At 51.1% G+C, this 70711-nt stretch overlaps 1 protein-coding gene across 1 annotated transcript; it reads left to right on the top strand.

Annotated features, from left to right (window-relative positions):
* Window positions 1-35284: 35284 nt before the first annotated feature.
* On the top strand, window positions 35285-69105 carry FAIM2 (Fas apoptotic inhibitory molecule 2). The gene is made up of 12 exons (XM_046012295.1): window positions 35285-35439; window positions 39204-39399; window positions 42123-42223; window positions 42681-42745; window positions 43147-43200; window positions 48752-48802; window positions 49145-49184; window positions 49691-49728; window positions 50260-50347; window positions 50602-50697; window positions 52392-52445; window positions 65526-69105. The coding sequence occupies exons 1-12, from the start codon at window positions 35425-35427 to the stop codon at window positions 65673-65675; spliced, it is 948 nt and encodes a 315-aa protein (XP_045868251.1). The 5' UTR covers window positions 35285-35424; the 3' UTR covers window positions 65676-69105.
* Window positions 69106-70711: the final 1606 nt, after the last annotated feature.

The raw sequence follows: 70711 nt of genomic DNA, 5'->3' as shown, positions 1-70711 counted from the left end.
AGGGTAGCCTCCTCCCAAAAGGCCTTCCCACCCTCTTGGCTGGCTCCTGGCACCATCCTTTTCTTCCCCCAAGGAGCCTTCCCTAATGTTCCAAGACTGCCCCGATTTTAGAGTGTTCTGGGCTTTCCCTGTCACAGAGCTGTCACAACACTGCGCTGTCTCTGCTCCGGGCTGCCTTCCCCACTGTGGATGGTATTAGAGCTGGGTTTTGGGTCTCTGACATGACCCTAGAGTCCGGCCCAGCGTAGAAGCCCAGTAAAAAGGTCCTGGATGAGTGTACCAGTTGGTTAAATTGGGCTGGGCTGAGCTCCTGGTGTTCTAATTAATTCAAAGGAATACTGTCTTATTCCTTTTCCAGTAGGCTTCCTGGACAGTTGTTCTGGAGAGAAAGACAGTGTCAGGGATGGATCAGAATGACCTGGATGGCTTTTCACCATACCATTGTCAACCTTCCTGGAGGTTGTATTGTCTGAATTACGTCTGGGTGACAATAGGGAGGGGTAGCGCCTACACCCTGAGAAAGCTCCCTGGGTGACCCTTCGCACCTCCCAGCCTCTCCAGAAGCTCCTTGTTCAAGGCTGAGTTATGGGCCATCTTTGAGGTGATAACAACCATCCCTGGGGTTCAAACCGGGGTGTGCTGAGTTCTGAAACCACTGTCCTTAGCCTCCACACCATGTTGCCCTCCCCACGACCACCACTACCACTGTCCCCTAGAGAATTTCTGGTTACTTCTTTCCTGTAGGGGCAACTACACCCCCATCCTGCCCAGAATCCTGCATGGAGACTGTCTGAGCCAAGTGACCCCCCACAACATCTCCTTCCATCTAGCTCTGCCCGCACGTCCTCCTTCCACAGTCATGTCTTTGCCAAGAAGCTCTCTTAGACCAGATTCTACTCCTCCCAGCTCCCAGCTCTGGATGGGTTCTGATCTCTCGTGGGTGTAGTGCTATACCCCACCAGCCAGGGCAAGGCCTGTCCTCATGGGATGATGGGGTTTCATCCCATCCGTGGGTCAGGGACAGAAATGGGGGCAGGGCTAGAAAGTAGAGAGCTCTTACATAACAAAGAACATGGAGGACATGGGGAGATGGAGAGGAGAAAGGAGTTGTAGGAAATTGGAAGGGGAGATGAACCATGAGAGACTATGGACTCTGAAAAACAACCTGAGGGTTTTGAAGGGGTGGGGGGTGGGAGGTTGGGGAACCAGGTGGAGGGTAATAGAGAGGGCACGTATTGCATGGAGCACTGGGTGTGGTGCAAAAACAATCAGTACTGTTACGCTGAAAATAAATAAATAAATTAAAAAAAAAAAAAAAGAAAGTAGAGAGCTCTTAGGGATGCACAAAGAGGACCAAGGCCCCAGAGCCTGAGCTCTGAGCAGCCACGACTGGAGGGAGGAAGCAGGTCACATTCCTGGAGTTCACTCCCCAGGAATTCTCTCCCCAGATGGGTGGGGGTGTCTAGAGCTGAGAGGGCAATTAGCACAGTACTCTGGGGATTCCCATTCCATCAGCACCTTCCAAACAGTCCCCTGGAACAGCATGAGCCTGGGTCCTCAGGGGTGCGGGTCCCCACTCCTTGACTCTGCAGTCCATTCCAGCGTGTACTGGGACACGCGCAGTCCCTTGGCTCCTGAGAGCCGGAAGGAAAGCTCGTGATGGCCTGTCTCATCGGTGGTTCCTGGGTGCAGGCTGCACAGAGACTCGGATGACGGTTCTCAAGCTAGTTGCTGTAATTCATCAGATGCGCCAGGCTTTGAACAGTTCCCTGACACGAAGCTGCCATCAAGTAACTCAGCTATAAAGAACCTCTGCTTTTCCCCGGAATTCCTTCAAGTCGGGGTGGCACTGCTTTCTCGCTGCTACAGATCTGAGTCCGCTCCGTACATCTTCCATTAAGAAAAAGTGAGGAAACAAATTAATCATTAATCATTAATTTATCATTACTTACATCTGATGTAAGTAATTCCAACCCAATCCGCTGGGTTGGAAACATTTTTCAAAGCATGATATCCATGGCACTAGTAGGGGGTAGGAATAGATAGGAGAAGGTGTCTGTGGTGGTGAAAAGGTAGGGGCTTATTATCCTCTCCAACCCTGCAGAGGAGGCAGCTGAGGTCCAGAGAGGGAAATAGATTTCCCAAGGTGGGATAGCTGATAAATATCAAATTCAAATTCAAGTTCCCAACTCCTAGACCAGAGCACGTTCCAGCAGGCCACCTGCCCTCTTCCTCCTCCCTGGGAGCGTAGACACTACTCCCCCAAAACACATGATCGACTCCATTTTACATTTGTGAGTCTCTGTTCCTTATGAGACTCAGTCTTTCAAACACCCTCTTCAGAGTCTTTGACCAATCTATTCATTCAAGCATGGCGCCCCTCGTCAATTGTATTGTATTGTGTATTTATTATTTTTTTTAAAGATTTATTTACTTGCTTGAGAGAGAGAGAGAGAGAGCACAAGCAGGGAGAGGGGCAGGGGAAGAGGGAGAGAGAGAAAATCCCAAGCAGACTCCCAGCTGAGCAGGAAGCCTGATGTCAGGACCCTGAGATCAAGACCCAAGCCGAGCCGAAACCAAGAGTCCAGGCTTAACCCACTGAGGGTGGCTTAACAGGCACCCCTATTCTATTGCATATTTAAATGTTGCTAGAATAGTAAGTCTTAAACAATTTCACAAGAAAGAAATTTCACTACGGTGACGGATGGTAACTAGGCTTATGGTGGTGATTATTTCACAATATATACAAATATCGAAGTGTTTTGCTATATACTTGAAACCAATATAATGTTATATGTCAATTATACCTCAATAAATGAAAAAGAGTGTCAGGAAAGTCAGTACTATGAATGAACCTTGAGGATATTATGCTCAGTAAAGTAAGTCCGAGAAAGACAGATACCATATGATTTCACTTACACGTGGAATCTAAAAAAGAAAACAAACAAATGAACAAAACCGCACAAAACTCACAGACACAGAGAATAGATTGGTTGTTGCCAGCGTGGGTTGGAGGGTCAGGTGAAATGGGTGAAGGGGGCCAAGCAGTACCAACTTTCAGTTAGAAAATAAATTAAGTCATGGGGTACATCATGATGACTATAGTTAATAATATTGTATTGTGTATTTGAAAGTTGCCAAGAGAGTTAATTTTAAAAGTTCCCACTACAAAACAAAAAAAATTGTGAGTTGGCATGGTGACAGGTGGTAATTAGACTTGTGATGATTTTGCAATACATATATATACCAAACCATTAAGTTGCACACCTGGAACTAATAGAATGTTACAGGTCAATTACATCTCAATTGAGAAAAAAGGGTAAGTGCCAAGAGAGTTCATACTATACAATTCCATCTACATAAGGTACAAAATCGGGCAGAATTGATCTATGCTGTCACCATGGGGGACAATGGTGATACTTGGAGTAGGTGGTACTGGGGAGGGAACACTGTGGTGCTGGTCACGTTCTGTGTCTTGATCCGGGTTCTGGTTACACAGGTGTGCTCAGCTGGTGAAAATGCATCAGGGCTGTATACTAATGACGTGTGCATCCTAATGTATGTTTATAATAGGTCAATTAAAAACTTCAAAAGGCACGTGATCAAAAAATACTCGTCATTGATCAATGGAAGATAGCACTTTGGGACTGTTGCTAAGCAACATTTTAAATATTGGATCAAGCCACACATACCCATGCCCATCAGGGGTCCACAGTGTGATGAAGGCTCTCCCTGCCCCCACAGCTTAGCCAGGCAGCCAAGGGCCTCCGCAGGGGCAGGTGGAAAAGTCCTCATCTTGCAACACCCAAGCTTCATCAGGACCGGTAACCTCTGGCCCGGTTCCCACTGGGCCTCCCCAGATAGTGCCAAAGTTTGCAGTGAGTAAGGACTCTGAGGAGAATGTCCGGCTGGTAGCAGAGAGGTGTCGATGGGAGGAAGGCGGGGGATAGCAGATTGAAAGCCCTCTTGAGGAAAGGAGAGCTGGAATCCAGAGCCTGGTGGGAATTGGAGCTGTGTGTGCTGACTCAGGTGGACATAATGACATCTTTCAGACAGTTTCTGACTTGTCTCGGGAGAAGGATGCGTTTGAGTGCAAGAGTGAGTATGGGTGCCTGCGCGTGCCCGTGAACACACCTGTGTTCTAGCCGTTCCATCTGCCTAGCATACCTTGTGGGCCCTGCCGGCAACCCTCCCGTCCCAGTCTCCATCTGACAGCATCCTAGGCAGGCGGCCAGAATCAGTTCAAAGGCCAGATGTGGTCTGATACCTCCCTGCCTTCCAGCCAGAATTACTCCTGCCCTCTTGCTCTGGGCCCCCTGTGAGTCAGCCGTCGGCCCCCTGACTCAGAAGAGGGGTGTGTGTGTCAGCTCCAGTCCTGGATCGTGTGCTCCCGAGGGCAGGGACTCGAACCACAGCTCTACAAAGGACCATTTAAGGGACAAATGCATGCATATTGCTCTGGGAGCCTGTATTGGGATTGATCAGGGCTAATCCCTCCAAACAAAGAAAATCATTAGCAGATTAATTAAGAGCCCTGTTTGGAGTACGAATCCAAAGGCTAATAATCTTTTAGCTTAAGCAAGTTCTGATGTTTTGATAAGACCTGTCATTGTTACAGTATTGATTGAAGCCAGGCCCTGGCTGTGGAATGCCTGAGTATGCAATTCGCACATAATTCCTCCAGTAATTTGGGCACATTTTTCTCTTATTGACAAGCATTATAATGACTGTAATAAACTATGGAAACCTCGGGCGAAACAACACATGACTACACTTCTCAATAGAGGTGTAACCGTGAATTTAATGAATGCATTTCCTAAGTCTTTTGTGAAGGGTGTTCGTCCAGGTTCTGATCAGAATATGAACTATACGAGTGACTCAACAGCGTCCATTTATTGTCCACTCATTCATTGATGCATACAGCCTATACTCAACCCCACCACAGTCCTAGGCTCCAAGCCAGGGGCCATGGGAAGTATTTTCAAGTAGATAAGACACCATCTTCACTCTCCATGAGCTTGTATTTTGGTGAGATTGGTGATCCCAAAAACCTCACGAGAGTACAAGATGGGGTTGGAATGAGTTAAACATGTAAAATTTTTTTAACAGTATTTCTTCTTCTTTCTACGAAAGTAATTCATGCTTCAGCATAGCCGAAACAGTCTTGGAAAAGAACAAAGTCGGAGGAGTCACACTTCCTGATTTCAACTTACTACAAAGCTGCGGTGGCATTCTGCGTCAAGACTGTGTGGTTCCATCAGTGGAATGGACTTGACAGTCCAGAAATAAGCCCATATATTTATGGGTAAGTGATTTTCAGCAAAGGTGTCAGGACAATTCAGTGAGGAAATAATATTCTTTCAACAAATGATGCTGGAACAACTGGATGTCTAACGTGCAAAAGAATGAATTTACACCCCTTGACTAAAATTAAGTCAAAATGATCAAAGACCTAATGTAAGAGACTATAAAACTGTCAGAAGAAAACATATGGGTTAGTCTCTTTGAACTTGGAGGAGATGCTTTCTTAGATATGACAGCTAAAGCACAAGCAATCAATCAATCAAATTGGATATCATCGAAATTAAAAACTTTTGGGGCACGTGGGTGGTTCAGTGGGTGAGGGTCCTGAGATGGAGCCCTGAATTCGGCTCCCTGCTTAGAAGGGAGTCTGCTTCTCCCTCTGTCCCTCCCCTCAACTCATGCTCTCTCTCGAACAAATAAGTAAAATCTTTTTTAAAAAATTTAAAACTTTTGGGGCGCCTGGATGGCTCAGTGGGTTAAAGCCTCTGCCTTCGGCTCAGGTCATGATCCCAGGGTCCTGGGAGCGAGCCCCGAATCGGGCTCTCCGCTCAGCGGGGAGCCTGCTTCTCTTCCTCTCTCTCTCTGCCTGCCTCTCTGCCTACTTGTGATTCCTGTCAAATAAATAAAAATATTTAAAAAATTTTAAAACTTTTGTGCTTCAAGGAACACCATCAAGAAAGTGAGAAAATAAAACTGATAGAATGGGAGACAGTATTTGAAATCATCTATCTGAGAAGAGTCTAGTATCCCAAATCCATAAGGAACATTTACAACTCAAAAATAAAAAGACAAATGACCCAATTTAAAAATAAGCAAAAGATTTGAGTAGGTATTTTTCAAAATATTTATATGTAGAGAGAGGGAAAAAATAGGTATTTCTCTATAAATATATAGAAAAGGGCCAATAATTACTGGAAAAGGTGCTCAAGGTCATTAGTCATTAGGAAAATGCAAACCAAAACCACAGTGGGATACACTCACACTCACTAGGATGGCTTAATAAAAAACAACAGACAATAGCAAGTGGTTAACAACGTGTGAAGAAATGGGAACCTTCAGAAATTGTTGGTGAGAATATAAAATGGTACAGCCACTATAGAAAACAGTGTGGTGGCTTATTAATTAATTAAATTGATTATATATAGACTATAGGATCTTTTGCATTCCCAAAAGAGCGGAAAACCAGGACTTGAACAGATCGTTGTGTGCCAATATTCACAGCAGCATTATTCACAATAGTCAGACGTGGAAAGCATCCAAGTATCCAACGGCGGCTTCATGGATAAGCTCACTGATATATCCACATGATGAAATATTATTCAGCCTTAAAAAGGAAGGAAATCCTGACACCTGCTGCAACGTGGTTGGATCTCAAAGATATTGTGCTGGTGAGAGAAGCCAGACACAAAAGGCCACCTATATCTTGTTCCAAATATATGAAATATCCCAGGAAGCAAATCCACAGAGATAGGAAGTAGATTGGTGGTTGTCGGGGGACTAGGGAGAGGGAGAATGGGGAGTGACTGCTAACGGGTACAGGGTGTCTTTTTGGGATGATGAAAACATTCTGGAATTAGAGCATGGTGATGGGGGTACAACCTTGTGAATGTACGAAAACCACTGAATTGTGCACTTTAAAAGGGTGAATTTTATGTTATGTGAATTGTCTGTCAATAAAAAAAGATAGTTTTGGTTCATAACCTTCCTGGGAATTTCCTGTGTGAAATCTGAAAAAAACAAAAAACAAAAAACAAAAAAACAAACAAAAAAAAACCTGCCCCTGGCCCGGAGGCAGGCTACACTAGGTTGGAAGGTGATGGTTTTAATATGCAAAGGGAACTTACAAACAAGGCTTGTTTTGGGCGACAGCAAGATGAATGGATCCTGGGGCGCCTGGGTGGCTCAGTGGGTTAAAGCCTCTGCCTTCGACTCAGGTCCTGGTCTCAGGGTCCTGGGATCGAGCCCTGCTTCGGGCTCTCAGCTCAGCGGTGAGCCTGCTTCCTCCTCTCTCCCTCTCTGCCTGCCTCTCTGCCTACTTGTGATCTCTGTCTGTCAAATAAGTAAATAAATAAAATCTTTAAAAAGGAAAAAAAGATGAATGGATCCCTGCACCTGACCATCAAATCTTAAAAAATTTTAAAGAGGCCTTAACTGGATTCAGTCACATATATCATGTGTGTGTTTTCAACACCACATCACTTTCTCAAGGCTATGTCCTTGGGGCTGCTTCTGGAAGTGGAAAAGATAAGCAGAACCACATTCCAAAGACAGGGGAGGAGGGAGGAGCTTCTGATCACCTGGGTCCAGATCCCATCTTCTGGATGGTGATCCCATCTTCTTTTTTTTTTTTTAAGAGATTTTATTTATTTATTTGACAGACAGAGATCACAAGTAGGCAGAGAGGCAGGCAGAGAGAGAGGGGGGAAGCAGGCTCCCCACCGAGCAGAGAGCCTGATGCGGGGCTCGATCCCAGGACCCTGAGATCATGACCTGAGCTGAAGGCAGAGGCTTTAACCCACCTAGGTGCCCCGTGATCCCATCTTATTGATGACCTTCGCCAACATGCTTATCATAGTAAGTTTGGAAACAAATTATTTTTAAAAAGAAGAAAAAGCACCTCCCACATTCTCACCTGGATGATGTCAAGGCTAGGGTACACATCAGCAAAGGATGTGGGAAAAGATGGGGGAGTATAGCCAGTGTTGGGGACGACTGGCACAGACCTTTGGAAGGGTCTGAATGCCAGCTTAGACGACATGGGGGACAAGGAGGAGCCATGAAGAGCTTTGGAGAGACCAAGATGGCCCCAGTCAGGAGGTCATGCAAGAATCAAGAATGTGGGCCAGATGTAGGCTTCAAGGGGATGGTGACCATCCCACTGAATGCTGAAAATATGTTCTTACTGTAAGCCAGTGAGTGTTCATTGTGTGTATGCACGGTAAACAAGGAATGGGGATGGCAGCATTATTTACGATAGAGAGAAAATGGAAACCACACCAGTGTCCAACAATAGGATCTCTGCAGTTGGAGGAGAGAATGTCGCATGGGAAGATGTTCAAAATACATTAAGGGAAAAAAGCGAACATGATAAGAACCTGATTTTATTTAAAAAAAAAGTTATTTATAACCCCCATCTTTATATATGAGTGCAGATAGGTAAGCTAAAATGTTACTGGTAGTTCTCTGCTTGGTGGGGTTAGCTTGACTTTCTTTGTCTTGTGTTTTCTGTTTAAAAATTATTTTTCTTTGATGAACATGTATTAATTTAAGGCATAAAGATAAACATTAACTTAGATAAAATGATAGAGAAAAAAACCCCATTTTGCCAGTTTCTGGTTACTCATGGGAGAATCCAGTGAACCCAGGGGTAAGGGGAGACAATATCAACACATCCCCTAATAACTCAAAAGCCATTTGGTTTTTACTTTCAGCAACAGGGCAGAGCCAGTTCAGAGGACCAAGGCAAGAAAGGAGTTTCTCAATATTTGGGAGCTAAAGAAGGTAGGCAGGTCCACACTGCTGGCAGAAGGTATAACACTTAAGCATAAGAGGGATGCCTGGGTGGCTTAGTCAGTTAAGCATCTACCTTTGGCTCAGGTCATGATCTCAGGGTCCTGGGAACAAGATCCACATTGAGCTCCTGGCTCTGTGGGGAGCCTGCCTCTCCCTCTGTCTGCCACTCCCCCAGCTTATGCTCTCTCTTTCTGGGAAGTAAATAAATAAAATCTAAACAAACAAACAAAACCACTTTAGCATAAGAAAGAACTTTCATCCACTCATATATTTCTTTGTTCATTCATTCATCCACTTGTTTGGTGAGCAGCTGCTGGGTGTTAGACCCGGGAGCTCAGTTCTGGAGTTCACTTGGACTTGAGAAAAAGTGCTTGCCCTTGCCAAGCTAGAATTTGGTTTATAACAAATCTATCTGCCCCATACTGAAATTGCCTACCTAGTAAAGTAAATAGTTCAAGTGATTTCTATGTGTCATGTGCCAAGTGCTTTAGAATACCCCATTTGCTCCTCTCAACAGTCATACGAGGGAATTGGTACTCTTATCACTCCCTTTTATAGATGATGAAACTGAGCTTTTGAGAAGTTAGCAGCTTCCCCAGGTTTCTAGGCTTGGAAGTGGTCGGCCTTCCGCCTAGGAATCGGCCTGACTCCAAGGTACACATAAGGGCAGGCTTCGTCGTCAGCCACGAGACATGTGCTCACCTTGACCGTGTTTAGTGAGTTCCTGCTCTGGGCCAGGCGCTGCCTGGGTGCTGGGGACAGAGTGGAGACCAAGGCAGGGCCTGCTGTCAAGCAATCCACAGAACTAGGTGGGAAGCAGAGATGGGTACCATCCTCATTCCACAAAAAAGAAACCCGAAACTCTGAGAGGTTGAGAGGCATTTCCGTATTTGACACATGGCAAAGCACATAAAAACTGTTTTCTTGCTTCTCTTCATGTTCCTCTTCCTGGTTTTTGCATGTTTCAGTGCAAAATTTACAAATGTTGCACACCGCAGTTGGGGAATATTTTGTGAAACTAATTTTTTTAAGATTTATTTATATATTTATTTTTAAAAATTTTTTTGAAGAATTATTTATTTATTTGACAGAGAGATAAATCACAAGTAGGCTAAGAGGCAGGCAGAGAGAGAGGGGGAAGCGGGCTCCCTGCTGAGCAGAGAGCCCAATTCGGGGCTCAGTCCTAGGACCCTGGGATCATGAACTGAGCTGAAGGCAGAGGCTTAACCCACTGAGCCACCCAGGTGCCCTATTTGTATATTTATTTGAGAGTGAGAGGACATGCAGGTCGGGGAGGGGCAGAGGGAGAGAGAGGATCCTGAAGCAGACTCCACACTAAGCGCGGAGCCCCACATCAGCCTCCGTTCCAGGACCCTGAGATCATGACCTGAGCAGAAATCAAGAGTCGGCTGCATAACCGACGGACCTGTCCAGGCGCCCCAGTGAGACTAGTTCTTTAAACCCTTTTATTTGTACAGTTACAGGTCTAGGTGTAACGTGGAGGAAACGTGATTTCAATTCTTTACATTGTTCTACAGGAGTTGTTCTCGAAGTGTGGTCAAAGGACTCCTGCAGATCCCTGAGCCCTTCCAGAGGGTCCACAAGGTCAAAACCATTTTCATAGTAATATTTAGACATTATTTGCCCTTTTCAAGCCTACTCTCTCGTGAGCAGACAGGGTTTCCCAGAGGCTGCGTGGCATGTGATGTCATCTCTGCTCTGATGGCAAATAGAATGTGTGCTTATGTTTTAAAAGCAATCAGTTTTGGGTCATCTGGGTGGCTCAGTTGGTTAAGCATCAGACTCTTTGATCTCAGCTTGGGTCTTGATCTCAGGGTCTTGGTTTTTTTTTTTTTTTTTTTTTTTAGATTTTATTTATTTATTTGACGGAGAGAAATCACAAGAGAAGCAGGCAGAGAGAGAGGAAGGGAAACAGGCTCTCCGCTGAGCAGAGAGCCAGATGCGGGACTCGATCCCAGGACCCTGAGATCATGACCCGAGCTGAAGGCAGCGGCTTAACCCACTGAGCCACCCAGGCGCCCCACAGGGTCTTGGTTTTGCTGGGTGTGGAGCCTACTTAAAAATTTTTAAAAATAATAATAATAAAAGTTAACAGTTTTAGTTTATAATATGATAAATACTGATAGTTATAATTTACACAAATTTTCTCTGGAACCCTCAATTTTTAAGAGTGTAAATGAATTCTGACATAAAAATGTTTGGGGGGGACACCTGGGTGCCTCAGTCAGTTGAGTCTGACTCTTGATTTCCACTGAGGTCATGATCTCAGAGTCAAGGGATGTGTTGGATTCTGAGCTCAGCATTCAGTCTGCTTGCTCCCCCGCTTGCAATCTCTCTCCCTCTCAAATCAATCAATAAATAAATTGGCTTATTTAAAAATTTTTTAAAAATCAAAACTACTATTCTATAGATCTAGATTTTACTTTTAGAAAATTTTCACCATATAAGGAATAGCAGTTCCTATAATGAAAAAAATTGTAATTTTGTTATGACAGTGAAAATGTATTGTATGCCATCCCATTATTTTGTTTGTACATGAAACATAAAATTTGTGGCTGAGTTCTGAATCCAAGTATTGTTTAGAGAAGGATATTGATAATTTCCAGCCTCAGCAGAGTGAAGTTTCTCCAAATTGAAGTTAATAAAAAACTAAGAACTATAATGACTCAGGGAAAGTTGTCTAATTTGGCATGACTGCCAACAGAACACAAATTATGTGAAAATCTCAATTGTAACCATATAATTGGTGATTTTCCTATGACAAAGGCAAGAAAAACAAATTTTATTGAACAAATGTGTCATTGCTTGTGAATTATGTATAATTATGTACACATTTATTACTCAATCAAACATTACCAGACCATCAACAACACCGCCAGACAAGCACAATAATAATTAAATTTAAGTTTCCAATGTTCTGTCAATTTTCAGCTCTATAATAACCATAGCTTTACATATTTAAACATTTTTTGTCATTGTGAAAGTCTATCATCAAGGTAGGCTGATAGAACATGTTTTATTGAACACTTTGACACTATGTCGGCTTGACTGATAATTTTTCGATATTTAAACACACGGTCTGGGAACCTTTCTTGAGCCCCGAAAAACTTAAGAGCGGGCCTGGTACTTACACGCTGGGTCATCATTTCTTATAGAAGTTGGCACGAGTTTTCAGAATGTTCAGATCCCCACACCCCAGCCCCAATCAGCCACTTTCCACTCAAGCTGGAAGTTCTGTTATCAACAAAAGACAAGAAGGTGTGGACTCCACATCCCGGCTGGAATCGTGGTGCTCACCACCTTTTCCATCTTCCTGGAATTGCCTGAGCCGTGGGTCCACCCAGACACAGAGAACCTCTTGGAGCATGTGATATAGGGCAAACACTTTATATATGCAGAGACCAGGACAGGGAGATCAGCCCGGACACTCTTCCCGCTTCCCGTCCCCCAGCACTCTCATGTGGGCTGCAAGGATGAAGTCCAGAATGAGAACAAAGGGCGAGCGTCTTCCTTGAGCACAGTCGTCATCCTTGCGTGGGGCTGGGTCTCCGGCGGTGGCTAGCTAGAGCAGCTCCAGGCGGGAGGCTCCCTGCGTCTTGCCAGGTGTGGCTACCCAAGATCACCTGCACAGTTTCTCAACATGGGTTTCCTGTCAGCTCAGGAAATCTGGGTCAGAAGGCCTTGCCCAGACCTTTGCTCTCTCTCTCCACATCTCCATAGGGGCTGCTCAGGAAAAGGGCCAGGTGGGGAGCCCGGGATAGAGGACATTGGTCAGGGGGCACCCAATGGGAAACCAGCTCAGTGTCTTGCACCATAGGAAATGGCACGGCAGAGGAAGCTCTGTCCCCTTCACCTCATCTTCATGGTCCAGCTTGACTTCCTTGTTTTGTTTCACATTTTTGTCTCCCAGCCCAGAAGGAAAGATTGGAAGTGGCAAAAGAGTGACCCTGTCAACCTCTTTTGTCCCCTGTGCTCAACATATATCAGTTGAGTGTTGTTAAGGACAGAGAAAGCCATGGCCTTGGGTCCTCCTCTTCCTCCTCCTCCTCCTCATCACCAGTTACCTCTATTGGGTGCTACTGAAGGTTCAAAGGTGATGCCATTTCCTACCCCTCAGGCATCTCAGGGCTACAAGACCAGGAGGTAAGATACACCAGTCACCACCCAGGGTGAAACTCAAAAAGATTTGGGAGCTGATTGGATCAGGCAAAAGGGCTGAGGGAGAAGGGTGGAGATAAAGGTAGAGTTGGGGTAAGAGGCCGACTGACTGTTCTGGGTCCCAGCCCAAAGAGGCCTGAGTGATGGGGACCCTAGGGTGGGGTGGGGAGGGTCAGAGGCTGCTGCCAAACCCTGTTGCTAATTCAGTTCTCATGGGCACCTACTACCTGCCAGACCTTGCTCCATGCGAAAGTGGTCTCTTTCCTCGTAGCACTTACGTTACTTTCAACTAAGATATATATCTACTGACCACCCACCATATACCTGGCTTAGAGTTGGCCATCAGGGTTTCAAAGATTAAATACAATTTTAAAGAGCTTACCATAGAGTGTCAAAGTCACCTGTACACAGAGGTCAGAGCTGAGTAACAGGGTGATTGGAGTAAATCACTTGTTTTCTCATTGATGAAATGAGGGGATTTGACTGTTACATCCACCTGCTTCCAAAGATTTTGAGATTACTTCCAACTAATTACACATTTACAAAAGCTCTGTTAAACTAGAATTAGGAAATTGAAAAGCAGGTGGAAGGAGAGAAACAAATTGAAGGAGAGGGGAAAAAACAGAGCTAAAATGAGGTCAGATTGGGTTAAGAAGTCAGATGTCAACCTCCCTAGTTAGGTTGTTGCTGTAATGGGCCATAAAATATGGCTCTGAGCTTCCTGGTAGCCAAAGCAAAGAGAGAAACAGGCAGGGTCTTATAATTACCATTATCTGGTAAATAAAACATATCAGGTTTTCGGGAGAGATCGTTTTTTTCCTGGTAGTAAATAATAAAGATAATTTGCTGTGTGGGTCCTTCCTTCTAGCAGTAATATAGATTACCAGAGTAGATAATACCTTTAGGGTTAGTTTTTCCAGGACAAAAATAATGCAGTGATTTTTACATGATCATTTCTTCCACCAAACATCAGTGGATGTTGAGAGTACAACATTAAACTGGAACTGGGCTGAAGGCATCTTTGCATATCGTCAGCTAAGGCATCTTTGCGTATGGTCAGCTAAGCTGATGTGATTCAGTTGTACAGTTTTCTGCTGACATGAACTGATACCAACATAGAACTCTGAATAGAGGAACGGTTACAGAACAGGGTGTTTCCCCAAGCCATCAGAGCTTGAGTATTGACAAATGGTACAAAAGCAATGCCTAATTCTTGTTGGATCTTGTGTTTCTTCAATTATGAGTCATATCAAACATCCTTCACAGTATTTATTGGCTTTATTTATATTCAGTAAATACATCGATATTTTTATTGATTTATTGATAGTTCTTTTTCTGGAAACTACTTGTCTATATTCCTCGACTATCTTTTTAAACTGCGTTTGGATCCTCATCTATAAAGCGGAGATAATAGGGCCCCTGGGTGCCTCAGTCATTTAACCATCTGCCTTTAGCTCGGGTCATGATCCTGGGGTCCCGGGATCTAGCTCCACATCGGGCTCCCTGCTCAGTGGGGAGTCTGCTTCTCCCTTTGCCTCTACCCCTCCTCCCACTAGTGCTCTCTCTGTCTCCCAAATAAAGACATAATATCTTTTTAAAAAGTGGAGATAATAATAGCACCTGTCTCATAGCGTTAGAAATGATCAATCATTTCACCCACACTTTGTTATGGAACTTCTATGGTTTTATTTATTGCACTTAAATCTTTGATCCGAATAGAACTTGTTTTGGCCCCATCTTTATTACCACCTCCAACAATAATTCAGGTACTCCAACACCCTTTATGGAGTATTCTCTTTTCTCTGTCGATGGAAGTGGAAATGCTTAGACCTCTCACTAGCATTCCCAGTCCTTTCCCTAACCTAAAGCTCCTTTTGGCCCTAGTATGTCGGGATGGATGTCAATGCACTGGAAGAGACAGGCGTGGATGGGAGCACTGGACCGGGAGGCAGACAATCTGGGTCCCACGTCTTCCTACCGTTAGCTGGAGGAGGGATCTTAATAATTCATTTCTGCCTTGTGGCAGAACATATAAAATGAGGTGGTAAGACTAGATAGTTCCTGAGGTCTAACACTCCCAGCTCTAATACTGTTTGATTCCAGGCATTACAGTAGCACGTGCGCCTGAGAATGCGAGCGAGAGCTGGAGATGGAGGCATTGTGGTGTGCCTCAGTCTCTCCAGTACCAACCCTACACCCCCCTCTCACCATTCATGCCCCCATCCTCTGCTTAAGGCCCAAGGGCTTGGGAACCAACGGCCTGCCATCCCTAGAGATGCTGGCATGGAAGACAAGGCCCAAGAGAAGCTGCTGATTGAGGGTCTGTGGGCAGAGGGCACAGCCTCTGAGAGAACCCGCCCCAGGAGAGCACCGCTGGAGTGTGCCTGTCTCCAGGGCCCTAAATCCAATCCAAGACAGGAAGGTCCATAGAGGCCTGGAAAGCCTTACTCTGGAGGTTAGAGGTGACCACACACACTCGAGCGTGTACCTGCTTCATCCCACAACACACAAAGGAGAGCAAAATTACTTAGACGTTGAGGTGGGACAGACCTGGGTTCAAATCCCTGCCCCATCACTTAATCTCTGTGACCTTGGACAAGACACTTAACTCCCAGAGTGTCCTAGAGAATGAACCTCACAAGATTTTTGTGAGAAAACTCAATGAATTCTCACAGTGCCTGGGACAGAGTGGGAGGCCAGTTCAGGATACTCCGTGTCCACTCCTGCTCCTTCCCTCACCATCCTGGATGCTCGAGGCTTTGAACAGACCACAGGGTGTTGCCCTGAGGAGGGAGCTGGGCTTTGTCAGCTCACATTCCTTCAGCACCCAGCGTGGCGTCTGGCCCTCCATGAGCATGCCCTGAGAGGTATTCATGTCATCATTCAGTACCTCGTCGTTGAGCCTGGGAGCTCACCCAGGGCAGCATCCAGGTCGGTGATAGCAGGATGGGGCATCCAGACCTGAAGGGGAGAGAGGCTGACCCCAGCAGGCCCGAGTGTGAGGGGTCCGCTAACGGATAAGGGCCTAAGACAATCGTGCTGAGGTCCTGGCAGACATGTTGGGAACTCATCCTCACATTTGATTCAGGTCCACACAGCCTTGGCAGAGCCTTTTCCTGGCCCCACATCCCTGTCATGCCCAGCCAGCCAATAAACTGGCATCAAAACGGTTTCTAGATAAAATCCAGGACGCACCGTTACATTTGAATTTCAGATAAACAAATCGTATATTTGTTTTAGAAACTCACCTTTTAATTTTCTTTTTTTTTTTTTTTAAGATTTTATTTATTTGACAGAGAAAGAGAGCAAGAGAGGGAACACAAGCAGGGGGAGTGGGAGGGGAGAAGCCGGCTTCCTGCTGAGCAGGGAGCCTGATGCGGGGCTCGATCCCAGGACCCTGGGATCATGACTTGAGCCGAAGGCAGACACTTAAAGACTGAGCCACCCAGGAGCCCCAAACAAATCATATTTTTGTATAAATATGTCCTGAAGGGTGGCAGAACATGCCAGTCCCCGAGATGCCATTCTGACGTGAAGACTATTTTGAGCTAAAGGCCCTTGAAAAACAACAGATGCGAGAAGAGCAGCCTCACCTCCCTTTTCTTCCCGTGTGAAAGATGCCCTCCCTGTACCAGGAAAACAAGAAACATTCTTCAAAGGTGAGTCAAAGCCAAGAGACTTTGCTAAAAATAAGATAACTTCCTTCGCTTCCCGTATTTTGGTTTGTTTACTTTTCCCCATTTGCCTCTCTCCGGTCAACCCCGTATAAAAGCATGTGGTTTCGCCATGTCTTTGGGTCTTCCCTTCCTTATGAGGCTCCCCGTGTCTGGAAAATTTATGTACATGTGTGTGCTTTGTTCCCATTCATCTGTCTTATGTCAATCTCATTCTCAGGCCTGGCCAAACACCCCTCTGAGGCAAGCAGTAGAATTCTGCCTCTCCTGCAGTCCCAAATATTGTGTGGGACACACTTATGCTAAAGAAAAAAAGAGCTCTTTATCTGAAATTCAAATTTAATGAGGTGTCCTGGATTTTTATTTGCTAAAGTTGGCAACACTAGCCATTGATCAGCCGTCATGATGATGTCTGTTGGGGCCATCACAGCTTACATTTGTAGGACACCTTATTTTATTTATTTATTTATTTATTTAACAGATTTTACTTATTTATTTGAGAGAGAGAGAGAGGCAGTGAGAGAAGGAACACAGCAGGAGGAGTGGGAGAGGGAGAAGCAGGCTTCCTGCTGAGCAGGGAGCCCAATGCGGGGGCTCGATTCTAGGACCCTGAGATCATGATCTGAGCCTATGCCAGAGGCAGACTCTTAACGACTGAGCCACCCAGGCGTCCCTGTAGGACACTTTAATGACTATTGCATCAGCTGTGTGCTGCCCTTTGCGGCCAAGGTCACATCCGCCAGCTGGTATGATCCTCCTTTCAGCAGATATGAGCTGGTGCACACTGGACACTGCAGTGGGGGGACACGCAGGCATTGCTGAGGGGACGTCAGAGGCTGACGACAGGAGAGTGAGCCGGAAGTGGGCGGAGGTTGGCTCTGGGAATCCCTCAGTCCACAGTATCATTACTTCCATTTACATGCAAGGAAACTGCAATGTATTCATTTAAAAATATGGATAATGGGATGCCTGGGTGACTCAGTTCATTGAGCGGCCGCCTTTATCTAGGGTCGTGATCCCAGGTTCCTGGAATCGAGTCCCACATCCCGCTCCTGGCTCAGCGGGGAGCCTGCTTCTCCCTCCCACTCTGCCTGCTGCTCTCCCTGCTTGTACTCTCCCTCTCTGTTAAATGAATGGATAAAATCTTAAAAAAATATATAGATAGAGCTCAGTGCTTCTTGAGGCCCTGGAGGAGAGGGGAAGGGATTCGCACAGGTCCTCCCTTTGGAGATAACGGCTGACTGAACTCTACAATCTGGGGGTCACCTACCTCTCCTCCTTCTCACAATGCCAGCCTCTGGAGAAGCCTAAGCAATCCATTGTATATGAATTAGAATTTTCTGTCTGTCTCCTTCCCTACCCAGCTTTACTCCTCCCACCCCACCCCAGGCTGGGCCCCCAGGGGGGCAGGGAGAGTCTTATTCCCCTCGAGATTTTCCCAGTCCGGAGCTCAGAGTAGGTGTTTAGTAAATGTGTATTCCAGAAGAAGTTACTTGAATGGGTTCTCTCTTTCCAGGATGTTATACCCTAAGCCACTGCTTCTCTGGGGGCAAGGAGACTTCTGCTGGCCGCTGCTCTCCAGGGGCTCTGCTCCCTTACCTTCAGGCAGGCCGAGGAGTCAGTCGAGGAAGGGCAGATACCTGGGTGGGACAGAAGACTGGGACAGGTTGGAGACACTCAGGATTAAGGAGGTAAAATACCAAAAGCATACCTAGGCACATAACATTATGCTTGATTTAGCAGTTCGGGCAATTAGGGTACGGGTGGGTCCCTAAAATTAAAGTTCAGTGGAAGAGGAGTTAGGGCAGGGCTGGGTTCAAGATCAAGATCGGGGTCAAAATGTTCAGGTAGGGCTGAAGGTCTTAGCGGGTTGGAGCCACATTCCGTGGCTATCCCCTTCCCCAGTGCAGTCCCAGCCCTTGCCCACTGGCTCCAGTTACACTGGTTCTCTTGCATGCATGCTGCCATGTGAGGGCATTTGCATGGGCTGTTGAGTCTTCAGAATGCCCTTCCCCCCTTCCCCCGCCAGAAGTCCACCCAGCTTCTCCTGACCTCCTTCAAATCAGCTTCTCAGTGAGCCAGGCCCTTGCCCACTGCCAAATGCTGTGACTTCTCCCCAGGCTCACATGCATCATCACTCTTGCCCGGCACTCCTTTCTTCCTTCCCAGAAATTTTACTTCTTTATCTTTTGTTTTGTTGACTAATGTATCCCCAACCTATGGAATAACACCTGGCATAGTGGGTGCCGAACTTGAACTGAATTTGGAAGGGACCTTGATGTTTCTATCTTGGATGTATCTAGATGTTTCTATTTTGGAGTTTCCCATGGAGCTCATTAAAATACCCCAACTGGGGATGGCTGGGTGGCTCAGTCGTCTGCCTTCAGCTCAGGTCATGTCCTGGGATCAAGCCCTGCATCGGATTCCTTGCTGTGCGGGGAGCCTGTTTCTCCCTCTCCCTTTGCCTGCCTGCCTTCTGCTCCTCCTGCTTGTGCTCTGTCTTTCTAACAAATAAATAAATAAAGTCTTTCAAAAAAACAATAAATAAATAAAATAAAATGCCCCAAACAGAAATCTTTTCCTGGACCTTCTGAGTGAGCTTGAGATGCTTGCTAAGGCTTGCTAAGGCTTCTTATATAAAAGCACGTTCTTGGCTGCCGTCCCCACACTTAGCAAGGCAGGCCCCCAGAAGGGCATAGTTAGGGCCCAAGCCAGCATTCTGGCAATTCTCTCCTACTGGGGCCCTTTCTAACTCTTCAGGCCGATCTGGGCACCTCCTAATCCAGTGTGGGAACCCTCAGGTCAGAATATTAGTTGCTAGACTCCCTGGTGGTACTGATCTCTGTCTAGCTTTCTCCTAACCTGGCTAACCTAGCACATGGTTGGAATTCAGTGAGTTGGTTCTTATTTCTTACTGTTACGGTCTTTGTAAGCCGTGATGCCTGGGACCTAGGCATCAACCCGGCTAATCTTCATCTTGCCCTCCCCAACAAGGCTGAACAGGAGCAGGGCAGGAAGAATCAGGACCTGGGATGCCTCTGCCTCTTTCTTTCATTATGCCCTGATTTGGGGAGCAAAGTTTTCTAGTGTTTGGAACACTAGGCTTAGGGTCAGTCATTAATTGCTTTGTGGACTGAGTATATCCCATAACCATTCCAAGTCTGTTTGCCAATCTGTAAAATGGGCTAACTTCCAGAATCCACCTGAGGCTTACATGTAACCATGTACCCCTGGAAGTTCCTTTTGGTTCCAAACCACAGATCATCATACAAACCCCAGTTATCATGCATCAGCCCTCTAACTCAACGCTTCCCATGAGTCCCCCCAACCCTCCAAGAACAAAGTTGCAGTCCTGAAGCTGAGGTTCTTCTACCCAGTACCTCCCAACCCCCAAAGCCATGTGCTGCCACTCCTCCCTACACACCCTTCACTCTGGCTAAAGTTAGTCACCGCCCTGAACAGGCCATACCCTTTCATGACTCCACACCTTTGCACAGACCGTTCTTCCTGCTGGGAATGCCCCCCTCCCTTTGCATCACCTTCTTCCTTGACTCCCTATAACCGAGGTGGAGTTAAACAGTCTGGGTTAGACTCTGGGCTCTGCCACTTGCCCCCACCAAGTGACCTCGGGCAAAGTTCCTTAACCTCGTTTGGCATTGGTTTGCTCATCTGCAAAACAGAGATAATAACAAGACCCACCTCTTCGGGGCACTGTGGGGGATGAACTGAGATAACACGGGGCCTGACCCCTGCCTGGCACACGGCAGGTGTCTGGGAAATGACAGCTAATATTGCTGCTCGGAGTGTGCTTACCGACACCTCTTCCATCCCAGCTGCACCCAGGATCTCTGCCCTCCCTACCAGCTTGGGAGGTCTGGGCCTATCTTCAAATACTATCCGAGGGAAGGCTTTGGGAAAGCAGAGGGAACTTTCCTGCCTTTACTGCTTAATAAAGCAATTAGGATGAGAGCCAGAATGACAGTGGAAATAGAAGTGGCCAAGGACAGCTGCATTCTTGGAGAGGAGGTCTCCGTTTCAGCAGGTGACGGAAGCCTGGGGAGGGAGAGACCACAGCTGCAATAGATTCGCACCCTCCCCCATGTGACTGTCCTCTGTTTTTGAGGGGAAAGGCCAAGAGCCAAGGACAGCCCTGCTCAGGCCCTGGACCCTGCCCTTCCACCCGTCAGGGCCTGCCTTTTTCCCGGTTAGCTCCTTGCCCAATCCCTCACTCTAATGGGGGTTACTTCCACCACCACTGGTAATTCTCACTAACATGCAACTACAGGCCAGGACTGTGAACACAGGGTACCAGCTAAGAGCCTGGGCTTTGGTGGAGTCAGGCCGAGTATCTAGATGATGTCTGGCATGTGGTAGGCCTGTGATGAATGATCACCATCGTCATCTTGAACCTTCACAATAACCACTGCATGACGGTGTGTTTTGGAACCAGACTGCACTGGGTTCAAGTCCCTGCTCTACCACTTTCTAGGTGTGTAAACTCTTCTTCTCTTTTTTTTTTTTTTCAAGATTTTTATTTATTTGAGAGAGAGAGAAGAGTGAGAGAGCACAAGCAGGCGGAGCAGGGGAGCCCAATGTAGGGCTCGATTCCAGGACCCGGGGATCAGGATCATGACCTGAGCAGAAGGCAGATGCCTAACTGACTGAGCTACCCAGGCGCCCCTCTAGGTGTGTAACCTTGGCAAACCGCTCAATCACTCTGCTTCAGTTTCCTCCATCTCTCTGAGATAGGATTAAGAATAGCTCCTACCTCTTCAAAGTACTTAGCACAATGCTTGGAAGATGGCAAACAGTCAATAATAGTGATTATCAACCACTTCTCCATTTGGGGGATGAAGAGATAGAAGAAAAGAGAAATTAATTAAGTAACCTGACCGAGTTCACCCAACTTAAAAGTACTAGAGCCAAGATTCCACCCCGGGCTGTTTGGCTCCAAAGTCAGAATTCTCTTGGCTTTCCCATGTTGTCCCTCCCTGATTTTTCTTGCTTTCCTTCAATACACTTAAGCCAGAAGACAGTTTAAAAATATATGCTAGCTATAATGACAACGAGTTAAAGCACTCCAAATATATTTAAATCCATGCAGTTATGATTTTTTAAAAAATGGATCACTTATGGAGAGGCTAAGAAAGTAACTCATTATTTTGAAAACCGTAAAGAAAGGGAAAAGAATCAAGCTCTCAGCTGCTTTTCCTGGATAGTTTACAAAAGTTAACTCAGGTTAACGAAGTTAGTTGAGAGGGGGAGGTTTCTCTTAGTGAAGGTGTTTCAGCTAGCAGATGCCAGAGGAATGACAGACCATCACTGTTTTGCAACCCCTAATGAAACCATGGAGCTGAGCGCTGATTATCAACAGCTGCTTACATTGTGTATCTCTTGATAGAGAAACACCCCCACCACCTATGGAGTAATCATCCCAGATGTTGAACCTGAATCACAGGAAGTTTCTACAGAGAGAGACACAACCAAACTCCGGAGTGTGGGAAACTTCCAGCAGATAAATGACCCGGTCTCTTCAACGAATAGAATGCAAGGGGGGAGGAAGGTGAAAAAAGGGGTACCTGTCATTTAAAAAAGACTGGAGCGACATCAGTCATGTGCATTATATAGACTGTCTTTGGAACCCCAATTCGAGCAGATTCTTTCTGAAATGAGACAACTGGAGAATTTGAACGATCAGATAGTTAAGGACATTGACACGCTGTTGTTTAATCTTTTAGGTTTAAGAATGACAGTAGAACTATTTTTAAGTCCTTATCTCTTAGAGATTCATACTGAAATATTTATAGATGAAATGATGTGATAGCTGAGATTTGCTTCAGAAGAACCCTGGGGTAGGGCAGGGCCATAGGTGAAACTCAGCGGGCCAAGCGATGATGATCATTGAAGTGGGGGGTAATGAGTACGTAGGAGTTCACTGTATTATTCTTTCCATTTTTATACGGTTGAAATCTTCCATAACAAAAGCTACAAGAAAAAAACCCAAATGATATAAAATATTTTGTTTTTATAACAGAGTCTAGTTATTATTCCTCTCGGGGCTTCATGTCCCCAGTCGTGGACTGAGGGAGCTAACCTGTTTGCAGCAATGAGTGTCCGTCATGTACCAGGCACAGTGCTAGGCTATCGTGTCTCAGTCAGTGACTCTCAGAACCCCTGGACGGACAGGAAACCTATATTGTGCCCATTTTAGAGGTGAGGACGCTAAGGTCTAACTAAAGAGCTTAGTTCCCTTGTTCAGGTCGCACACAGCAAGTGGAGAACGTGAGATCTGAACTCGGGCCTTCCAGTTCTAGAGCCCTGGTGCTCAGTTCTGCTAGAGGCCTCAGCATGCAGTCCTAATCATGTGTCCCTGAGAGCCCCTCCGGGCTGCTTTCCAAATTCACAGGCACTCCGTGACCCTCCTGTATCCCCAGCTTGCCTGCTGCCAGGCAGAAGGAGGAGGGTGCGGTGGGAAGCTGTCAGGGGGACCCCACCTCGAGAGAGGAGGTGTGTGAGAAGAGAGCTTCTGAGAATTCTCAACACATGCATTGGGCAAGGGTGGGGCCATGGTTTGAGGGGGAGGGCAGAGACGCGCCAAGCAGGAGTAGCTGAACATTTCCTCCTTCCCTGGGCTGCTATGGCAGCCTTTCCCATCCTGGCCTGAGTGTGCGGAGCCTCCATGAGCCCTCACCCAGGTGTGAGTGCCTATGGGGAGGATCAGCGGAGCCAGCAGGCTGACCGAAGAAATGGGAAGAGCCTTCCCTTCTGAGGGGAGAAGGAGACAGGAGGCTGGAGAGGATGACACTGTGGGGTTCTCACTGTGTGTTCCCAGTTGTCTTGGGAGCCTCTTGGCTCTCTGGAGACAACAATCTAAAGGACTGGAGGGTTAAAATCCCCAGATATTCTGGGTGCTGTGCCCTGCCCCCTCCCAGGCAGACGGGCCCCATGTCAGCACAGTTCTCTGCTGTTTGAACCCTCTCCCGGTCCTCTCCCTCCCCTCCTTCATTAATTCAGTGCCTGCTTTCAAGGGCTTACTAGATGGCAGGCCCAGCACTGAGGATGTAAGTGTGCATCGAACAAGGTTTTCTTTTTCTGGGGAAGCTCACAGTCTGCTAGGGCAGCAGACCCAGGAACGGAGAAATAGGACCGAGGGACAGAATACTGCTCCACACTCCCTTCTCCCGGGGAGCCCATCTGCCTGCCGCCTCTCTGGATGGGTCTCAGTCCCTCTGCAGGGCTCCCTCCTGCCACACCTCCCTGTCACCCACGTGTTTTCCCTTTGAAAGAGCAGGGAGAATAGAAATGTTCCTGTAGATCTGCTGAGTTCAATAGAAAGAGATATGTGAGACACAAGTGCGAGTCATGTCTGTAATTTAAGTTGCTCTCATATCTCATATCCACATGAAAAAAAGCAAAAGAACAAGGGGAATTAATTTTAATATATTTTATTGAACCCAACATACCCAAGATACTACCACTTCAACAGGTAGTCAATATAAAAAAATTATGAAGAAGACAGTTTACATTGTTAGCTTTTCATACTCTCTTGGGAATCTGGTGCGTGGTTACACTTACGGTCTGCCTCTGTTTGGACTGTTCACATAGTAAGTGCTTGACCGACCCATGTGGCTCATGGTTTACGAAATCGGACAGCATGGATCTAGATAGTGAGTCTTGGGATTTGGTCCACCTGACTTAATTGCCGCTGGAAACGCATCACCATTACCCAAGAAACAGGCTCTGTCTCCTGTGCTGGGAAGAAGGGTAGATGCAGCCTCACATTCCTGCCCAGAACACAGCCTCCCTGGGTGCCAGGCAAGAAAATGGGCTGAGGCTGGGCCAAGGGTGTGGCCCATTAACCAATGCGGGGGGGCGGGGGGAGGGAACCCAGGACCCCGAGATCATGACCTGAGCCGAGGAAGTCAGCTGCTTAACCTGCTGAACCAACCAGACGTCCCAGCACACCTCTATTTTAACCATGATTTTCTCTGGGTTGTAGAACCTGGTAACTCTTTTTTTTTCTGATTTTTCTACATTTTCTTAAAAATTTTTCAAATTTATGAGCACATTTCAATGACATATATAACTGGAAAAAGAAATCTGTATTGATATATAGATTTTGCCAATCCTGTCTTGTCTTCAAAGACCAGTTAAAATGCCAACTCCCTTGAGGGCTCCCCTGGCCTCCCTCTGCCTCAGTTTCCTCTGTTATGGTTCTTACTATAGCCTGGCCAGTCCTGAGTGTAACCACCAGCCTTTCTTTCCTGTCCAGCATCCCAAGGGTGGGGTCTCCATCTTGGCATCACCATAGGCCTGTCTCAGTGTCTGCCACCCAGCAGGGCTCTCTACCTGTTGTGGGATGGACAATTCATGGAAGCTAGAGCCCCGAGGGTTCTGACGGGACTGGACACCTTAGGGCTCGACAGAGTCCTGCTGTTCCTTCTTTGTGGTGACCGGCCAAGCTACTCGGCTCCCTGATTTCTATCACCCAATATATCAAGTCACAAAGTCCTCAGTTGCCAGGGACACACCTTGAGAGTTCACACTGTCCCTGGTGTGAACCCGGGGTCATGCTCCTCCCTTCCTCTCCTCTCCCTGTTCCTGGGTAGTTCCATGCTTTAGCCACTTGGGTCCAACCTGGGTAAGTTGTGAGCATGTCAGAATTCGAAGTCTCCCAGTGCCAAAAATGCTGGATAGCCTAGAAGTAACAAGTAACTTCTAGAAATACACAACCATCCAAGACTGAATCATAAATAAATAGAAAATCTGAACAGACTATAACTCATAAGGAGATTGAATCAGTAATGAAAAACCTCCTATGGGCGCATGGGTGCCTTAGTGGGTTAAGCCTCTGCCTTCGGCCCAGGTCAGGCTCTCCACTTCCCCCTCTCTCTCTGCCTGCCTCTCTGCCTACTTGTGATCTCTCGCTCTGTGTCAAATACATAAATAAGATCTTAAAAACAAACAAACCAACCAAAAAACCTCCCCAAAGGGGCACCTGGTTGGCTTAGTCGGTTAAGTGTATGACTCTTGATTTAGGTTCAGGTCATGATCTCAGGGTCATGAGATCGAGCCCCGCGTTGGGCTCTGTGCCGGGCATGGAGCCTACCTAAGATTCTCTCTCTCCCTCTGCCCTCCCATCTCCCCACTCTCTCTTAAAGCAAAAGAAATGAACAAAATAAAACAACAACAACAAAAAACTCCCAGCAAAGAAAAGCCCAGGACTATATGGCTTCACTGGTGACTTCTACCAAACTTTTAAAAAAGAATTAACTCCAATCCTTGTCAAAATCTTCCCAAAAAGTAAAGAGAAAGGAACATTTCCAAATTCATTTTATCATGCCAGCATTATTCTGATATCAAAGCCAGACAAAGATATCATGAGAAGAGAAAACCACAGGCGAATATCCCTGATGAACATAGATGTTAAAGTCCTTAAGAAAATACTAGCAAACCTAACTCAACACATTAAAGGTGGGATTTATCCCAGGATCCAAAGATGGTTCAACATACAATAAATAATTAATGTGATACACCACATTAACAGAAGGAAAGATTTATTATTTTTTAAAAGATTTTTATTTATTTATCTGACACACAGAGATCACAAGTAGGCAGAGAGGCAGGCAGAGAGAGGGGGGAAGCAGGCTCCCCGCTGAGCAGAGAGCCCGATACGGGGCTGGATCCAGGACCCTGGGATCATGACCTGAGCCGAAGGCAGAGGCTTAACCCATTGAGCCACCCAGGCACCCCAGAAGGAAAGATTTAAAAAAAAAAATCCCATGGTCATCATCTCGATAGATGCATTTGACAAAATTCAGCATCTTTTCATGATGAAAACTCTCAACGAACTAGGAATGGAAGGAAATTATCTCAACATAACAAAGGGAAGATATGAAAATCTCATCACTGTGGGGCGCCTGGCTGGCTCAGTGGGTTAAAGCTTCTGCCTTTGGCTCAGGTCATGGTCCCAGGGTCCTGGGATCAAGCCCCACATTGGGCTCTCTGCTCAGCAGGGAGCCTGGTTCCCCTCCTCTCTCTGCCTGCCTCTCTGCTTACTTGTGATCTCTGTCTGTCAAATAAATAAATAAAATCTTGAAAAAAAAAAAAAAGAAAATCTCATCACTAATATCATATTCAATGTTGAAACACTGAAGGCTTTTCCTCCAAGATCAGGAACAAGGCAAGGATGCCCAGTCTCCCTGCTTCTATTTAACATGGTACTGGAAGTCTTGGCTAGAACAATTAGCAAGAAAAAGGAATAAAAGGCATCCAAACTGGAAAGGGAGAAGCAAAATCATCAGCTTGCAGATGACATGATCTCATAAGCAGAAAACCCTCAAAGACCAAAAAAAAAAAAAAAAATCTCTGTCCTAACTAAGAAATGAATTTAGTAAAGTTATGAGATACAAAATCAACATACAAACCAGTTGCTTTTCTATACACTAACAATAAAGTGTCTGAAAAGGAAATTAGGAAGGCAATCTCATTTATAATAACATCAAAAGGGATACAATGTTTCAAAATAAAGTTAATTTAGGAAACGAAAAGGTCTCAAAGAGATATGTAGACTCTCTGGTCCATTGTGGCATCGTTCACAATAGCCGAGATGGAGAGACAAGGTCAATGTCCACAAACAGAGGAGTGGATGAAGAAGATGTGGCTTGCACACCGTTGACTAGCACTCAGTCTTCAAAAAGGAGGAAATCCTGCCATTTGCAACAACATGGACGAAACTTGAAGACGTTATGTCATGAGAAATAAGCCAGCCATGAAAGGAGCAATGCTGCACGATTCCAGTTTTATGAGGTCTCTAAAGTAGTCAGACTCATAGAAACAGAGTCAAATGCTGATTGCCGGGGGCTGGGGTGAGGAGGAAATGGAGGGCTGTTGTTTAATGTGTATAAAATTTCAGTTAAGCAAGATGAATAAGTTCTAGAGATTTGCTGCACACCATCATGCCTATAGTGAACAATATTGTATTGTGCACTTAAAAACATAAGTGGGTACATTTCGTGTTCAATGTTCTTATCACAATAAAACATTTATTAAAAAAAAAAAAATTCAAAGGCACTGACCGGGTCAGCTTGCTGTCAATTCTGGCTTCAGTCCGGGATGGAGGGGCACAGCCCTTTCCTTGTTTTCGTTCCTGGGCTCCCTGCAGTCCTTCCGAGACCGCTAGTGTGCCCGAGCCCTTGCCTGGCCCAGTTTACAGGCCGGGGGTGTGGGGGCTAGTGGTGTGGGGAACCCACGCATGGCTGGCCAGCCTCTGCCATGGCTTCTTTGGTAAGATGAAACCCTCTGTTTGTTCACATCCTGGTCTCTTTCCAGAAAAAGTCTGCAGATCTGTCTCATGCCAGTGACTGTCAACTGTTTTGGGGGAACGCTCTTTTTTTTGAACATGAGGCTGATCAGACACTTGTAACAGGGCCTGAGACACGTTGCAGACCTCACTGTCACAAGTGCTGTGGAGAACGGGCTTCACAGCCTCAGCTGCACAGACACCACTGAAATATTTACAAGGCTCCTGGCTCATGAAATGGAGCTTTCTGCCGAGGAGCCAGGGAAGGGACACGGTACATGTGGACTATCTACAACATGTCACCCCACTCCCCGGGGGGTTTTGCTTTCATCCTGGAGGACTCGTGGCTCCGTGAAGCAGTGACCATTAACCCCATTTAACTGGTGAGGCCACTGAGCACGGCGAGGCCGCATGGTGGTTGAGGGCCCGGCTTCAGGGTCTGCCTGCTGACCGGCAGCTGTGGGAGACCTTGGGCAAGTCACATAACGTCCCGAGTCTCCATTTCCTCAGCTGTCAGAGGAAGACACTAAGGGGACCTCCTTCTGTTTCCAGGACTGAAGGGAACAGTACACAAATGTTACCTATTCCTGTCATTGCCCTGCTCCCTCGCAGCTCCCTCCTCCTCCTGGAACCAGCGTTTCATGTTATTCCTCTGGGGGTGGTTTGCTTCTGCCAGGGGCCTCTTGGAAGCTGATGCTTACCCAAAGAAATGAATTTCTAATGGTGGAATCCTAAGTCTTGGCCAAGGTAGAGGGTGAGGCAAGGGGTCCGTCCAGCCCCACCACTCGGAGGTTTGCCTCCTGTGCTTGTGAATACAACTGCCTTGCCTGAATCAAATTCCGTCCTCATCCTGGGCTAAGCCACATTGGGATTAAGGACATTTGTGCCTCTTCTTTTCCTTCCTCCTAGCCTAGATTTGTGTGCCATTCCAGTCCCCTGAAGGGCCGCCCTTCCTATCTCGCCACCACTGTCTCTTTCTGTGGAATCCTATTCTCTTCTCCCAGATGCGGTTCAAAAAGCCACCTCTGTCCAAATCCTTTCTGATCCCCTAACCAAATATAACCTCTCCTTTCTCTGAACCTCCCCAAGTACATCAATCATGTACGACTCAGTCTGAAGAGTATCGGGGAGTAAACGCCTCCATGCTACACCCGACACTCTAGAATGTTACGGTTCTTTGTCATTTGCAATACAGGCTGGTGCTTGTCCTAAGTTTCTGAACAATGATGAGGGTAGTGCGGGTTCAACAGCCATTGGGGCATTACGCCCTGAGTTCCTTGAGATTGTGGACGGCTGTTCCACATCTTTGTCTCCTAGCACCCGGCACAGAGCTGGCACACTGGTAAGTTCTCCAAAAGGGGCTCTGCACAGATGTTCGCAACAAGAGATCTCATCCGTGGGGTCACTCATGTCAGGCACCGTGCTAAGCTCTTCCTAAGTGAGCGCATGGAGCCCTCCCAATCACCCTTTGAGACAGGTGCTCCTAGCCCCCACTGAAAAGCAAGCCCCACAGGGAAGGGATTTGTGTCTTTTGTGTGAGTCGCTGGAGATTTGGTAGGCCCTCAATGAATATTGGCTGAATGGGTGAATTAATTAGTGAATATCCATTTACAGATGAGGTTTCATGACTTGCCTAAGTGGTAAGGTCAAAATCTACACCCACACAGACCTAATTCCAAAACCTATCTTATCACGGAGCTCTGGACCAGGTGGAGGAGGGGGAGTCACGGCTGGAAGGATGGAGATACGCAGCCCTACCTTTAAGGAGCTTTCCATTCAGTGGAGAAGCAGAAATGCTCATACAGAAATCACATAGCTCAACACCGGATCCTAACAAAACGCATGACCATGGCAGGAATCAGCAAAAGCCCAGGGGTTGGGAGGTGAGGAGGAGAGGAACAGGAATGTGGTTTCACATCTGTAGGCAATCCCTGCAGCTGGGAGAAGGGTGATTCAGGGTGCTGATGCTTGCAAAAGGTTTCTTGTCCCTGTGCTTTGGGACCGTATCTGGGGAGGCAGTGTGTCATGGGGAAGGGGGGTCGTGGGGCAGAAATGCAAACCCCAGCACAAGGGAGTGGTACAATCAGGCTACAGCTGGCCAGGATAGGAGGGCCACTTCTTGGCTGCTGGGCTGCTGGAGGGGGAGGTGGGAAGGGCCTGTATGGATAGAAGTGAGAAGGGCAGGGGGCCAGGGCCTTGCAGGGCAATGAGAGGCTTTGAAATTTGGTGGGGGTGTGGGCGAGGGGGTTGTTGGTGGTGGGCAGCCACAGCTGAGGCTCAGTAAAGCCAGGAGGGCATTTCAGCTCTTATAGCACCCTGAGACACCTGTCTCCTGTTAGCCCCTGCCTCTACCCTTCCCCCTCACTGGTCTCAAATGCCCTCGCGCCTCCCCCACCCCTCGGGTTCTCTCCATCACTGGGGGGGCAGGAGCTACTGGGGGCTTGGAGAGACATACCTGTGGGTGAGGATCTGGGAAGAAGTGCCTGGATAGTTCTGCTTTTGTGCATGTGAGAACCACCCCCCATGTCCCCTACACCCCAAATAAGTGTTGTCACTGAAACACTCTTGATGTGATGGCCCCAGAACTGGGGTTAGGTGCACTCCGCTCATCTTGGCTTGGCCCCCAACATGTCATGTAACTTGGAGTTAGTCACACACCCTCTTTGGCCCTTTGCTGCTATGGCTGTGAAAAGAGAAGCCTCGCCTCTGTCCACACCTTCACACCCACCCCTGCACTTGCTGCAGAGCTGGCTGGTGAGCAGAGCAGAGCGAGGGTGGGGGTGGGCTGCCTTGCGCTGTTGGCCTGAAAGGAGTGGGGAGGAAACACAGAGGCCCACACCGTCCCCTGCCCTGAGAGGCAGTCCTGATATCACTGGTGGTCTTTATTATTTTTTTTTTTTTGGTAATTATTTTGTTAATGTTAGATTAGTCACCAGAGTCTCTCCCTCTCACCTCATTGGAAATGGTGAGGGGGTTTTGGAGAGAGGGAAGACCTTCCTTCCAACTCCCCACCACCACCACCTGGTGCTGCTCTGGGCCTTCTCTCCCCTCTTCTCTCCTTGGCCTCACTGTGCGAGACGTTGTCGTGTACTCTGTGATTCAGCCGCTGTTCAACCAATGACCAAGGAGTCCCAAACCCCCAAACCCAGCCTGGTCCCAGCTACCGCACTGCTCAGCTTGATAGGGCCTGGAGTTGGGCTCTGGGGCAGGAAGGGATGAGGCATTCCCCTAGGATGAGATGCAGGTGCCCCCTGAGCTCTGTAAGGCCCTGCCTGGACCTCTCTTCTGGGCACCAGGAGGCTCTAGCTAACTGCTTACAGGACATGTCTATCTATGTGTCCCATGGGCACCACAAACTCAACCACCCCACCCAAACACATCAGCTCCTTCCTTCCTTTTACCAAAGCACCACTCTCCCAGGGACTCAGCCTCCAAGCCCCATCTCGTCTGAGACCCCCCCCCCAACCCCCGTCTCCCTTTATCCCACATCCAGCTGTTTTACAGGTCCTCCCCCAAGCCGTCTGCCCCTCTCCATCTTTTTAGCTCCTGGATCATTTGTCTGATTTCTGAATGATCAGATATGCATGGGTACTTGTCCATAGCCTGGTTGTTCTGTTCTCAGTGCTTTACGCACACAAATTCACAGGTTTCAGGCTACGGATGAGGAAACGAAGGCACAGCGAAGCACCTTGCCCAGGCCTGGGATTTGGGCTGGGTCAGCCTGCTCCAAAGTCTGGGCTCTGGGCTGTCACGAGAGCTTACAGAGTCTGCAAGCTCCTTTCCGCACCTCGCCCCCCTCCAGGCCCTCCCCATGTTACTCCCAAGCTGATCCTTCTGCCCTTCTTGCTGAAGAAAATGCTTTAATGACAAAAATTGCTACAGCACTTTGGTCCTTCTAAAGCATGATTTTTGAACCTGCTATTCCCCTGCTCAAAAACCCTTGAAAGTTCTCTCCACATCCACTTCTCATGTTAACAGAATAAAGCCCATTCCCTGGGCTAGGGATTCAGAGATGTGATCCCAGTAAGCTCCCAACTCCCCTGGAGAACCCCTTCCTGTCCCTGGCTCCCCTCAGGCACCTCTGCGGGGCAGGGGCTGCCCATGCCCGCTCCCACCCCAGCAGGCACAGGGCTGAGCTCTGAATGGACCTTTCCTCCTCCAAGAAAGGCTGCATGTCTGAACCCTCTTTGAACCACCAAAGCTTCTACCGCAGGGTCACAGTCACACAGAGAGAGGCAGGCATGACACACGTGATGAATGAATACCAGTGGAACGGAGCTGCCTTCTGAGGGTGGAAGTTAATTATTTCATTAAACAACAATTGTGGAGCACCTGGATGTCTCAGTCGGTTAAGCGTCTGCCTTCGACTCCGGTCATGATCTCGGGGTCCTGGGATCGAGCCCCGCATTGGGCTAACTGCTCTGCAGGGAGCTTGCTTCTTCCTCTCCCTCTGCCTGTTGCTCCTGCTTGTACTCCTTCTCTCTCTGTCAAATAAGTAAAACAATAAAATCTTTAAATAACATTTGTGGAACCCTTAAGGCTCATGCTAGCTGCTGACACTGAGTTTATCAGGTTCTGGGTACCATGTAAAGAGCTCTCTCTCTCTCTATCATAACTTAATCCCCTCTATAATTTTAGGAAGTCCCTACGATCACTATCTCTCATTTCACAAATGGGGAAACTGAGGCTCTGAGAGCAGGACTGACTTGTCCAGAGTTATACAGCTTTCAAGTCGAGAAACCGGGAAGGGAGACCCAGGCTGCCTGAGTCGGGGGTGTGAGTTCATGACACCACACCCTCCCGCCTCCAGGAGTCGGCGGAGTGGGAAACATACGTTCCAAACTCCAGGCATTGGCCAAAGACCATGAAATGGGGACATATCAGTGATGTCAAGATAATAGAGCCCAACATCTGAGAGCCATCACAGCACAGACAATGTCAAAATGTCTGAGGAATATAGGGATTTTGTATCTTGTTGTACTTCGCTCATCCGAACATTTATAGACACCTGGCACCTCCATGCCAGCTAGTATTTTAACTCACCGGCATAGACCCATCAAAGTGCCTCCTTTCATATAGCAGACATTCTAGTAGAAAGAGAGAGAGAGAAAGCAAAAATCTAAACAAAAGGTATGTGTCAGAGGTGACAATTGCCAAGGAAGAAAAAATAAAGCTGGGTCAGGGAAGAGACTGTCCAGTGAGCTGGGCGGGGGGTTGGCAGCTCTGCGACTCATACAGGAGCAGGAAGACCTCCACAACAAGTTAATGTGTGAGCAGAGCCGTGGAGTAGGTGAGGGAGTGAGCCATGCAGTAATCTGTAGTTGTTCCAGGCAGAGGATAGTAGAGCAAGTGCAAAGGCCCTGAGCTGACAGCATGCTTAGCCCATAGGAAGAGCCAAGAGGCCCGTGTGGCAGGAATGGAGTAGATGGGGAGAGGGGGAGCACATGAGATTCACAGATAAATTCAGGCCTACTTAAATTCAGTCTCTGCATAACACCATATGTCTGGGTAATAGTCACGGTGAGGATTTATTGCGCTCATTCCGCATGCCTAGCACAGTAGTACTCAGTCCTGCCGACAGGAAAACTGCTAGACAGGATCTCTTAGGATGTACCAGAGAGACAGACAAAGAAACTCCACCGTGCCATGTGCCAGGGGCTATGAAACTAGAGGAGAAAACATCTAACCTGGATCAGGGGCGAAGGGGGCTTCCTGGAGGAGGGGGTGCTTGAACTGTCAAACAGAAGAAGAAAACCACTCTAGAACACAGGTTTGGAGAGGGGAGGGGTAGGCCAGCTAGCCCTTGGGTCACAGTGGTGTCGGGGTGGGAGTGGGGACTTATGAGAATAGTTTGCAGGAGAAAGGGTTTGGGAGAAGGGCTGGGGAGGACAGTGAGGGGACGGGGAGACGATGGGGAGGGCCTCGGGGTTTTGAGGGCTGAGAGAGCCTCTAGACAGGAAGGCCGAGGCTTAAGTAAGCATGCGGGCAGTTGGTAGCTATGGGGTGGGGCACATAGAGTGAGCAGAGTTGGAATCAACTCTGGCAGTAATCCAGTAATCCTCCTGCCCACCCAGGGACCTGTTTTCTCGCCATCATTAGGTGGGTCTAGCTAGGAGGTGACAGAGAAGCAGGAGGTCAGCGGCCACCCCTGCATCAGGTCTTGGTTTCCCATCCCATCCAATAAGGTTCAGATCCTTCTAGGCAGATCTCTGAGTCCTCACCCTGGGGCAGCCCAAGACACTCCCAGAGGAGATTTCTCAGTTAATAATAACTGACACACTGACAGCACTTTGTGGCCTTCAGTGTCCTTCTCCTGCCATACCTTATGTGTCTTACAGTCCAGCTGGGATGGACAGAGTGCCTCCTTTCTGTAGGAGATGCTGCAGCTCAGAAACATTAAGGCCTTGCCAGAGTCACAAGGCCAGTGGGTGATTAAACTGGGAATCCAGCCCAGCTCTGGAGCTTGCGAACTCCACAGTGACGCTGCAGCAGCTTTGGAAAATAGAGCCTGGTGATGGCTGATTCCCAAAGAGAAGCCTGGGAAAGAGGATGGGACAGGTTCCCAAGTGGGAGGAAGATGGGGGTGATGGAGGCCGAGAATAGAGGCAGAAAGGGAGCAGTTTGGGGGGTAGGGATGGAGGTTGGAGAGGCTTTGAGACAGAACTAGAGGTCTTTCTGGAAAGGCCTGGTCCAATGGCCCAGCAGGGCTGAAAAAACAGCAGCTGCATCCTCCCACACCAGGCCTCGGTGACAAGGTGGGGAGGAGCCCATTGCTTCCATTTCACAGGAGGGAACATGGAGGCAAGAGAGATGCCCACATGGCTTGCCCAAAGGCCCCTAGGAACTTAGGGCCCAGGGGCCCTGTTAGAAGCCAGGGAAGGTAGACAAACCGTGGGAGACTTTCCCACTCTGCGGTGGATGATGAAACAGAGGAGAAGGGAGGTGGAGATAGATGGACAGAGAAATCTGGGGCTGCATCCAGAGGCGGGGAGGGGAGAGGCTGAGGCTTGGAGAGAGCCTGTCAGCAGCAGAGATGGTGGAGAGATAAGGCCCTGACACCCAGCTCCGGTTCCAGGCAGGCAGCATCAGCTGGTCGGGTGTCACGGAGCCCCGCGCCTCCTCCCTCCCCGCGGACCCATCCACTTGGGCGGCTCCGCAGCGCGCGCTCCCTGGTCCCGGGACGAGGGGACCGGACGGAGGGGAGCGGGGAGGGGAAGGTGCGCCGCCTCCTCCCCCTGGGCTTGTAAATCCGCAGCGGCCTCCGCAGCAGCCTCCCAGCCCGCCCCCGGCCCTCTCCTCCTCCCGCGCTGGAATGGTACGTTCCGGTCCGCCTGGCCCGGCTGCAGTGGATGTTGCTAGAACCCACGCGGAGGAGGGAAGAGACGCAGGCAGGCTGCGGTGACCCAAGCGGCCGCCCCTGCCTCAGGGACCCCTTCCCGGAGACGCGGCACCATGACCCAAGGAAAGGTATCGGCATCTCCCCCACCTGCACCACCCTCCATCCTCCGGCTTCCAGCTCCCTATCATCCCGAGCAAACTCTCTGGATCACTCGAGCATCCGCCCCTGGCGCTTGTGCGAAGGTCCTCTGTGGTCCTTGTTGAAGTCAGAGGACCTAAAGGCCCATTTCAAGGAATGGGTTAGGGCTTCTTCCAGCCCAACAGGCCCACCTCCCCTCCCTTCCAACCCCCACCTCCATATCCCCCTCCCCCCCCCGTGCGCTTTGGCATCTTAGGACCCTTCACAGGTGCCTTGGTCCCCTTAAGGGATCAGCCTGGGTGTCCGCGGTGTGGTGGGGGGGAGTGGTGGAGGGCACCTGGGTTAATACCCGAGGGGCCATGCCTACCCTGCCCGGTCCCCCGCTCCAATCCCAATCCCGCTCCCGCTCCGCTCATCTTTCACACCCTCACAGAGACACCCCCCATCCAACTCCCTGTCATTAGTCCCCGTCTGGACACAGCCCTTGTGTTTGGGCCAGGGAGGCATTTACCATGACAACCCTGCCTCAGGATGCTGATTTTTGGTTTTGTTTTTGCTAGGCATGGGACGAGATGGGACCAGATGAAACGTCTCTTTTTCCCCATTTTTAGGCCTGAAATGGAGGGGAGGGGCTGGGGCAGAGACTTGGCTGGCCTAGTACAGTTACATAACGTCAACAGCCTGTGGAATTATACAACAACCAGGGCCTGGGGCAAAGGGGGAGGGTCCTCTGGCCCAATGTTTTGGGGGTGCTAAGGATTGGGCAGAGGAAACAGAAGAGCACCCTCCCCTACACTCCCCCTTCTTCTCACCAAGATGAACCTCAGAGCCAATGACATCCTTCCCTGGGCTCTCAGACCCTCCTCTCTCTGTTTTTGATCTCATGAGACCTCCAAATGATGTCATTGGGTGATACCACCTCCTGCCACTGGGCAGACCTCACTTGGGAATGCCAGATATGTGTGTGTGTGTGTGTGTGTGTGTGTGTGTGTGTAGGGGGGCAGGGCCCTGGAGGCTCTGGAGCTGATCAGCAGGGTGGGGGCTGGTGAGCAGCACCTGTTCTGGACAGGGCTGAAATCAGAGGTGATACCCCATTTTCTGGATCTGGGCTCCAAGGACTTGGTTCTGGTGGGCTGAACTGGATTTTCCTGGATGTGACCCTTCTGGTCTGGGTGATGAAGGGGGGATGGGGAGCGGGAGGGCCCCTGGGTGAGCCAGGGCCCCAGTCCCACAGGCCTGGTCTCTGCCAGGCCCTTCCCTAAGGGGGGAAATGAAGAGCTGGTGAAAATGAAGAATTTCACCCCAACTCCCCTCTCATCCCCCTTCCCCCGCCCCCCGCTGATTCCCCCCCACCTACTCACAGGCTTTCTGGGGGTGGAAAAGAACCCTCCAGTTCAGGGGTCCTTAGGGCTGCGTGCAGGCAGAGATCTGGTGCTCAGTCACCTCTGGGCTGCCTTAGCCAGAAGCACCCTGCGAAGAGCGAACTCTGCGGCCTTGCTCTAGGGCCCTTCAGGCTTAACACATTCTTTCTGCAGCCGGACCTGACTCCTATTCATTTTCTCTCTCTCTCTTTTTTTAAGATTTTATTTATTTATTTGACAGACAGAAATCACAAGTAGGCAGGGAGAAGCAGGCTCTCCGCGGAGCAGAGAGCCCGATGCGGGGCTCGATCCCAGAACCCTGGGATCATGACCTGAGCCGAAAGCAAGGCTTTAACCCACTGAGCCACCCAGGCGCCCCCAGGCTTAACACATTCTTCCTGCAGCCGGACCTGACTCCTATTCATTTTCTCTCTCTCTCTCTCTTTTTTTTTTTTTTAAGATTTTATTTATTTATTTGACAGAGAGAGAGATCAGAAGTAAGCAGAGAGGCAGGCAGAGAGAGAGGAGAAGCAGGCTCCCCGCTGAGCAGAGAGCCCAATGCTGGGCTCCATCCTAGGACCCCGAGATCATGACCTGAGCCAAAGGCAGAGGCTTTAACCCGCTGAGCCACACAAACGCCCTCCCATTCATTTTCTGAGTTTCAGTATTTTTGTTGTTGGTTCAGTTTTCATACTGCCCCTCCCCCGCAATCTTCCCTCTGGGCGGCCTTTAGGCCCTCCCAGCTCACATCCTCTCACCAAAGCTTAAGTGGACAGCAGCAAGCAGAGCTGAGTGTAAATAGACTTCAGTTTTCAACCTGTTATGGCGCATTTCCCACTCGGCCTCAGTTTCCTCATCTGTAAAATGAAGGAAAGGGCGGAACTAGGTGCCTTCTGAGGTCCCTTCTAGCAGTGACAGGCTGTGATTCTGTTCTGGTTTGGGAGAGAGGCTAAGATTCCAATACACAAGGCCAAAACAGGATACTTTACCAGGGACCTCTTGCTCTTCCTCCAGTTCCCGTCTCCCCCCAACCCCTCTTTATTTCCCTGCTCGCCCATCCCCACTTTCCTAGTGTCATCTCCAGCCTGAGCAAAGGAGACCAGTCCCAACGGAGGGTGCTTGGGCTCTGCAGCCCAATGGTCTGTGTGTTGAACGGCTGTGACTTTGGGCAAGTCATTCTTCCCCTCTGAGCCTCAGTTCCCTCATTTTAAAACAGGGCTCAAAATAAAACTAGCAAAAGGTAACAGGGAGATTAAGGAAAAGAAACTTTCACTCCATAATGTTCTTGAGGTCCTGCTCTGTGCCAGGCCCTTCCCTGGACCACAGGGAGACAGTGGAACCATTCCCATCCATTCTCTGCCCCAGGGACAGCCAAGGGTGGGCTCTCCTAAGAATGTCTCCTTCCTCAGTTTTTATTCCAGCTTCAGTGTTTGCCCCGGGCCAACCCTGACCTTCCTGAAGCCCAGCTGAACCATCTATAGAAAAAGGGAGAGACCTTCCCCCCACCCCAGCTTTATTGGGGTATAATTGACAAATAGAAATTCTACATAGTTAAGGTACACAACTAGATATTTTGATATACAGATGTACTGTGAAATGATCACCACAATCAAGTTAGTTAACCTATCTGTCCCTTCACATAGTTACCTTTCTTTGTGTGTGATGAGAACTCTTAAGATCCAGCCTCTCAGCAAATTTCAAATCTACAATTCAGTATTGTTAACTATAATCACCGTACTGTACATTAGATCTCCAGAACGTATTCATCCTGCACAATGGAAACTTTGTGCCCTTTGACCAACATCTTCCCATTCCCCGTGCCACCCCCCCAACCCCTGGCAACCACCATTCTCCTCTGTGCTTCTTTGAGTCTGGCTACTTTTGATTCCCAATATAACCGATATCACGCAGTTTTTGTCCTTCTGTGTCTGACTTATTTCACTTAGTGTAACCATCCTCCGGAGTCACCTATGTGGTTGCAAATGAGGATTTCTTTCTTTCTTTTCTTTTTTTTAAAGAAGATTTTATTTATTTATTTGACAGACAGAGATCACAAGTAGGCAGAGAGGCAGGCAGAGAGAGAGGGGGGAAGCAGGCTCCCCACCAAGCAGAGAGCCCGATGCAGGGCTCGATCCCAGGACCCTGAGATCATGACCCAAGCCGAAGGCAGAGGCCCAACCCACTGAGCCACCCAGACACCCCGATTTCTTTCTTTCTTAAGGCTGAATAATATTTCCTATCCCGCATAAAATAAGGAGATTCTCATCTGTGCCCCCACCCTTTCTAGTGCAGGTGAGAAAGTACCAGAAATTAGGGGCTGGTGAGAAGGACTTGGAAGATACCCTTTCCTTGGTGACTGTCTGTGACTGTCTCTCTTTGCCTCTACTCCACAGATCTCCGTGGCTAACAAAGCCCCCGGGACAGAGGGGCAGCCGCAGGCCAGTGGTGAGAAGAAGGAGACTCCAGCAGTGCCCTCAGCCCCGCCCTCCTATGAGGAGGCCACCTCTGGGGAGGGGCTGAAGGCAGGGGCCTTTCCCCCAGCCCCGTCAGCCGTGCCTCTCCATCCCAGCTGGGCCTATGTGGACCCTAGTAAGTCTCTCAGCTCCTAGAGGCAGGAGCATTACAGGGAGTGTTGGGACCAGATGAGAAACCTGGGTAGGAGGAAGTTGCCTGTAAATAGATGCATTGTGTGGTTGTTATATGAGGCTCTGTTGTCAGAGGCTTGGGATTTGGAGGGCTCTTCCAAAGGTAGGTCAAGGAGGACTCCATGAAAAGGGAGAGACACAGTGTCTGCAGTCACAGTACTCTCGGATGGGGAAGAAGGGATTTTTTTCAAGTCACCAAGCTAGGACAAATAAAGGGATCGGAGTGGAGGGGGAAGGAGGAATCGGGGGCTGTTCTAGGAAGGATCTCCTCAAAGAACAGGGCACATAAAGAAGGCGGAGAGAGTGGACACAGGAAGGGGCAGTATTAAGCCATGGCTGGCTCCCTGTGAGTGTGGGCGTGGTGTGTTTCCATGTGGGCTGACCTGAAACCTTAGTGGGGACATGTTCCCATGAAGACCCCAGGACTCTTGGGGGCCAGGGATCTGAGGGACCCTCACTTTCCTTGTCTCTCGTCCCTTTTCCAAGCCTTTGCTGGGGACAGGAGGACGCGATGTCGGGGAGGTATGTGGATGTCAGCCTCTGTGCCTCTCACGGCCAGGCATAACTCGTAGGCAGGCTCACCCAGGCCAATGCCAGCTCTTTGCAGACCAAGAATCACAGCCAGTGGGAGCCCCTCTGTCAAGATGAGCAGCCTGCGGGAGCTTTGCCTCAGGGCTGGGAACATACAGCTCCCCACAAGCTACAAGGAAGAAGGGCCCCCCTTCAAACCTTCCTCAGCCCCTGTGGCCTCCCTCAGCAGCTCCTCAAACCTACCCTCCCACCCCCATCTTATCAACTCCCACCCTCCCCAGAAGATTCTAGAAGGAATCTCAAGAATACGCCTCAGACAGAGCCTCTACTCACCAGCAGTGGCCACCATGGTCCACACCCCTTACCATAAGCCCCCTCGGCCCAGAGCTAAGCAGCCCTACACCTGCCGTGACCTATTGGAAGGCCAGTGAAGGTCTGGTGTTGTGGGAACCCTTCTCATTGCCCCAGATACCCACAGGACTGCTTTCTTTCTCCTCTTCTCCCACTCTGTGGCCTGGCCATTCAGGCTTTGGCAGGGGGCTGTAGAGAGAACGTGAAAGAGAAGTGGAACATTAAAGGGTGAGGGCCTCCACACCCCAGGTTTGTAGTGGGTTTCCCTTCTCTCTCCCTTCCTCAGTTTCCATTTCCGGGTTGCCAAGATTAGCTGCCTTAAGTAATGTTTTCCAGGGAACTGCTGGGGCAGGAAGGGACCTCATTTTAGTCCACATGTGACAAACATTTTTAAGTGTGTGCCAAGCACCGTGTCCAGCCCCCGTTAAATTTCTAGGGATGCATCTATTTGCAAGACTTCCCCTCACAGACCTGACTCCATAGACAAGTACGCAGCGACAGAGGCCTGGACAGCTGACCTAACCCTCCCGGCAGTCGGGGAAGGCTGCCTTGACAAAGGGGTATCCACACATCCTGAAGGATGGCGTGAGTTAGCCTGGTGAAGAGACAGGGAAATGAGTGTTCAGGCTGGGAGATGATGATGTGCAGAGATCCAGAGGCGAGAAAGCACACGGCCGGAAAAATAGAGTCAGCTGGAGAAACGTAGGAGGGAGGAATGTGCACCAGGGCTGAGGAGCCAGGGGAGGCTGTGGAGGCTTTGTTAAGGATCTTGAACTTGAGTAAAAGGCAGCGGGGAGCCATCAAAGAGCTTGATGCCGCCTCAGCTTTGAAAGACCAAAACTGATGCTTTTGCTCTGGAGGGTGAGATCGTGGAGAAATGGCAGGAAGAGAATGGGAACTGAAATGACAGAGGACGAATACAGAGCTGAGTCTTAGGAGTGGCCCAGCTGAGGGGTGGAAAGGAGAGGGCAGCAGAGTCCCTACCAGGCACAGAGCCGTAGGCTTTCACTTTCATCTAGTTTGGTCCCCACAAGGGGAGTATCACTGACCCCTAGCATAGAGAAGACTCAGAGATGGCTGGTGACTTGCTCAAGGTCACACAGCTGGTCAGTCTTAGAGGAAGGATCCGCATGTTGGTCTATCTGACTGTGGATCCCTGCTCTTCTCCAGGCCTGATACCCAGGCTCTGGGTTCTGGGAGCAGGCCCCCAAACTTCATTTCCATCCATACGATCCTTGCCCTGTCCTGTCTTTCCTTCCCCCTCTGGTCTTCCCCTGCCTTGCTTCCAGGTTGGGGTACCAGTAGGTCCTTCCTCCCCAGCTAGTCCCCAGTTCTTACCCCAAGGACCTCAGAGCAAGTTGGGGTAGGACCTTTGACCCTGGGATGTACTAGGTGACTCAGGGAGAGTGGCTGTCCCTCTCTGGTTCTCAGCCACAAGGGGAGAACAGCCAGCAGGTTCAGGGAAAACAGTGGAGGATGTGAAGAGGAAGGGGTGGTATTTGTTTGCCAGGGCTTGGCCCCAGAGAGCTCTAACCAGCGTGCAGGAAGGGGAGAGGAGATGACAATTTATTCTCAGGACTCAGACAGGAGAAGCAGGTGGGGAGAGTGATCTGGGGATGGGATGGGTTTGGGTGAGATGTTTGAGAACGGGGCTAGAGAGAAAGGCATGCCCAGTCCTGAGAGCCACTTTGACAAAAGTCAGCTCTGGACAGGTGGCCACTGGGAGCAGCATTTAAATTATTTAAATGTCTGGGAGCCCTCATGGCCCTCCCCATGTCCATCCAGGCAGCTCTAGTTATGAGAACGGTTTCCCCACTGGAGACCATGAGCTCTTCACCACCTTCAGCTGGGATGACCAGAAAGTTCGCCGAGTCTTCATCAGAAAGGTAACCACCTCCGCCAACTCTCCAGGACTTGGGGTTAGGTGGGGGGAGTCCCTTGGGAAGGCCCTGGCCCATCCTTCTGTCTGCAGATTTGTACAGAGGCCACCACTATCCCCCTCTCCTATGACCCCAGCTGACAGTACCTACTGGGAAGCATGTCCCTAGGTTTCAGCCCACTGCCTCCTGCTGTGCCTAACCCAGTGTCTCATCTTCTTTCCAAATATTTGGGGCCTCTCGTCCTGTAGGGGTGGGCTCTGGAGCATTTTTGCTCTTTTTATACCTTGTCCTTAGTCCATTCTAGTGATCCCCAAGAAGGAGAGTGGAAGGTACAGGATGCAGGTCTAGAGAGGAGACTGAGTCACTGGGAAGCTGGGGTCCCCCTGAGCGTCAGTGGGGGCCAAGTCTCAGTGGTCACAAATGGGGCTCCCCAAAGCTGAACAGAACTCCCTCCCACCCCTAGGTCTATACAATCTTGCTGATCCAGCTGCTGGTGACCTTGGGTGTCGTGGCTCTTTTTACCTTCTGGTGAGTTGGTGGCATGGACCTGGCACCTTCCAGGGACAGTCGTGCCGAGGCCAGGCTGCTCTGGGAATGTTTGGCTAAGCGATTTGGCTAAGCAGATGGCCTCATGCCAGGGAGGAACTTCAGTGAGTGCCCACGGAGGAGTCCTCCACTCGGGGGCAGGGGGTGGAGAGGACCTGGTGGTTTCTGGGCCAGCAGGTGTCCGCAAGGCACTCATCCTCTCAGATCTTCCAGCCCCACAACTCGGCACCTCCCCACCCCAGCCCAGGACTGTGGCTGGGGCTCCCTGTGCCCCCAGGGGTGCCTTCCCCCTTTCTCCTCGCCAGTCCTGGGAGCCATGGAGGGTGGATGCAGAGACGGAGCTAGAGGGCACCTTCTGATTCTACCCCCTCCTTTCTCTGCAGTGACCCTGTTAAGGACTACGTCCAGGCCAACCCAGGATGGTACTGGGCATCCTAGTGAGTATACCCCAGGCCTCCAGGCCCCTTGTCAGAGAACCCTCAGTGGCCCAAGGTGGGAAATCTCCCCTGACAGAAGCCAAGCCCATGGCCCCTCTCCACCCTAAAGGGAGACTGTCCTCACAAGAGCGTGGCCAGAAGGGCCCTTCTGGTGTTTAGATCTGAGGCGGAGGGAAGAAGCAGACTGAGGTTCTGGTGCTTGCACAAAGAAGGGAGGGTGGGGCTGGGGCCCCAGCTGGAGAGACCCAGACCTTGGCCCTGAGGGGAAGGGGGCCTGGAACACCTTGGCCCACACTAATGATGATGTTGCTACTCTAATTAATGTTGCTATTAATGCCTATGAATTATTCATCGTAATAGGTACCACTTACGGAGTGCCTAATAAGGGCTGGGCGTCGTTCTGTGTGCTGGATGTACAGTATTGCGTTCGATCCTCAAGTCAACTGGGAAGGGTTACCTCAGAAAACTGAAGGTTCAGAGAGGTTGAGTAATTTGCCCAAGGTCACACAGCTAGTCAGTGGTGGATCAGGGATTCAAATCCAGGGTTCAGGTTGAGGCCTGTGCTCTTCATCACTCTGCTTGGCAGGTTCCCTTCCTCTCGAGCCACTCAGCTCCTGCTTGTCCTCTGTGGCGTGGCAGATAACTTAAGAGAAGAAGTTTGATGGGGTAGCTGATTCCTGACCCTCTTATCTGGGCAATTAGGGGTCATTCTGGATAATTCTAGGCCAGAACTACCCTGGGCTCAAAGCAGAACTGCTCTCACCTAAGTCTTGTTCAGCCTACGGTCCATTTGGTAAATAAGGGACGAGACTGGCAGAGGACTGGAAGGCTCCATGTAAGGGAATCTGAGACACCTCAGAGAGCCATGGAGGTTTATTGGGCGGAAGTTCTGGATGTCTGGTGAGGAGCTTGCACCTTCCAGCTGTGCTAGGCCTGCTTTTGAGTGGAGATATGGTGGAGAGGTTGGCTCGGCCTCCTGGGCCACCCCAAGTCCAGAACAGTCCTAGAGCAGGCTTTGAATTAACACAAGCCAGCCATAAACTGACAGGAAGGGTCGTCCTGGCCTCTACAGCTCCTTAGAGGAGCAGAGGAGTGGAGAGGTGGCTCAGTGAAGTTGGGAGTCCCAGGGGAGGAGACATTCACACGTGGAACCTTTCTTAGGGCGTAGGACAGAGGGCCTATCTGCAGACCAGACGGAAAGGCATACAACTAGGGGAACTGGGAGGCACTGTGTGGTAAGCTAATGAGACCCCAGGGACTGCACCCGGGCCAGCCCACATGGCAGGTTGGCATGGTTCCCAGCACGTCAGCACCGCCTGGCAGACTCAGGTGCCCTGAGGACTCGGGAATCCCCAGGCCCTTCAGCAAGCCTTCTGTGGGAGGGTCAGCAGGACTCCATGTTCTGAGCAGACGGTGGCAGGGACACAGCCCAGGAGTGAGCAGACTCAGAAGTGGGGGCAGAGTCCACCCCACTGAGGGCAGGCGTGAGAATCCAGCCTGTGGATGGCAAGATTGAATGGTCCTCCACCTCCACATCTCTGGACAGAAGGCGGAGATATTCCCCCAAGCTGGGGGGGGGGGGGGGCTGTGTGTGGGCGGAGAGACGTTGGGAGTGGGCATGGACCCTGTGCTTTTTATGGGGTGTCACAAAGCCTTGGAAGTACTTGGGAATTCTACCACCAACATGCTGCCCTCTTCTCCAGAAAGCCAGCCTGTGTCTCTGCCCCGCCCCAGTCCCTCCCCTCTTCTCAGCTCTCTCCCCTTTGCCCTCCTGAACCTGCTTCTGGGTCTGAGACCTCCTGGGTCTCACCTCCTACCACATACCCAGCCCCTAATAGCAGTAAGAATAAGACCACTCTTCCCATGGTGAGGCGCCGCGTCAGCGCCTTCCAGGTATTACGAATTTATCCTGAAAACAAGCCTACCAGGCAGATACTGGGATTATCCCCATTCTACAGATGAAGACGTGAGGCTCGTGGAGAAGTTCTTGCTTCCTAAGCCGCGTAGTGTTGCGCACTTCCCCTAAGCGCTGGCTGCCTCCCTGCTGCCCCGGGATTGGCCCTAGAGCGGGACACACCGAGGGAGGACACTGGGTTTGGACGCTTTCTTCCACCTGAACCTCACTCCCTTGTTCTGACACTCTGTAAACAGACCTTGGCTCCAGCCCAGGCCCTGGGGCCCCAGCACTGACAAGCAAGTTTCTTTCTTTTACTTCTGTGACTCATTCTCTGCCCCCTGGGACAGCGGCCTTCAGAACCCCCCTCCACTCTCCGCCTTCTCGAGGCCCTAGTCGTCTCCCTTAGCAGGGCTCCTGCCGTATTGTCTGATTATTGTCTGATTGCTCCCCCAGGGCCCTGGTGGTGGGAATTAGTTGGGGCTGGGGGTATGGGGGGGGGGGGGGGTTGGCAGGCAGAGGAGGAAATGGTGAGACCAGAGCCAGGAGAGGTGGGTCAGAGCCTCTCTGGAAGGTTGTCAGTCTAATAGTAATAACAACTCCCACTCTTAAGTCCTTACCCTGTGCCAGGCCCTGTGCTAAGTGTTGGGGTACGCACTCTCTGTCCTGCTACAGCTCCGTGCATCGGTACCAGTATTGCTGTTTCACGGAGGAGGCAATGAGGGGGCTCTGCAATTAAGTAACTTGTTCAAGGTCACACAATCAAAGTGGTAGAGCTAGGCTAAGAATATGGGTGTTGGGCTCCAAACAGGCGCCGTAACCCCTGGGGGGTGGTGGGTGATGTCCCTCTGCTCTTCCTCTGATCCCTGGTCTTGAGGGCTGAGGAGCTGTGGGCCAGGAAGAGAAAGAGACTGGGTGGGTTCTTGCCCTTCAGAAACTCCCAGTCTGGAAGGGAGGCAGGACTCACACCCAGAACGCACATAGACAAGGGTGTTATTATTATTATTATTATTATTATTATTATCATCAATATTGCCAACATGACTGACCAGTGACTCAAGTTGAGACCAGAAGAGAGCAGATCCTGGAGTGTTTCTCAACTGGGGCCAGACGATTCTACTGTTCCTCACTCGTCCCTGGCACTAAGAACCCCTCAGTCACTGGGGCAACTGTCCCCCATCACTTGAGAGCTGCTGAAGTAAAGGAGAAGATGATGATGGAGAGGTCCTATTTGCAAAATCCAATAGGCTTTCCTCTGCCCCTACATCCCCTATGCTTTTGGATTTCATCCAGATGTATTTAAAGGTCACCTAACCATTGCCAGGCCCCGGGTTAATCCGAGGAATGCAAAATGAGTAGGTCACACCAGATGCTACGTCTGGGCGGGGGTTCAGATGAACAGGCCCGTAGGGTGTGGGGCGTGGGCTGCAGTTGAGGAATGTCCATGGTGCACGGAGGGAGCCCCTCTGACCCAAGCCTCGGGCATCCCTGTCAGTTGGTCCTTCCCAGCAGGAGCAGAGGGTGGCGGGCACGTTAAGAGGGTACAGAGGGCAGGGAGGAGGTTGGCAGGGCAGATCAAGCAGGGCTTTGCCAGGTCTTTGGGAATTCTAAACAAGAGAGTCCCGGGGTCGGGTCTGTCTGGGGCTTGAAGGATGAAAGGGAGGGCTGGAGGCAGCAGGACCAGATAGAGAGAAGCGGCCCCACCTGAAAGGGTGATATTGGGCAGGGAGAGAAGGTGACAGATCTGGGTAGGAGGATTGGCAGGTCCCCGTGATTAATCAGGTGAGGCGAGGTGAGAGTCAAGGATGCAGAGTTCTCTGGTTGGGTGACTTGGATGTGCGTAGTGTCCTCTGCAAGAGGAGACTCAGGATCAGGGGCAGGGAGGAGGACAAGTTCACTCCTGACCTGCTGGGTTTGGCACTTTTCTGAATGGCCGTGTCTGCCGAGTTGGCAGTTGCCTGTTCAGGTCTGGTGTTGAGAAGGAACATCTAGATGAGAAATAAGGGTGTGGGCGCCATGAACCTTTGCCTGTTAGAGGGAGTCCTGCGGGGGAGTGAGCCCCCACGGAGAGCATGAGGGGACATGGGCTGGGTGGGAGCAGGAGGGGACATGGACCGGTGGGACGCTATATCAAAGGAACTGGGACTGTTTAGATTCTCTGAAGGCGACTGGGAAGGAGTGGCCTGGGGCATAGGAGGGGACCCAGGAGTGTGTCATTTTGGAACCGGGGGAACAATGGGAGTGATCAGATGTTGAAAAGTCAGGTTAAGACAGGGACTGACAAGTGTCGCTGGGACTCAACAAGGTCACAGGGCTGTGGCAAAGCCGGCTCTCATTAAGTGAGGCTGGGTTTGGGTTTGTGGGGTTGGGGAGTAATGCAGGGATGGAGAAGGATACTGTGAAATGGGGACAGCTGTTTCAAGAAGCTTCTCCAGGAGGGTGGATGAATTAGCTGTAGCTGGAACTGGGGAAGATGTTGGCCGAAGATGGGAAAGAGCTGAGGAGGGTTGTGTGGGAGGAGAGGCACCAGCAGAAAGGTTGAGGTATTAGAGAGAGAGATGGTGGGACAGCTGAGTGGGTGGGGCCTGGAGCCCAGGCTGGGGCGATGGGCCTGGGATGGGAGGACACGAAAAAGGGCACACAAATGCACGGTACGATGTTTGCAGACGGCAGGCGGGAAACCAAGGGAACCCCATGTCATCTCAAATCTTTCTGGGATGCGTCAGGCCAGATATGCAGGAGTGAGGCAGCCTGGGATGTCTGTGGGTGGGGGAAAGACGGTTGGAATTGCTGCTGGGTGGGATAGGTGATGAACCAAGGAGGGAGAAGGGCAAGGATGCGCAGGCGCCCTGCTAAGGGCCCACTGGGGGCTGGAGACCATGCACTGATGGTGGCACCAATCTAGGTAGGCACGGACACACCCCTGGAGTCCTCAGCCCCTCACCTTCCACCTCCTAGACTGGTCCTCACCTCCACTGCTGTCTAGAAAATCCTCAGTCCTCAGCCCCTCCCTGTTGCTGGGTGGCACCTGAGCTCCCAGCCAGTCATCCGCTGGACATGGCCTCCTGATCCGGAAATTCACGTCACTAGAACTTCCTGCCTGGGCCAGGTGCTGGCAGCACAGATGAGGGCCCGTCCCTTGATCCACTTGCAGTCTAGTTGGGGAGACCAACACCAAAGCAACAAGGTGGTTACAAGTAGTGAGCGGGGCGGGAGGGGACTGACCGAGGCAGTGTAGGGCAGTGGTTACAAGCTAGGACTCTGGGGCAAGAAGGTTCGAGGATTACATCAATTAGTAGTCCTAAAGCACTTCGCACTCTGGCTGGCACACGGAAAACTCCGTATGCAAACTTACTGTGGAGTATTGAGTGTCTGGGGCGGGGGGGCACTTTGGACTGGGTGTGAGCTGCCCCATGACACCCCTGACCCAGTATTTCCCGAAGCTTGTCCAATGCCCATTCCTGTGTTTTGGGATTGGATGGCCCGCCTGCCTGTTGCCAGGTTCTAGGATGACTGTAGGCTTCAACCCCCTTCCCCTCACCCGATCCTACTGCCTGATACCTGAGGGCAGGGGTGGTGGAGAGGAGAATGAGCCCGGCATTGGCTGGAGGGACCTTGGGGCATGGGCTGACTGGCCCATCCCTCTGTCTCTCACAGCGCTGTATTCTTTGCTACCTATCTGACCCTGGCCTGCTGTTCCGGACCTAGGTATGTGATGGCTCGAGGAGCAACTTGTGGGAACACGAGCAGGGTCTTGAAAGTTCAGGCCCTTGTCCTGCCCGCCCCCAGGGTACAGTGCATGTCTGGGAGGGCTCTAGCCTCTGCCTCCATCAAGCCTGCATCTCCCTCCTTCACTTGGGGCCTCTGAGGTAGCAACGGGAAGGAGTGGATCCACTCATGGGGGTGCCTGGGGATGTGGCTGAAGGAAGGGGCTCTGAGGAGTGGGGATGGGGCGAGACCGAGAACCCCTCCCTGTGGCAGTGACCCTGGCCTGTGCCTGTTGGTGCCCCTCCCCCCCTTCTCCTCTGAACTTGATGGCTTGCCTTACAGGAGGCATTTCCCCTGGAACTTGATTCTTCTGACCATCTTCGTAAGTGATGTAGGGGTGGCTGGGGACAGAGGCTGAGTGGAGATGGTGGGGGGAGGGAAAGAGGGTGGGCTTCGAGGGCCAGGAAATCTGGGCTGGGGATGTCCAATGTGAGGTCACTAGTGGAAGCAAGAGCATCCTCACCCCACTTCTGCCACAAAGACGTCCCACTCTCTCTTTCCAGATGGGCTTAGTCTCCCCCGACTCTAGCCACTGTCTCTTTTCTTTGTGTTGTTGTTTTTAAGAGGTTTGAATGAGGCATCCTAGGAGTTACGGATAATGAAGAGTAGGTCATAGAAAGGTGGGGAGGAGTGGAAGCAGGGCTGCCAAAGAAAGAAGGGGACAGCTAGTGTCAGCCCGAGCTGTGGAAGTGTGTGTGTGGGGGGGGCGAGGCAGACACAGAGCTGAGGGGTGCACACCAGGGGTGGAGACCCAGGCTGGGCCTTGGAGGTGTCTGGTCCCCGAAGGCTGAGTTCTGGAGCATTCCCTCATCCTGCTTCTCCTTCCAGACCCTGTCCATGGCCTACCTCACTGGGATGTTGTCCAGGTAAAGGGGACAGGTGGAGGGGGATGGGCCATACTCTGAGGGGAGTTGCTCCCGAACACATCCCTTCAGACAGCATTCAGATGGGGAGGGGGTTCAGGCAGGCAGGAAACATTGGCCTGGAGCCCTCTCCTCACACATTCCACTCAACGGTGACAGCGGGACCGGCCAGGTCAGCAGGGCAGAGGTGGGGAATGGACAGGAGCAAGGTGACCTCTCGAGCTGCAGCTTAGAGGACCCCAGACTGACTGATCACCCCATTCCCTGTGAGCCACCTCCTGGCGGCAGCACCAAGCCCTCCCCACCCTCCTCCACTCCCACATTTTCAAGATCCTTCTGACAGAAGTTTGAGTCTAAGCAGGCTCTCAGGGAAGAGGCTGGGAAAGCAGGGAGAGGGAGGACACTGGGGAGGGGGGAAGGGGAGGACCTGAGGTCAAGGGATCGGGGACTGAACGAAGATGGTGGGCCTGGGAGGAGGGCCGGGGAGACTAGAAGGCCCGCCCGAAGCTGAGCTCCTGGCCTCCCATCCTGCAGCTACTACAACACCACATCTGTGCTGCTGTGCCTGGGCATCACGGCTCTCGTCTGCCTCTCTGTCACCGTCTTCAGCTTCCAGACTAAGGTCAGCTTCAGGCTCCTGGGCAGGGCAAGGCCTCTGGGATGGGGGTGAAGGGGAGCTCCAAGTTTGGGTCCCTGGCTAGGGAGAGGTGAAAGGGGCGAGTGGGGTCTGGGGAGGCCTCCTGGAAGAGGAATGCTGGCTTCTGCCGTGTGTGTAGGCCTCTGCCTTCTGGCCAGCACACTGCCCAGCGGGGGCCCCCAGAAATGTGCAGCCATCCCGGGCAGGCCCCACAGCTGACGCCTGTCCTGACCCTGTAGTTCGACTTCACCTCCTGCCAAGGCGTGATCTTCGTGCTGCTCATGACTCTCTTCTTCAGCGGACTCATCCTGGCCATCCTCCTGCCCTTCCAATATGTGAGTCCCCGCGTCTCCCAGCTGGGCCCTGGGCAGTGAGGGAGAGCCCACCTCCCCGAAGGCTGCTGTTTCCTCCCCCGCCCTCCAGGGAAGGCCCTGAGCCAAAGGCCTCCAACTTGCCGTCCTGTCCAGCCCTCCTGGCACCTGCCCTGGGCTGGTTGGCAGGATAAGCAAATAAACAAGGAGGCTTTTCTTGGCAGGCCTGGGCACCTGCTTGCACCATGAGCCACATCCGGCTTCACCTTTCTCATTCTCCCCTCTCGGGGGAGGTGAGGCCGGATGGTGGGGGGAGCATAGCACATTTAAACCCTAGGCAGAGAAGGGAGCACAGGAGATCCAGAGGGCCACGAGGCCCCAGCAGGGCCCTGAGGAAGGGCCCCGGAGCTCTCAAGGGATCAGCCAAGTCCAGAGAGACAGAATCTGGCTGGCCAGGCAGGCAAGAGGTGGGGCAGCGGGGCTCTGAGCCTACCTCCCACCCCATTAGAGTGTCATCTCAGCTGTCCAGTTGACCCTGGGAAATCCAACTAGGCCTGCACAGAGTCCGGTGGTGACTGAGGCAGTCAGGCTGCTGCCGATGGAGAAGGGGGCAGACTGAGGGCATCACAGGAGGGACTGGGGTTTAATCCTGGGAACCCAAGGGATGAGGCTATTAGACTTCTACTAAGGGCTCAGTGCTTCTACCCCGCTAGTCCCCACCCAAGGCTCCTCTTAGCCACCTTTGGTGCACAATCCCCACCCCTCCCCCGTTGCCCCTTTTCTGCCAGGCTAGGGCCAGCATCCCTCGCTCTCCCCTTCCCCCACCCCATCCTGCCCAGCCCCGGCCCCCAGGGTATTGGCTTCAAGTCCAGGACATCAGGATTGGTTCTAGCATTTCCTTGGCACTTTCCAGGATCCTGTTGACGAAGGGAGGAGCCGGAGCTGGTCTGGGGGCCCTCTGTGTATCTAGGATGGGGGCGCGGTTACAGGAAGGGGCCTCAGAGCTTCAAAGAACCCTTTATTGACTCAGGGCAGGCTAATGGGATGCTTGTGTTTCCAAGAATATTCTGGGGGAAGGCCCTATGGAGGGGGGCACAACTGAAACTTGCAGGGTTTCCATACCCATCTGGATGCCCCAGAGACCCAGGGGGAGCCAAGGTTGGGCAGAGGCGCTGTTCCAGTCTCTACAAGTAGACCCATCATGCACAGCTGGCAGGGGCTCCAGAGGACCCTCTCTACCCTCCCACACCCTCCTGGGTCCTTCACCCCTTCAGACAAAGCTAAGGAGTGTTCCTACAGAGGAACAGACAGACCCCGCACAGGACAGGGATGAGTTCACCCTGGGGGAGGTCAGCAGCTTGAGGCCCGGCTCAGGCAGGGAGGATGACAGGGGTCCCCCAGGGTGAGTCTCCCTCATCCAGCCTGAATCTGGGGCTGTGTGTGCAGGGAACAAGTACCATCACCTGGGAACAGTCCTCCCAGTCCCTCCATGATCACTGCTATCCTAGGGTTCCCCAGACCCACCTGGAGCCCACAGAGAATCCCAGACTCCTCTGTGTTCTGGGGCTTCTTAGGGATGGCTGGGAGGGTCGGGAGGTCCTGTGAGAGATGGAATCCACCAGGGAGGTCTGTGCCGTGTCCTTTGGTCTCTGGACAAAGCCCTCCTCCCTGCCCCATCATCCCCATCCCCCTAAACCGGTTTCATTTCTGCTCCCCAGGTGCCCTGGCTCCACGCAGTGTATGCCGTGCTGGGAGCAGGCGTGTTTACGTTGGTGAGTGTGGCTCCCTGGGGGGCCCCGCCTTCTCAGCCTCTGATCACCTCCCCAGGTCCTTCCACTGTCCCTATCTTCCTCACAGTCCTCCTCCCTGACACCATACGAAGCTCCTGTGGGTGGGTCAGGGCTCAATGCCACATTCAGGGAACTCTCTCTGGTCTCCAAGATACACCAGCTTAGCTGGGCAGAGGGTGGGTAGGGAGGAAGGTCATAACAACAGGATTAGAGCTTCGGACAGAGCTGAGAAGACGCACCCCTAGGCTCTGGGGAGGCCAGTGCTGCTTGTGGGGATGGAAGAATGAGGGTGCCCTGGCCAAAGGGACTAAGTTAGTCAACGCTCTCCTAGGGGTAATCTAGGAAGGCTTCTTGGAGCCAGGAAGATCCCAAGCGTGAGAGAGGCACTTAGTTCAAGCTCACTCTTGGTTGTTCTCACTGAACTGAGAGTGTTGAGGACAATGACAATGACAATAAGAGCTATAGCTAATATTTATTGAGTAAGTCCCCCTATCCAGCAAGCCCTCCGTGTGCACTTAATCCTCACCGTAACTCTGTAAAATAGGATCTATTGCCATCAGATTCAGATGAGGAGCTTGAAGCTCAGAGACTAATAAAAGACTTGCCCAAGTTCACATGGCTAATCCTAGGAAGTGGAGGGCGGGATTGCGACCCCGGATGGTCTGACTCCAGAGCCCCAGTCCAGGTATGAGGCCACATGGAGGGGGGCTGGGGTGGCTAGAGCAGAGGCCCAGGAGACAGGAGGTTGCCAGAGGCAGACAACTGCCTGGAGCAGCCCACCACAGGCCTTTGTTCAGGTGGGCTCCAAGCACCTGAATATGATACTGCTCAGGGATACACACACCCCCCCCCCAGCCAGGTGGGCAAGCCCATCTTGGTGACTTCCCGGGGAGCACACAAGGTAAACATCCCCTGCCAGCGCGAGTCATGACCTGAGCCTCCTGTCCCTCCCTCACTGGAATGTTCAGCTCAGCTCAGTCTGGCCAGAGTTCTAGGCTCATTCATGGGTCCACAGGCTTGTGGGTGACACACTGGAAAAAATGGAGGGTCAGAACCAGGAGCAGGGTTTTGAGGGGTGTGGACAAGGAATGGGGTTTGGTAGATTCATTCATTCATCTCCACGGGTCTTTACTGAGCAGATACTGTGTGTGAAACTCAGTGCTCTGTGCCCAGGGTGCCATGGTCAACAGGAAGAGCACAGTGCATGGCACATAGTAGAGTTCAGGAACTATTTGCGGAATGAGGAAATGACCTCAGGCTTGGAACCTGAGGCTGGAAGGGACTGAAAAGGAATCTAGTGAAACTCCAAGCCCTCCCTTTTTTAGAGGAGAAAACTGGACCACAAAGAAGTTAAATGATGGGTCTCGTTTCCTGGCAAGATAAGGGCATATCAACTAACCTATCAACTAACCGTGGCCTTGGTCATAACTAGGTTAACCCATTCATCACAATTTACCCAGAACTTGCCCAGTTTGAGTGCTGGAAATCCCACTTCCTTTTTTTTTTTTTTAAGATTTTGTTTATTTATTTGACAGAGATCACAAGTAGGCAGAGAGGCAGAGAGAGAGGAGGAAGCAGGCTCCCTGCTGAGCAGAGAGCCCAATGCGGGGCTCGGATCATGACCTGAGCCGAAGGCAGAGGCTTTAACCCACTGAGCCACCCAGGCGCCCCAGAAATCCCACTTCTTGTAGGAACCCTTATATCCCGGCAAATCGGGAAGGTTGGTCACCCCACAGTATTGACTTCTCTTGGCTCCTGCTCCAACCTTCCCTCCTCTAGGCAGCACCTACTTAAAACAGATTTCAGTGATGAGGATGGGGTAGGAAATCGGGCCAGGAGGAAAGAGAGAGGCAGGGTCACACTGTAGGGAGTGAGCCTGGGGGCCTTCAGAGGGAGGCATTTGCCAGGGACAAAGGAAGAAGGGGGGTCAGTATTGCGGGTAGAGTGAGAGGTGGGTGCCTCGGTGGGGGGTTGGGGAATTTTTGTGGCTTCATGGGGATCGGGGCACAGCTAGCGTGTCTGCTAAGCAGGAAGGCTGTACGTACAAGTAGGGCTGGATGAACAGTAATCTCTTAAATTTGTTTAATAATCCCCTGTATTATTAGAATAATAAAAATAATCCCAGTCATCTGTTCCACCCTTTACATTTTACAAAACACTTTCACACCTGTTGCCTCATTGGATCTCCACCACAACTCAGGGAGGGAAGCAGCGGCTGGTGTTACAAGACCTGCTTTCCACATCGGAAGCCCTGGGTGTTACAGGCTGCCACAGGGTCCCACTGCCGATAAGGGGGCAGATGTAGGACAGGACCCAGGTGTCCTGTCCCCAGCCTGGTGCCATTTCCAGGACCCCTGCGGTCCCCCTTCAAGAAGACAACTCTTATTAGCTTGGATTTGGGAAGAAGCTGGAGAGTTCTCTCCAGCCACCCCCCTGCTTCCTGCCCCCACGAGCATTGCCCTCTCTCCTGGGTTATTCCCGTCAGCGTGGAAACAGGCTAGAATTTCTCCCGTCTGGAAACACGCACACACGCAACACACTCTTGACCCACATCCCCTTCTAGCCACCCCCATTTAGAGCAAAAATCTCTAATAAGGAATCTACACTGACTATAGGCATCCCCCCCACCGGAAGTAGAGTGTTCCTATGAAGCCTTTTGTAAACTGAAAGAATGAAAAGTGAAGAAGCAATTACCATTAATTTCTATGAAAGAGATTTTGAGTGTCCCAGACCCCAAAAATGACCTGTCTTAGGTTTTTCTGCTACCTTAGGACACATCTTGAGGACCTTATGCACAAAATAAATCGAGATAAAGCACAGCGTCTCACAGACACAGCTCAAAGCTGCAGCAGCTTGATGCGGAGATGCTGGGTACAGTCACCAGGCAAGGAGCTTGGGTGCGCCGCTCGCTGCTGGGGTGCAGGCCGTCTCTGTTACAGCTCTCTGCTAAGCAAATGCTGAAGACGCTACGGCTGCTTTTTCTTTTTTTTTTTAAATAAAAGTGAAAATCCTCTTTGGATTTCTTTTGGCTAGTGGAATCAGGAGCTGCTGCAGGTCTTCTGTAAAAATGAAATGGCATAACTTGAATTTTCGGCAAGGGAGGGGGCCTGTATTTCCAAGTCTTCTCCCTTCTCTCCTCACAATCCTTCTCCAGTTCTCTCAACCCTCTTAATGCTCTCACCAGGTCAGCCATGGCCTCCATGTTGCTAAATCCAGAGGTCATCTCCCAGCCCTCACCTTGCCAGACTCAGCCTCTTTGATACAGTTACTCATTCCTCCGCCCAGAAGGGCCTTCTGCCCCAGGCATCTTGGACACCAACTGTCCGATTTTCCTCTAGCCTCCCTGCTCGCACTGAGCGCCATCGGGCCATCGGCTCTTCTCTCTCTCCCCTCGCTCCGTACAGGATCTCAGACTGTCTCAAGACTTTGAATACCATCTTTTAATGCTGATGGCCCTAAAACTGATCTCCAGCCCAGACTTCCAGACTAGAATTTCCAGTTGCCTACTTAGTATCTACATTTGGAAATCTACACAGCACCCCAAACCTATTATGCAGAAAACTGAGCGCCTGCTCTCTCCCTGAACCCCTGTTTCTCCCACAGCTTTCCCATCTCTGTTAGTGGCAACTCTGTCCTTCCAGTCACTCAGGCCAAACGCCCTGCTGACATCCTCCTCTCTCTTCACACACCATATCTGGCCCTGCAGCAAATTCTGTTGGCTCCACCTTCTAGCCAGAATCTGACCACTTGTCTCCACCTACATGGCCACTCCCTGGGCCATGTCCCAAACTGCTCCCACTGGTGGGGTCCCCACAGTCTGTGCTCAATGGCAAGCAGCTAGAGGGCTCCTGTTAACTGTGAATGAGGTCGGATCATTCCTCTGTTTGGCCTTCAGGGATCGCTTCCCAGGCCTGTCAGCCCCTGCTGACCTCACCTCCTCCCATGTCCCCTTCCCCCACTCTGTCCTTGCTGCCCCTGACCATGGCTGGTTCATGCCCAGCCCAGTACCTCTGCACCTGCCTCTGTCCGTCCCCTCGGATCCACTCACAGCTCTCGTGTCCCCGCCTTCAAGTGTTCACTTTGTTTACAATCCTGTGTGACTGAGCCCGCACACACACCCACACATGAATGCACACACACACACACACACACACACGCACACACGCACACAACTCCCTCTTCCTCTTCCCTGCTTTATTTCTCGCCATAGCACTTCTCGTCCTCTGACATATGCTTTGATTTTTCTGGTTGGTTTAGTTGTCTCCCTGCAGCAGAATTGAAGTCCCTTGAGGGCAGGGATTTCCGCATCCCTGGTGCCTAGAACAGTGCCTGGCACACAGGAGGCACCCCCTTGGTGTTTGTGGAATGAATGGCTGCCTGAGAGGCCCGGCTGGCTGAGGGGCTGGGGCTGGCTGCGAGGCTGGTCAGAGCAGGGCAAAGAGCCTCAGTTGCATAGTGAGCCACAGGGGAGGAGAAACCACAGCGCCTAATTACAAGTTAATGTCTCATTAGGAGAACAACACACAGAAAGGCCAAGGCCAAGCTCCTCCTGCAGATTATGTAAACAATGGTTAGGAGCGCATTGTGTGATGCCCCCAGATCCAACTCCTGTCCCTCGTTCCCCTGGGTTACCAGGAGGGGAAGCGATCCCTGAAGGCCACAACTTCCCTGGGTCCCCTGGGAATGGAAAGAGCTGGGGAGGGGCCCTGGATTCGTTCTCATCCTCCCCTGAGTTTCAGGTGGACAGAGGCCATCAGAGGCCCAGCCCTACAAGAACTGTCTTGGGGCCTTTCCATTAACCCCACTCGGAATCTCCTTGGCCTCAGTCTGACCCTGCTTCCTGCGTCCGTTCTGTCCTAAGGAAACTGTGGTCCCCTAGTCTCTTCATCTGCTCACCCTGGCCTCTCCCACCCCAGCCGATGGAGAACTCTCAGCACCATGAGGGGCCCTCCCAGCACCGTGGCTCCAATGAGGAGATAGCACTCAGAGCCTCCCTGCCCAGCTGCCCAAGGAGGGTGTGTGAGAAAGGAGAGTGCTGTCGGAGGAGGGTCCAGACCCCCAGTGAGGAGCTCCCTCCCGGACCCAATCCTCCCAGCTGGGGCCTTGAAAGGGCTGCTAGAATCTAAGCTTTTCCTCTCCTGGAGACCTCAGCCCCTCCCTGACAGTCTTTGGCATCTGTGAGCCGCCAGGCTGGATGAAGCTGAGCTTGGGGGTGGGGAGCCTAGGCTTCTTGGAACCAAGGTCCTGCCTTGAGGAACAGGCCCCTCCAACGCCTCACCTGTCTAGCCTTGGCACATTCTCAAGAGGCTTTGGGTTTTCTGCCTCACCCCTATCTCATACCCCCCACTGGGCACCAGACCCAAATGCCCATAGAAGCAGGTGAGTCAGCCCACAGGTAGGTACCTCAGGGTGGCCTCCTCCTCCTCCTCACCCTTTGCATTCCCTCTTCTCTCATGTAGTGCTTTCATGTAGAAGCTCATGGAAGGTCAGGCAGGGGAGCGTGAGGGCTTGGCTGGGTGGGATGATGGGGCAAGGTGGAGGGGCTGGGACAGAGCAGGGGGGCTGGGCAGGGAGAAAGAGAGAGCAGGTGGGGCCGAGGGCCTGGCCAGCTGGTTTCTCACTGTGGCTGAGCCTCTGTGCTTACACGGCTCTACCTCAGAGCTGGGCCTCCTCTGGGGAAGCTAAGGTCTCTCCGCCACCTGAATGAGGAAGCCAAGCCAGGAGACTTAGGGAAGGAACTAGACACAGGACTTCAGAAATTAGGTGACAAGCCCAGTAGGAACAGAATTCTCCCCTGCCCAGCCTGGCCAGTCTGGGGACCTCAGAAGACATCACAGTCTCTGTGTTTTAAGGAAGATTATCAAGAAGCTGTGTGGATAGACCAGAGGCAGAGAGACCAGATAAGAAGCCACTGCAGAGTCCCAGAGTCAGAGACAGGGTGGCAGGAAGAACATATGTTGGTCAGAACTGGATGCTTCAGGGCCCAGTGGTGTTCGGATGAGTGAAGCTTAGGTGGGAAGATGCTTTGTTTATAGAGGTGCTGGGTCTCCAACCCTGGGTGTTGGTCCCTGGCCATGGGGAAGATGCACACAGCCATCTGTCCTCAGCCCCTGGAAGAAAGGAGGACAGAGACTGAGTCCTCAGAGCTGGCATGGACCTATTTGTGCTGAGGCCTCAAGAGAGCATGCCCCCCACCCCACATACACTCCTACATACCACACGTGCCACACAATCCCCCCATGTACCACACACACCACACATGTACCACACATACACAAAATACCACACGCTCCACACAACCCCCCCATGTACCACACATCACACATGACCACGCATACACCAAATACCACACACACCTCCCAACCCTCCCACATACCACACGTACCACACAACAACCCCACATACCGCACACCATGTATGTACACACACACACACACACACACACAGAGGCACACAATGTTAGCTGCCAAGGCTGGATGAAAGCCCCATTTTCCTGACTCTCAGCCCAGTATTCTTTCAACTCTACCTCCCTGTCCATTTCACAGAGAAAACAGAGGCTTCCTGACTGACTCCCTCCACAGCAGAAGGACCCAGAGACGCTTTCTCAACCTCTGAGACCAGGCTTTTTAGCAGTTACTTCTATCCAGCTCCAACAGAGAATCTGTGTCCCAGTCCCATGACTGGCCTAGGTCAGCCCCCACAGCGTCTGAAAGTTTCTAGAAAGAGACTCCTGATTGTCTCCCCACTCCACCCCTCTCCCTGCTTTTCTGGTCAGGGCCACAATATATATCTTATCTTCTTCATGATTAGACAAACACTTTGAAAAGCAAAAAGGGGCTACACAAACCCAAAGCAGGGTATGATTTTTTTTTATTTTAGTCTATTTCATCCAGAGCTTAGAAGCTCTTTTGCATCCGTTTTTTACGTTAGCCTGAAAGATCTTATGAGAACCTTCTCTGTTTTGCCACCCACCCTCAGGCCACTAAAACAGCCCTAACACCTCACCTGAGGCCTCATCTGAACCCTCTGGAAGTTGAATTATTTCCTCTGAGGGCTACAGGTTGGAGGGTGGAATGCTGGGTAATTGCTCCTTCAGGGGGAAAGTGCTCATGGTGTCCCCCTCTCAGGACTCTTCTCAGTTTCACTTCCTGAGACACAAATCCTCAGCAACCAACGCCCTGCTCAAACCAAGCCCTTGAAACCCACACCTTGACACAGAGAAGGCAAAAGAAGCCCCGCCCCCCCCCAGCCTCCAGGGATGGGGGACTCAGGGAGAGGGGTGGTTCAGAGTTCCTGTAGGGAGCAGGGCTGAGGAGTATCCAACTGGCATGCTGGGGCAGGGAATGCACGAGTCGCTGCTCTCTTATCCAGAGCAGAGCTGGGAAGAGGTGCTATCAAGATCTAGCTCATCCTCTTACTACTGTGACCTTGGGAAGGTTACTTGACTTCTCTGTGCCTCAGTTGCTTCATCTATAAAATGGGCTAATATGAACTAGTTCACAAAGCTGTGGTAATAATTAAATAAGATACTTTTTGAAAGGAAAAATGAAAACAGTCTAGCACCTGGAACTTGGTACTTTTTCAAACTATCATGATAGCTTTTATTCTTTTTTTAAAAGATTTTACTTATTTATTTGACAGACAGAGAGATCACAAGTAGGCAGAGAGGCAGGCAGGGGGTGCGGGAAAGCAGGCTCCCTGCGGAGCAGAGAGCCCAATGCGGGACTCCATCCCAAGACCCTGAGATCATGACCTGAGCTGAAGGCAGAGGCTTAACCCACTGAGCCACCCAGGCGCCCCATAATAGCTTTTACCCTTACCATAAATGTTAACCTTGTACCTCAGAACACCAAATTTTGGATCAGAGTACCTGGGGTTAAACACATTCTCCACCACATTCTAGCCCTGCGGACTGATAATATCATATCACCTCCCTGTGCTTCCGTTTCCTTATCTTTAAAATGCAGATAATAATAGTACCCACCTGTAGGTTGTTGAGACTTGCGAGTGAATTAATATATGCAAAGCACTTGGAAAGCGCCTGGCGGGTCATTAATCAATAATATCACCTGTTAGCAGTAGTCAGTTGCAAGATGTGAACCCAGGTCTGCATGACTCCCCAGTCCGTGTTGTTAAGCACTGTATTACCCTTCCTCAGAGGACCACACGTGGGCTCTTTCACACACTCTCCTACACACTTTCATTCCCTTTATCCTGGGCTAGGCTTTCTGGCTCACGTGCCTGCCAGACCCTCTTCCCTCAGTGGCCGCCTGGAGGTGCTCGGGTCCACATGCTGATGTTGTTTGTGCCATTGAAATTTTGACACTCAGGCCAGTGAAGACGAGTATCTTCTATTGACGCCAGGCCACAAGGGACCCCAGGCCTCTGCTCACTGCCTCTTCTCCGCTTCCCTACTCCCTTACCTGGTCCCGCATCCCTGCCAAGGGCACAAGGACTTAAGGCTGGCAGCCTCTTCCTATAGACTCCCCCACGCCCAGGCTCACCCTCCAGCCCAGAAAGTGGGAGCAGGGCCAGGTGGGCCCAGTGCTCACTGCAGACCCCCTAGGAAGCCTGCAGCGCTCTTGGCTGTATGCTCTGTTTGTGCTTCTCTTCCCACCTCTTCCAGCCTTCTACGCACGCGCACGCGCGCACACACACACACACACACACGCATGCACACACACCCCAAAGCAGTGTCACATAGTGGAAGGAGAATGGGATTTGGTGGTCTGTTCTCTTGGCTGTGTAAATCAGGCGAGTCACTTACCCTCTCTGTGCCCCAGACTCCTCAGCTTTACGATGGACACGATAACAGAACACCCATCCTGGAGGTTTGTGTGAGGATTCAGTGAAAACGCTCACCAACTCTTTTTTGTGTGTGTTACTTTAATCCTTCTTTTCAAAATTTCTAATTAAATTATATATGAATACATTCATTCATACATTTCAATTTCTTAACTCTGACATAATATAGATGAAGCAAATGTCACTTGCACGGCCTTCGCTACCTTCCTCAGTGGTAAGCGCTGTGGTCAATTGTCTCTCCTTCCAGATCTTTCTATATGCATTTTATAGGTATCGGCTAGCTAGACTTCTATGACATGGTTTTGTGCAGGTTTTTGTTGTTGTCGTTACAGAAAGGATTTTATGATGTAGATTTTTCTGCAGCTTGTTTTTTTCTCATGAAAGCCTATTTCAGAGCTGTTTCTGCCTCAGTACTGCTGCCCACAGTTTATTCAACCAACCCTGGTTGCGTGTTTGGGGTTTCCATTCTGTCACTGTTAGGACCAGCCGTGCTGCGCCATGGGGCGTGTGCTGCTTTGCACACTCATGCCGCCATTTCTGTAGGATGAATGCCGTCCATGTGTTATTTTGTCCTGCTATTCAACACATGGTGATCCCAGCTTTTTGTATTCAGTGCCTCTTTCTTGATGGCTCTGAGCGGGCCTCTGCATGGCCTGGCTCCCCATGTCCTCTGGGAGGATAGCAAACATAAGCCTAGGTCCTGGACACAGCAGGCTGAGGCCAGGTGTGTGGACAGGGGGCCCTGACCAAGCTCAGCTTGGCCAACAGGATGGATGAGGCAAGTTGAGGCAAGTTGGCCTTTGGCTCCTCTGCCCTCTGTGCCCAGCCCCCTTGGCCCCCCCGTTCCCACCTGCTTCTCTATCAAAGTGGGAGACAGATGGTCTGGACTCAGCACTAGGGAAATGATCATTAGCAAGCCACTCTCTTGCTCAGAGACGTCTTTCCTCGTATGTAAAATAGTGATAATAATACCCACCTCCTAAGAGTGAGCCGAGAGAAAGGATTAGTGTGTGAGAGGGCGACTCAGGGCTGTTAGTAGCCTCCTAGTCCCCCTCTGGCTCTTGCTCCCGAGCCGTGTCCTTCCTCCTTGTGCTCAGCTGGGACCTTTTTAGGTGTCAGCGGTCAACTGGCTGTTAGCGCTCAACTCAGGTCTTAGCCACCAAGACGTTAGCTATGACCAACATAGCTGCTCTCAACCAAGACATTAGTCAACACTGCTCACCATCACCCAAGGTCATCAGGTTCCTTTCCCCTTTAATGAGTACGTGCTCCTAATGGAATCTCTGATCATTTGCTTTCATTAGACCTTCAGTTGTCTAAAGGCAAGCTCCCTGGAACATAGTAGGCGCTCAATAAATATTGTTGGGACTAATGAGTGAAAAGCTGTCAGCTGACTTACAGGTGTGAGGCTGCCATGCTGGGTGGTACCAGGCAGTGCAATTGAAATCTGGGGCAGGTTATCCCACGTTGATAAGCATCCATGGCCACAGGCCAAGGGCAGGAGTAGAAATCGTTTCATTCCTCTTTTCTGCACGAGCAAAGCCTGCTGGCTGCTCTAGGAGGCCTCCTGGGTGGGGGTTCCTTGGAGGAGCGCCCTGCACCCCCCCGTACCTGGTCAGGTCCAAACCTTCTAGGTTGAGAGATTCAATTTCATTAGCTCACCCAGGGGTGACCAGGCTCTGAGAAATCAACGAAGCAAGCCACTGATTGATAAGCCAGATCAGCAATTTATTAACTTCTGCTGGCAGCATGACCGCTAAGCAGCCTGTAGCATTCAAGTCGGTCCCTCTCCTTGCTCATTCTCTCTGGAGAGGGCAAACTTCCGTGGGAATCCAATCCCAAATCCAAAGGAGCAGAGCGAAATGAGAATGGTTGAGGCCACACGCAGTCATACATCTATCCTCAACACCATACCACAGTGTGGTCATTGTTGCTGTCCCATTTTGTAGATGAAGACACTGAGGTCAGGAGGGGACGGCTACGGAGGGATGGAACCAGAGCTCAAATACAAGTGTTCTGACTCCAGTCCCGGGTTCTCCTGCATCCTCCCCTCAACGCTGTTGAGCTCAGGGAGCCCGACCTGTGCGGCACAAGGCCCCTCCTCAGCCCCTCCTCAGTCATCACCCCGCCCACCCCATTCCTTCTGTTAAGCCTACACAGCGCCCCCTAGTAACGTTTCCTCTTCTTTGATGGGCCTCCTTGATGGGACACCTGGGACTTGGCAACCACCTATGACAAGCTGTCAAGGGGGCACCCCTGCTTCTGCAGATAACTACAAACCTACATTAGGAGCTAGTAGTCATTGGGTTCTGGCCACGTGTCAGGCACTAGGCCAGGCACTTTGTGTGCCTCTTTCTCCTCGCAACTTCAGGAGGCAAGCAAACTCGTCTCCCCTTTCCTGATGTGTGCTCAGAGCTCAGGGACACCGCCTTGCCCAGGGGCTCAGAGCTAGTGAGGAGTGGAGTTGAGGCCGCAATTCATTGGGGGCTGACTTTCAAGCCCATGCTCATAATCACCCCCACCTCCCCACCTTCCGGGGAGTCATGCCTTCATGTCCCGGATGGGGGAGATGCTCCCTATAGGAGCCTCTGGCCCCACGGCTCTAGTCCCTCTCCCTCCATCCCCGTGCCCCCTGCCCCCACCATGCGGAATTCCTCACTTTTCACACCATAGCCCGCACCTCCCCGGGCCTTCTCAGTCTAGCAAACTCCTACTTGTCCTTCAAGCTCCAGGTAAAATGTCACCTCTCCTGGCCCACCTTCCTCCTGCTCAACCTGCCCTAATGATGGCATTTCCTGAGTTTTATTGCAATCCCCACGAAGCAGTGAGCCCTGGAAGGCAGGCATGGCATGGTGGGGACTCTGCCAGCAAGTGGCTGGCACCAGCTCTTGCCCCATACCTATTTATTGCGTAATGAATGGAACATAATGAATGTTCCAGAGGACCCAAGGTACACAGGTCTTCCACACACGAGTGACGGAAGAGCGGGGCACAGCCCAGTTAACAAGAATGTGAATGGATTTAAAGAATTCCAATCCCAGGTGGGCCAGTTCATGACCTTTGAGACACTGGTGGAAATTTTGGGTTTCCTTCTCCCCGAAAACTACACTATGCCTGTGAAGCATCATCTGCTGTTTCTAGGGGGTTCTGCTTCCTGTGCGTGGACCCCAGAGAATAGCCAAGTGGGAGGAGCTTGAGTCAGTGTAGATGGTAGGAGACCTGGCGGGGGTGGGGGGTGGGCAGCAGCGGGGCAGGGAAGAGCTGTCTCCAAGGGAATCACTGTTCATAGTCTGTTAGGCCAAGAAGGTGCCCTAGGGAGAAGGCATTTCCTGTCAGGAGACACAGGTGCTATTCCCGAACAGTGGAACAGAATGGCTAAGTCTGGGGCCTCTGGAGCTAGGCTGCTCAGGTTCAAATCCTAGTTTTGCTGCGTCCCAGCTCTGTGACCTCAGGCAAGAACTTAACATTTCTGGGCCATGGTTTCCTCTAGGAATAATCCCTACTTTAGGGATGTTATTAGGACTAAGTGGGCTAATGTCTATACAACACAGAATAAGTGCCTCTGCTCACTGTTAAATGAAGCGTTTGTTCATCTGCTAAAAGCAGGGCCCTGGGGCAATGGCAAGGAGACTAGGCCTCAGCTCAAAGCCTTCCGGAACTCCCTGCCACACTCACATAGGTCAAGTTCCTTATTATTAGCTACCCTCCTGGGACAATTCCCATTTCTCTTTGATTTCACTCATATTAATGATTACTTCCACTCTAGACTCTAAGGCCGGGATCTTGTCTTGTTCTTTGGGGGTTTGTTTGTTTGTTTGTTTTTAAGATTTTATTTATTTATTTGACAGAGAGAGACACAGCAAGAGAGGGAACACAAGCAGGGGGAGAGGCAGAGGGAGAAGCAGACTCCTCGCTGAGCAGGGAGCCCAATGCAGGGCTCAATCCCAGGACCCTGGGATCATGACCTGAACGGAAGGCAGACGCTTAACAACTGAGCCACCCGGCACCCTTGTCTGTCTTGTTCTTGACTATTTCCTTGTGCTTGGCACACAGTAGGTGCTTGGGGAAATAGGTGTTAATTAGGGAGGGAAGGTGTTGGGAAAGTTCCAGATTCTGGGCCATTCCAGGAGGGTCACTGAGCAGCCAAGCAGCAGATGATGGTGGGGGGGGGGGGGCCCAGGTGGGGACACTGGGCCCCCTTGGTCGATGTCACAGCAGCTGGACCTTCTGACTTCTCTCTCTTCCCCCTTCCCTCAGTTCCTGGCATTCGACACCCAGTTGCTGATGGGTAACCGACGCCACTCACTGAGCCCCGAGGAGTATATTTTTGGAGCCCTCAACATTTACCTAGACATCATCTACATCTTCACCTTCTTCCTGCAGCTATTTGGCACCAACCGGGAATGAGGAGCCCTTCCTTCCTTCCTTCCTTTCAAGAGTGTCCCCCTTGCTGGTCCTCTGTCCCTCCCTGTATTCTCCTGCAAGCCCAGATGTGAAACTAGCTGTCAACCCATCCTTTGGCCTCCCCTCAGCCTGATGCTTGTCCTCACCCTCTGCAGCTTGTACCCCAGCATTAGGGGCCCCGCAGAACTGAGGTCACACCCTCCCCCTCTGTGCTGCCCCTTCCTCCCACTTACATCTCCTGAAGTGGACAGTCAAGACTGGAGGCTCCTCTGTATTTGAGGACCCAAGGGATGAGTGGGAGGAGTCTAGCAGGATTCCAGACGTGGGAAAGAGATCTCAGGACCCTAGCTGAAGTCTGCACTCCACTGAGGTTCCTCCTAAGGCTGCCCCAGCTGTGTGACCTTGGGGTACACTGTCCTGTGTCAAATCCACTCCTCTGTTCTTTCCTTCTAGATCAGGCATTGACACTTATAAGGGTGTGGGAGGAAGCTGGGAGAGAAAGTGAGGCTGTTCTGCGGGTGGGGCATGTGGATCAACCCAGTGGTTGTCCCAGGCTGCCCATCCTGGCAACTTCGAGACTAGCAGCATGTTCTAGGCACTTGAGACCTATGGCCCGTGGAAGAGGGGCAGGAAGCCAGAACCATCTGCACTTGCCTTGGTTTACCCTCCTGGGTCATGAAAGAGCTCTGTTGGGGCAGGAGGTGGGGATGGGGGACCTGTCCAGGGGCTGGCTGTAAGGGAGATGGGGGGCAGGTGGTCTTCTGGGAGGTGTGGACTTTGTAGTAACACCAAGTCACCCAGCCCTGGATCTCACTGTTGGTCGGCGGGGGGCATGCGTTTGAGATTGGCAGTACTGACTTCCTCTCACCCTCTTCCCTGGACCCCCTGGGTTTTTTCCCAAACCTGGCCTGAGGCTGAGTGGAGTGCATGGACCCTGGAGGATTGGATGCTCTGATAGAGAGGGAGGGTTATACTAGCTCCTGAACTGGAGGGAATCCTGCCCTGAGGCCTTTCCACACTTCTTTCCTAAACTCTCCCCCATCCACTGCTGCCCTGTGCTGGCAGATCCCCAAGCCAGGCCTCCTGCGGCCTCAGTTGGCAGTGCCCATGTCCCTCCCCCTGGCTTCTCTGGCCACTCAGCCCAGAATCCTAAGCCCCCCTTACTTCCTTATCTCCTTATCTCTTGACTCTGGAAGCCATTCAGCTGATGCGAACAGCCAGAGCCGGTCCTTCCAGCTGGTCCCATGTGATGAGGTCGGGTCTCCTTATCAGCCTCCAGGTCGCTGAGAGCTGAGACTCAAGCAGGGTGTACGTCAGCGCCCCCAGCTCCCTGCAGGCCCTGCAGGAGAGGGTACGAGGGGACCACACCAGGGGGAAGTGTGCAGTCAGCACCTCACAGCCAACTCTGGGCCAGTGGAAAGTTACCGGGTGGGGTCAGGGAGGCTCAGATACCTGGACCTTCCCTTGGCCTCTCCCTCCAGGGCTCACCCCTCTTCCCCATGCTGGGGGCTCTTTTGCCCTTAGAGAGAGTGACTAGGTATGTTAGCAATCTGTTTTGACTCTTCCTTCTCCACCCTTCCTGTTTTCAGCTTTCAAGAAATATTGCAGAAGCATTTGAAATTTTGTTCCCCCTTGGGCATTTGAGGAAAGAGGGAAGCAAGAACGGATGGTGGTGTTTGTGCATGAGACAAAGGCAACTGGGAGCACGGCTGGATGCCTACTGTGTGCTGGTCTAAATCAGTCCATTAAAGCAATCCTGTAAAGGCAGTCGTCTGCACATGCTGATCACAGAGGGCAAAGCTGAGGTGGTCGAGAGGATTGGGAGCAAGACCAAGGGCATACAGCTAACCTACTAGACTGGGGCTGGAATGAGACCAGGTGGTCAGGCCAGACATCCTAGGTCTCTGGAGGATTTGTTGTCTTCTGTGTTCCTCCTGGCTCCCCTCTTCCCCCCACTACCACCCCCAAATTTTGTACTCTGTTGTTTCCACCTTCTAGACACAAGCTGGGAAGCAGGATTCTGGTGGCTGATTCTCAGCCTCACTGCCGATGGGCTCATGGTATTAAGTTGCGAGTAGTTTCCAGATCAAGATGGAAGACCTCGGCCGGGGCAGTGCAGGGAGAGGGACCAGAACACATTTCCCCTGAATTCCGGATCCAGTTGCCACCTTTCCTCCAAGGTCCGTTCACGTCCACTCCAGTTCCAAAAGGGCCATTCAGGCCAGGCCTTGGTCATGCTTCCCAGAATCCTCTTGTCCAAGTCCTCCTCTCCCTAGGACAGTTTATGCAGAAATAGGCTTGAGAAGTGGATCTGGGGCTGAGCTCTGAAAGGTTGAGGGAAGGAGGTAAGCCCTCAGCAACAAACAGTGTGACTGGGCAACTTGGCATTCTGGAAGCAGGGATGGTATGCCGCAGACTCTCCCGTGAGGGGCCCCTGAGGGATCCAGAACACGCTGAGCCAGCAGCAGAGCTGGGGCTGGGAGCCCTGCTTACCGCCTCCCCGCCCCCAGCTCAGGCCAGGAGGAGCCCAGGAACACCTGGCTGGGCCTTTGAAGGAGGAAGGGCGGAGGAACAGGAATGCAGGATTAGGAGAAATGGAGAAACCAAAGCTAAGCAGGTGCCACAACCTGCCGAGGAGAAGGAGAACCTGTGGGCCCTCACATTTTTGGCAGGGGAGGGGCTGGGCCAAGGAGGGGGTAGGGTGGTTTTTATAGAGCTCGAGGCAGCCAGGAATCTGACCATCTGTGATGTCAGGTCAGAGGTTTCCTGCCAGGAGGAAGACAGATCAAGAGATCCTCTCCTGGGATTGCAGCTGGGGTCCCGGGAGGCACAGGGAATTCCCCGGACTCCTGCCCCAATTCCCACGCACGTGTGTGGCTCCTGTGTTATTTGAGGAAGCCCCAGGAATCTTGATTCTTCCTCCTAGGGGAGTCAGGAACCCACAGATACCCTTATTTCAAAAGGTTCTGCCTCTCCCTCCCTGGCCCTCCTGGGACTAGCCCAGGACCTAGCCTTGCTCCAGAGAGCTGGATTTCACGCAAGCGCTTTGCTGCCCCCCGGTGGCCGCTGGAGGAAAAGCAGGGCCCGGTTCTGCGGGCGTGGAGCAGAAGGGCTGTGTGGCCTGCTGGTTTCATTCACAACCCTTCTCAACCTCCCCAGACCTCTCTCATCAGCCTCCGATTGTTCCCTTTAGTCCAACCGTTGTCACATCTCTGGGACACTGTTCACCCATCTCCTAGAAACCACCCCGTGCCACCCAGCCCCAGAGCTTTCCCTCAAGCGACTGAGGGCAGAGACCTGCCACCACACACAGCCCCTCTGGCCTCAGCCCCTTCAAGCTGCCCAGGGTCCGCGTCTGTTCCTTTTCCTGGCATCACCTTCCCGGTCCGTGACTGACAGAAGATAATAATAAAATTATGACATCTGAACCGTTTCCTTCGCCTGCCTTTTGCTTGTCGCCTCAGTTGGCCTGGGAGGCCGTTTGTGAGGTTTAACTCAGATTTGATGTGAAATGTTCACATTTCAATGTTCACATTGTTGTTTGTCCCCACAGAGCTAAGTGTAAATTAAATCTCCACACTTACCTTGATGTGGAAAAAGAAACACTGGGGGGCACCTGGGTGACTCAATCAGTTAAGCATCTGTCTTCAGCTCGGGTCCTGATCCCAGGGTCCTGGGATCAAGCCCTGCTCCAGACTCCCTGCTCAGCGGAAAGTCTGCTTCTCCCTCTCCTTCTGCCCCTCTCCCTGCTCATGCTCCTCACCCCCCCCCCCCGATGAATAAAAAATTTAAAAAACACTGGTCCTCCTGTCAATATATACCCCTTGCAGCAGCTTAGGATGCTTGTACCTGTCACCACCCGGCTGGAGGTGACTTCCGATAGCAGGCCTTCCTTCTAGTTCTGTTAGAAGAGTCTTCCTTATATTGACCCAAAACCCGTGTCCCTAGAGGGAAAGCCTATGTTGTAGCTGGAAGGATTCTGAAGATGGGCAGCTTTAGGCATCACTTCTCCCATGAAGCCTTTCTCAGCACCCCCTCCCCCAGTGCTCTGGCCACACCCTCCTCAGAGCCCCCTTGCCCCGAACCACCCTGGTGCATTTTAATCTCTCCTCCTGTCTGCTTGTATGTATGATCCTTGAGCTCCTTGAAATCTTGTTCACCCTTGAATTCACAGGACTTAGACAAATAGTCTCAACAGTGGTTTTTGGATAAATGGGGGAATGAATGAACCTGCTCCAATCCTTTTGTTTTACTTGACAGGAAACTGAGGAGCAGAGGTGCCTTGACTTGTCTGAGTTTACACACAAGTTAGTGCCAAGAGTGGGATTAGAAGACACATGGGGGTGATGCTTCCATTGCCAAGTTCCTTCAGGGAACTTGGGGCCCAGGGTGCCGTGTGGGAGGGGGATACACCATACTGATGCAAAGGGGGACATTATCTTCGCCTGTGACAAGGTTTTGGCTTAAATTCAGCCGCGGCAGGGGAAGGAGCAGGGCAATGTTTAGGGGACTCTGAAGAGAGAATAAATAACACTTATTAGGCACCCACTGTGTACAAAGCACTTCCATAGACAAGAAAGATAGGAGAGGGAGAAGACAGCGGTGTTGCAGGAGAGAAAACGTAGATGACAGCTCCGGACCACTTAGCTCACAGTCCCGAGTAAATGCTCTTGAAAGCAGGCCTGGCAGGGAAGCAAGTACTGAGGAGATGTGGAACAGTGGCGGGGCAGTGGGGGGCCTCCGAGTCAGGGTCTGAACGCATGAAAGGCTGAGCCTGGGCACTGGTGGAAGGGGAGGGAAGGCGGTCCCTGCAGGAGGTGGGGGCCGGGTTGGCAACACCAGGCTCCTCAACTCCTCCTGCTTCCAGCCAGCCCTTCTGTCTGCCTTCGGCCCATTCATTCTTCATTAGTCTCCTAGGGCTAGGGTCACAAATTACCACCAACTGGTGGCTTAAGACCGCAGAAATAAGTGATTCTCACAAGTTGTGGAGGTTAGAAGCCTGAAATCAAGGGGTCAGTAGGGTTGGCTCCTTTCCAAGG

This window comes from Meles meles, chromosome 7 (genome assembly GCF_922984935.1).
Source record: "Meles meles chromosome 7, mMelMel3.1 paternal haplotype, whole genome shotgun sequence".
NCBI lineage: Eukaryota > Metazoa > Chordata > Mammalia > Carnivora > Mustelidae > Meles > Meles meles.
Note: the sequence above shows the minus strand (reverse complement) of the source record. Positions and strands in the feature narration are given on the sequence as shown.

Bases quoted from the DNA above. Each gene is read 5' to 3' on its own strand.
- FAIM2 (XM_046012295.1), top strand. The intron at 43,201-48,751 runs GTGAGTATACCC...TGTCTCTCACAG, and splicing joins GGATGGTACTGGGCATCCTA to CGCTGTATTCTTTGCTACCT. The intron at 50,698-52,391 runs GTGAGTCCCCGC...TCTGCTCCCCAG, and splicing joins TCCTCCTGCCCTTCCAATAT to GTGCCCTGGCTCCACGCAGT.